Consider the following 72,089-nt stretch of genomic DNA (forward strand, 5'->3'; position numbering starts at 1 on the left):
TCTTGGACCCGACAGAACCTCACCGGAGACCCGAGATCATCTTCGCCGGACTTCGGTCGCCCGCGGCCGCGCGTGGACTGAGCAATCCGGTGAGCCATTCCCAAATTCCTCGCGCACACATCTTCCTTGATCTCTGGTGAAGCTTCCTGGCCCATTTAATTGAACTGTATCGCCCTGGTTAGGCCGGACTCCTCGCCGCCGACGAGCTCCCTCGCCTGCGCACGTGGACCGGCCGACTCCGACCATCCCCGACGGCGACCCACACATCGCCGTGACCCTCAGGACCTCCCCTACATCCTCGACCACCTCACCGGAGCAGTCTCGCCGCCGGTAAGCCCCTCCGCCCTTTCTTCCTCCGCGGCCACTGTTCCATTAGGGAAGGATCGCGGGTTCGATTTCGAGAAACCCTAGGGGGTTTTCTACAGAGCCGTAGACTCATGTGAATAGTGCACCGAGGACCTGTCTGTAATTCACCTAAAATCTTTCGCCAGGGACCCCAGCGCAAAACCATTTTTCCTTTATCCATTTCTATTTAACCTTTTTAAATTCAGCAGAAAACTTAGAGAATTTATATCTTGAGTTATATTCAACCAAATTTGACCAAACCAATTTTGCTGGATTCAAAATATTATGGACTATCAATTAAAAATACTGAACCCTATGCTTTCTGTTTTAAATTTTAGAGTTTGAAAATGATTAAGGAAAATGACCAAACCTTATTAAATTAAAGAAAATTAGTTATGCTTCTGTGCTGAACTTAAGGAAATTTGTAGAAGTATAAAGCCCCCTTAGGCACTGTTTAAAAAAAGTGAGCACCCCAGTATTGAAAATTTAAGTAGGGTTATCTATTAAAATCTATTTTTGCCCAAAACTTAGGAAAACCAGAAAGGCATTAGAGAATAATGAACAGTAAATGCAATTATTTTTCCTAGTCCACTTAAGTAATAGAGAAGCTAGGAAAAATAAAGGGACCCCTAGTCCAAAACAAATTTTAGGTGAAATGTTTTATTAAGCATTAATCAAACTAGAAAAACAATTATTAGAATTATGAAAACAATTTCAAAATTGTTAAGAAAAATCCAGTGAACTTGTAACCACTAGAACCCCACTACAAAAATGGTAAACACCCCAGTCCATCATTTTAAGTAGGGTAAACAAATAGAACTTGATTTTAAGCCAAATTTCAATTAAATCATAAGCAAGCCAAAAAGAGTGCAATAATGGGCAAATAAATTTTTACCAAATTAATAATAAAGTAGGCCACCAGAGAAAAATGCAAAACTCAATTAAAAGCTACAAAAATACCCATTGCCAATACTTCATAAAAAGACCACTATATTTTATTTGTTGAGATCAACTTGCAAACAAACATTTTGAAATGAAATTTAAAATTCATTTTGAATTTAGAGCGAGTTTGAGAAATTTTCATGATTTAAATTTTCGGGGTGCTACAAGAAGTCTGGATAAGTTTGGCCAAACTTGTGCCAGTCTGGGGAGCATCAGAATGTCCGGTGTGCACGGGACTGTGTCCGGTGCCCAGGCTGGTCAGCCGACGAACAGACCGCTCTCGGGATTCAAACCGAGGCACCACAGCTAACTCACCGGACTGTCCGGCGTGCACCGCACTGTGCGGTATGCCAGCCACGCGCCTAGCCAACGGTTGGTCATGTTATCTACGCAGACCATATCAGCTCAACCAACAACCACCAGGTCACACCAGACTGTCCAGTGTGCCATCGGACTGTCCAGTGTGCCAAAGGGCCAACTGTTGGCAACGGTCGGCTCGGCTGATTAAGGAAGGGAATCAGTGACTGTGCAGTGTCCGGTGTGCACCGGACAGTCTAGTGCACCCGCATACAGAAGGCAACCAGGGCCTTCCAAACGGAGTTCCAACGGCCCCTATGTCCCTTAGGGTTATAAAAGGATCCCTTAGGCGCCTTGGAGCTATACACAAGCATACCTTGAGCATACTACAACTTCGAGACTCCGCGACCACGCTGCTGATTCATTAGATAGAGATTTGAGTGTGTTCTTGAGCTGTGACTCTGACGTTTTGACTCTTGCGCTCTTTTCTTGACTTGTGTACGTGTTGTTGCTGCGATTGAGTTCTTGTGTGCATTTCTACTCCCTCCTCACTCCGGTTTTGATTAAGATCTTTTGTGTATACTCCAACTTATGGAGATTCCTCACAAACGGGATTTGATATAAGGAAGAAAATCGTGGTACTCATGTTTGATCTTTGGATCACTTGAGAGGGGTTCAGTGCAATCCTTGACCGAAGGAGGTCACCACAACGTAGAGTAGGCATTGACAGAACCACGAGATAAAATCGTTGTGTCTTTTTCCAATTTACTTTATTGCGATTATTGTCTTCTAAGAGTTCTCATATTTCACTTGCATTATTGCTCCTAAGTTTGATACATATCTCAAAGGAGTAATCAAGTGAAGAGTTCTCCTCTCTCTCCATCTCTACTCATAACAACTTGGTTTTAGCTTTTACTAACACTCATTATAAACCAAGTTTGTGTTTTTTAGAGTTGATTTTTACAGGATCACCTATTCGCCCCTCTAGGTGTTGTAACACCCTGATTTTGGGGGTATAAAATTTCTTTCTAATTATCACCCAAAATCATGTGTTACTCTTCTTTTTCTCACTCTAGGTTTTCTCTCTCTCTAGATTCATTCTCCCTTTTTCTTTTTTGATTAGAGATAGCCTAAACTAGTGGAGGTTAATTATATATTTTTGCCAAAACCTTATGAGTCATGACATGTTGCATCATGCTGAGTTTAAAATATTCTTTGAAGTGTTGCACAAGTTTTAATTTATTTGAATTTGAAACCTAGTTTGAATTTGGATTTGAAAAACCTTATAGAAAAACAAATGGAAAAGGAATTAAAAAATTCAGAGAAAAAGAAAAGGAGAAAGCAGCCCAAACCAGCCCAGTCGGCCTAGCCAAGCCGTGCACCCGCGCCGTCTTACACGCGGACCCCGCCTGTCAGCGGCAGTTCTCCCTCGCGCGCGCCCTCCCTCCCTCGCTCGCTGCCCAGTGGGGCCAGCCTGTCGGCGCTAGTTTTCTTCCCTGCATGCTCCCTCTCTCTCTGTCTCGCGGGCCCGGTCCGCTAGTCGCCGAGCTGTTGCCCCACACGCCCCTTTCTCCTCTCTCTGCGCCGTGGACCCTACCCGTCAGTTCCGCCCCCTCCGCGCTCGCCGTGGACCGGCGCGTGTGCACTCGCGCACGTCGCCTGATTTCTCGGCCATGACGCCCGCCCACGCGCCTAGCTCCCTTCTTAGAGCCCCGCCAATGCCTCGCGCACACCCCTCACCTCATTTTGCGCAGCTTCACCCTCTCGCGCTCTGTCCACGCCGCCAGCCGCCGCCGGAGACCCGCGCCCGCATTCCCGGCTATCCAGCTCGCCGGAGATCGCTCCAAGCCTCCCCGAGCTCCGCCCCGAGGTGAGACACCTGTCCCCGTGCCCAATTTCCTCTATTGCGCCCTATGTTCGGCCAATTTCACCTTCGCCGGTGCTCGGCCGCGGTGGTCCGCCGTGCTCGCGCGGTGGCCGACCGATTTAGCCCAGTCTAGTTCACCGGAGTAGGTCCTTGTGTCGCCCTTGCCTCTGCTGAAGTTAGCCAAGGCCTTAGCGCGCCTTAGGACCCCTCCCCGTGGCCGGAATGGCTCACCGGAGTTACTCCGGCCCGCCTGAGACCTTATCACCGCCGTTCTCCCCTCTCTGCCCGTGGATTCATGGCCCCTTCCCCGCCATTGAGTTCGTCGTGGTGCCCTCTTCCTCTCTTCCCAACTACGGCGACCCCAGAGCCACCCTAGCTCGCGCCAGCCTCAACTCTGGCGACCTCACCGCCGCGGAGAAGAGCGGCGCCGCTTCGCACACGTCTGTTTCCCCCGATCTGATCCCCTCCGTCCAATCCTAATCGAACGGCCTGGACCGTGGGTACTGCTTCGCGCACGCGCGCCCTGTGCCCTTGGCCTGCCTCTGATCCCCTCCGTCAGATTCAGATCGAACGGCCCGGACCGCGGATAACGCTTCGCGCATGCGTGCCCTGACGCCTTGACCCGCCTGTCAACGCCCAAGCCCTCTGGCGCTGGGCCCGCTCGGTCGGTGTGCCCTCCCCCTCTGCCGCTGACGCCCCTGGCCCCGCTTGTCAGTCGCGCCTGCGCGCCCGCACGATCTAATCTCAACCGTCTGTTTTTGATCCAACGGTTGAGGGAGCCCGATACCCCTTCGCGTGGCTGTTTTGCTTAAGAAACCCCCTTAGGAAATCAACCCGCTGTCCTCTGTTTTAGCGCATAGGTCCCTGATTTGTTTTAATTAGACCCCTAGACTTTTATTTAATCACAGATTTAGCCCTAATTTCATATTTCAAACTTCAAAACTTGTTTATTTCATATCTTTTTTCATATGAACTCCAAATTTAGTGGTTCAAATTGCAAAATGTTCACCAAATTATTCTCTGTTCAAATAAAATATGACCAACTGTAATCTGTACACTTTAATTTTTACACTTAGAATATAGAATTAAAGTATATGTTGATTTATTTATTTAATGAAATAAATAAAAGGAGAACCCTAAGAATAAAGTATATTCAATCTTGTAAGATTAGTGTTATGCATTACTTGGATTTATTTTTGGCTTAACCTCTAGGCCTTAATGACATAAATAGAATTAGGAATGTAATTATGGATAATACTTAAAAGATAATCAAATTTCTAAATGAGAGTAGTTTATCTTATAATTCTAGCTTTCATTTGTTTTAATCACTACTTAACCTTTTTGAGCTATGTTCCAAACATTTAGAGAGTAATCAATTCCCCAATTAGGATTAGTCCATTTTTATAACTTGACCTCATTCCTCTGTACTTAATATTGTACCTTCTTGAGTTGTGTGCCAATATTTGTACATGTCTGATGTGATGTTCATTTTTACCTTCCAAATGTATTGAATGTATGCTCTCCTTACTTAGACAACGAGCAGCTCGTGGTTCCTGAGTGTGTTGCTGAAGATCCCTCTGAGCAACAACCTGGTGAAGGCAAGTGTCCTCAGACCTATCATGTCCTACTTTACTTTATAATTCACTGTCCCGCATTACTTTATTGAAACCTAAGGATTGACTAGTTTGTATTTCCCTTACCCTTGTTTACCTTTTTGGGTTAATCATGGTTAGATTATGCTATTGCTTAAACTTAATCAATGAACATGATGTGATCTTTTATGATACGATGATGTTATCCCGATGGGGTCCTTGTGATTAGAGGGCTCAGGCTCTTTCCTGAGTACCTCTCCGTAAGGACCTGTTTGGGGAGTGACAACCCGGGATAACAGTGCAACCATGAGGGTGGAATGGGACGCCCTTAGCTGATTAATTAGAGGAACCATAGGAGTAGTTGGCTTTGCCGTAGGGCCGTCAATGGGGTTCGGGCATGGTACTTGCTCTGCCGAGGTTGGTTGCAGAGGTTCTTTGATTTGGTTTTGTTAGTCACCCTTCCTTTGGGGAGATGTACTGTGTTTATCAAACTGGAGAAACCTAACGGGCGGCTATGGCCTCTGGGAAATCTTTGTAAAGGCTACGTAGTGAGACCCTGCTAGGTCACCTTGGTAGTGATCAATGGGGAGGCTAGAACCTCGGGCAGAATGGGAATCACGACTTGTGGGTAAAGTGTGCAACCTCTGCAGAGTGTTAGAAACTGGTATATCAGTCGTGTTCACGGTTATGAGCAGCCTTGGGATCCTCTTCGATTAGAAGAACAATTGTTACTTTTATTATGATGATTAACAATGGTGATTATAATCCTGATCTCTGGTATTTCCTCTTGGAGGGAGTGCCTCTGGGTAATAACTGGGTTATTACTAAAATTTGGCTCTACTTATAATAATAAAACTTAACCAACTAAAAGCAACTACTTAACCTTAACTCCACATACCGCTAGTCCACCTTAGCCAAATGGGACATTGCTGAGTACGTTGATGTGTACTCACCCTTGCTTTACAAACCACCCACCCCAGGTTGTCCCCACTGTTCTTAGTGCTCGGGAGGTGAAGTTGGCAACATGGATGACTTCGAGGAGTTCCAGGAATACGATGAGTTCTAGTTTATTTTAGTGGCAAACCCCCAGTCAGCTGCCTGTGTAGGCTTATCTTCTACGTTTCGTTACTCCGCACTTTGATATTATTGTTGAACACTATGGATATGTATTAGACTCTATGGATGTCTCAGACATCTTGATGTAACTAAGTACCTTTCCGCTATTTAATTCAAGCATTATGTGATGATGTCCAATTATGTAATCGCTGTGTACGTGAGTTCTGATCCTGGCACGTACATGGTTCACATTCGGTTTACCTTCCAAAACCGGGGTGTGATAGGTGTTCTCACTCCTCTTTTTCTTCCGCTGTCTTCAATGTAATGGGTTGCGCCTCGGGTGTGGAGACATCACATTTCTCCAAGTTGACAATGTGTTTGGAGTCTTTGACCTTTTAAAGCTCACAAACTTGCCAATCACCTCCTCGGGAGACATTTTCTCATACCTAGGGCTCTCACGAATTAATTGCACTTGAGTGGGGTTATGAAAAACAAGAGATCTTAGAATAACCTGGACCACTTCAATGCCCATCCCACTTGGTGCTCCCGAGGTTGCGAACTTGGTTCACCATGGTCTTGAGCCGGTTGTACATGGCTTGTGGCTCTTCTCCTTTGTTGAGGTTGAACCGACCAAGTTCACCCTCAATTGTTTCCCGCTTGGTGATCTTGGTGACTTTGTCCCCTTCGTGTGTCATCTTGAGGACGTCCCAAATTTCTTTGGCACTCTTCAACCCTTGCTCCTTGTTGTACTCCTCTCTACACAAGGAAGCGAGGAGTATGGTGGTGGCTTGGGAGTTGAAGTGCCTCACTTGGGCGGTGCCTGTGCTCCAAACTCAACAATTTCCCAAATGGTTTCGTGGAGTGAGGTTAGATGGTGCCTCATTTTATGGTGGTTTTCCTAAGGGAACAGAAAGTAAAGGAGCATGTTTAGGGATGCGAGGTTGAGGGCGCGGATGAGTCGGTCTCGTAGTAGACCACCTTTTTCATCTTCTTTTTTCTTATTATTGCCCTTCTTTTTGTGCAACTTGATGGAGCCGATGGATTCTTCCTTGTCCTCCGTGTGCTTGTTGCTGGATATCTTGACCTTCTTTGACAAAGTCTTGACTTCATGCTTCTTTCCTAAAGTATCGGGCTTTTCACCAGTGGGCACCTCCTTTTTGGCGTGTTCATCTGACATCACTTCGAGTTGTTAGACTCTAATGAAGTGTCAGGCTCCGATACCAATTGAAAGTCGCCTAGAGGGGGGGTGATAGGTGAAACCTGAAATTATAAACTTTGAACACGAACTTCAACCAAGTAATAATGAAATCGGAGTGCGGGAGATAGCGTTAGAATCATATCGTAAAGTAATGATCAACACAAATGAACATGGTGATCTGTTTCTAGAGGTTCGGTTCTGAAGAACCTGCTCCCCATTGAGGACGCCACGAAGGTCGGGACTTTTTCAACCCTTTCGCTCTTGCTGCTACCTCAAGATTGGGGTACCCACTACTGCTAGGTCAAGGTGGACCCTCTGGGACTATCCTTAGTCACCATGCAAATGGTGTTCTGCCCTAGCCTAGTGGTTGTGTCTGCCCAGTAAGGCCACTGGCCTTTGGTGAAGGCAAGCACCTATAATTAGTTCTCTGGAAACCCAGCGGAGGGGTCCAGGTTTGCTATGTGTCTTAAAGATGAGGGCTCTCGGCACCTGCGCATGGGGGCCGGACCACCGTGAACGGCCCCCGCCCTCATGGCAGGCCACCCGGACCTCTGACCTAAGGGGGTTCGATGTGGCCACGTGTTGGCCAACACCGGAGGAGACGAGACCTCCCCCGAGCACCATCCTTACCCCCAGCCAAGGGCGATCCGAAATTGTTACGAGGAAGGGCGGTCCTAGTCACTACTCCCTGCACAAGGCAAGGCCAGTGCTGCCACGTGTTCTACAGCGTGTGATGTAAGTCATCGGGGGAAGCCTGACGTCAGCCTCTAAGTGTAAAGCGCCTCTGCATTAACTACAAACGAAACCTACACCTACTGTCCCAGTGGCAGGCGGTGTGTCCGTAATACACAGGCCGCTTGGTAACTCACAAAATATTTCACATGATACTGAGCATCAAGAGCATCACCAGAATCAGAAGGACCTTTGGCACGAAGGCCAAAAACATGAAGACATGTGGTACGAAGCCTTTAATCATGACAATTTTCCTTATGATGATGCTTCTCCTTTAGCTACAGAGTTGCAGGCAATACCATGGCCACCTTTGTACAAACCACCTCAATTGCCTATGTATGACGAACACTTTGATTCGAAGCAAATCCTGATGAGTTATGAAGCAACAATATCATCATACGGAGGCAACACAGCCGCCATGGCCAGGTCCTTTGTCATGGCAGTAAGGAGTGTTGCTCAAACATGGTATTCTTCTCTTCGGCCAAGAACAATAACCTCTTGGAAGAAGTTAAAGGACATGTTGATCACAAGCTTTCAAGAATTCCAGACGAAGCCATTCACTACCCAGGCCCTTTTCCAATGTACACACGATCATGATGAATATTGCAAGCTTATGTTCGAAGATTCCTATGGCTTTGGGCTCAAGCACCAACAATACCAAATGAAATAGTTACCAAGACCATGATCAAGGGGCTTTGTCCAGGACTGACGACTCAATACTTTGCTAGAAACCCCCTCAATCCTTAGAAAAGCTTCTTTAGAAGATGGATGAGTATATCAGAGGAGACAATGACTTTCGTCAGAGGAAGGAGGAGACCTTGAGATATTCTAAGATGACCAGGGGCTTCGGCAGACGGTTCAACCCAGGACATATCAGAACCATACATAATCCAAATCAGAACGAAGACAAAAATAATCACACTTAGGGACAACAAAATTAACCTCAACCTATAGGAACCCAACAACAACAACAATCAAAAAATACCTTCACACCACCGGCCCAAGAGGTGGAAGAGGAGGAAGGAGTTTTGAAGGAAGATTCAACTTTCAACCAAGGAAAATGTCCTGCCTTTTCTGTGGAGAGGACAAGGGGCATACAACAAGAACCTATCAAGTCACAATCTAGAAGCTGGAGCACGCCAGAATCAACCAAAACAAATCTTTCACACTGCTTCATACTATTCTTCATACATTCCAGAATATGTTCGTAACCAATAGCCAAGTCCACAACCCTCAGGCTCAGTTGCTTCGGCTCATTGGATTATGCCTCAGCCATTTACACTAGCACCTTCGTCATATGAGCAGTAGTTTTCTGCGTAAAACACACCATAGCGAGATGCAAGAAAACAATCTGAGGCCAGAACAGTCGATAGTACTGTATAAGAATCACATCTACTGAAACACCTGAGGGCTGGATCAAACAACCGAAGCTATTCAAAAAATCTCCAAAGATGTAAAAGCTCCAAAGTCGTTTCTAAGGGAATGCAGAGCTCAATGAAAACACCTCGTAAAAGTGTAAAAGTTCCAAAGTCGTTCATAAGAGAATGCAGAGATCAATGAAAACATCTAGTAAAGGTGTAAAAGTTCCAAAATCATTCCCTTATCCAGTGATTTGAACAGTTGGTTTTGATGTTGTTTTAAGTATGGGTGAAATTTGTCTGGTGGACTTAGTGAAGATTATAAGTGTAGTTTTGCAAAATTTAAAGTGTTGCTGCGATCTGACCGTTGATTTTGATAGCGTGTTAAGTCTAAGTGAAATTTGTCTGTGGATTTAGTGAAGGTTATGATTATAGTTTTATAAAATTTAAAGTGTTGGATTATATAGTGGTATAGATAGATAAGTTTAGGTAAAATTTATTTGGTGAATTTAGTGAATGTTATGAGTGTGAGGTGATTTGGTTAGATGAGTTTTATAAAATTCAAAGTGGTGGGTTACCCCGCACGGTTTTCGGTTTTTTTCTTTGAAGTTGTGGACTTGTGGGTCACGAGAAGCAAGAACAATCCTGTGGATTTATTTAAAAAAAACTATATATCTAAAAAATATACTTGCAATTTGGAAATGGTGGAGTAGTTTTTTTTTAAAAAACGAGCCCGACCTTGCTCCAACTCCCTCGATTCCCTCTCCCTATTCGCGTTCCCCACTTCCGTTCGCCGCCGACACCGCGTGCGCTCTCTCCCCCCCTCCGTCTCTGTCTGCGACGACTGGGTGGGCTACCGCTGCCGCCCTACCCATGTGCTGAGGCTTCTGCCTACCTCTTCGCCGGCGAAGAGCGCCCAGCAGGTATTCCCACGTCCTCTCTTTCCTGTCTGCTATGCGAAACCGAGTTCTCAAACTTTAATTTTTGAAATTGACTTCTCAAACTCTAGGTTTAAGCTATTTGGCTGTTTGATTCCTACTAATTTCTAACTTTTTGCCAAAAATTATTGGGTGCACATGTATACACTCATGTCCCTTTACTAGATCCGTCCTCGCTTCCACGCTGCAGTTGAAGATTTGATCAGCTATCGCCTTCGATGCAGTTGAATATTTGATCAGCTATTGACTTCGCTGCTGGCCTGTTTTCTCCTTTGGAGACCAAAGAAGCCATGGCGGGCCGGGAGGAGAGATATGTGAGGTCAGTCTGGTCAGCCTTTTTTTTGAATCTGTTGTGAGAATTTCACTTCAGTGACACACGTTCAGCATGCGTCAAGAATATATTAGTGACTTGGTGTCTTATTTTTGAAAGAAAAACATCAATTGAGTGGAAATGCATGGTGCCAGATAGGGCATGTTTGGATATCAGGGCTAAAAATTACTCCACCTGTTTAAAATGGATTAACCATGGGCTAATTATAGGCTAATGAGGGCGGACGCTAACCACCAATTAGCCATCAGTAAATCTTATTAGCCTAAAATTAGCCCATGTTAAGCCTTTCTAATTGGTATTCGAAACTAGGGGCTAATTGTTAGCCCCTGGATCCAAACAGGCCCTCATTCTATGGTGTACAAAAAGTCTACAAATCCTAAGAGCCCCTTTGGCAGGGCTCTCCGAAGAGCATCTGTTGTGGCTCTGGTTCTGCCAAGAGCTTTACCGAATACCAGTGAACAAAACAGCTCCAGCCAGGGAGCTAGCAGAAGCCCTGGAAAAAAAGAACTACACGCATGGAGCTGGAAATTATGGCTTCCAACAGCTCTGTTTGTTTATCTGCTTCACAATGCATAAATTTTGAAAGAAAGCAATTTTCTTCCAAAATATGTACTGATTTTAAATCCATTTTTTTTGAATTTTTGAAAAAACCCCAACATTCTCTCCTTTAAAATTGGAACATTGGATTTTTTCTCTTGCTTGGAACATTTTTCTTTGTTTTCACACAAAGTGTGGTGCAATGTAGCAGGACGTTCTAGACATTATACACCTATTCATTCTAGAAAATACAAGAAAAGTCATTCTGGCAAGCATTTTCCAAAGAGCTTCAGCTCCACCAGAGAAGGTTCTTTTCTGAAGGAGCTAGAGCTGGAGCTGTTTTGGGAGGAATTGGAGCCCTGCCAAACGAGTCCTAAGTACTAATTTTGCTGTTATTTTTGTCATACACAGGTTTCATGACTGGAAATCAGAGCAATCTGTTTCTGTTATTTCAGATAGGGTAGTATCAGAAAAAGGGCATAACATCTTTGGCTTGTTAAAGGACAGAACAGCAGGAGCCTTTTCATTCCTGGGGAACTCTTCACATTCTGAAGCCCTAAACAAATTAGGCCTAGGGGAGAAGTCAAAAACAAAAGTTCTTGATCCTCAAGGGCCATTTTTGCAGAGATGGAACAAGATATTTGTGATATCATGTCTTTTTGCAGTTTTTGTGGACCCATTGTTCTTGTATGTCCCAGTAATTGATGGTGGCAACAACTGCCTGTACTTGGACAAGAAGTTAGAGACCACAGCAAGTATCCTGCGCTTTTTCACAGATATCTTCTATTTACTCCATATACTGTTTCAGTTCAGAACAGGCTTTATTGCTCCCTCTTCTAGAGTGTTCGGTCGGGGTGCCTTGGTTAAGGACACATTTGCAATAGCAAAGCGATATCTATCAACATTGTTCCTGGTGGATTTCTTAGCGGTTCTGCCCCTCCCTCAGGTACTTGATATGCCATCTACTCAGTGAACATTTCATAATGGAACTACTTCAATCTGATCACAACTGCTTGTATTTTTGGAAAATATCCAATCAAACTTTGAAACTTTGACCGCCAATAACTTTTATAATATTTAGTTTGAAATAACAAAAATAGTATTTGTATATATGCTTTAAAAATACTTAACAATGTCATGAATTTTGTTGTATTTTATGTATACACCCTCAGAAAATATTGTCAACAGTAAATATTGTAAACTGTCATCCAAAACACCAAGTACTTTTCTTGACTGAAGGAGTATCAAATGGCTTACAGTTGTTATGCAGTGTTTTGTATAAACATAATATATTAATACGCACACACTTCGGTTCTAGGTAATGCTTATACAAGAATGAAGGGCTATGGTAAATGTTAGCAATTTTAGGTTACTTTAGGGTGCGTTTGGTTGTAATGATAGAACAGGATGGGATATGACGTTCCTTAAATAATGTTGTTTGGTTCAGGGTGAGGGGTTGGGACAAAACTATCCCAGTGTTGTCCCTCAAAATTGGAGGGACGAGAGAGGACGCCAGAGGACGTCCCTGTCTTGCCTGTCCCCGGATGTCCCGCAACCAAACACATCCTCAATGAACTTCAATGCACCAAAGGCACATAACACATGCATGCATAAGCCATCGGTGCAACTGTGCTACAAAATGGAAATATAGAATAGGTAATTGACATTATTGTCTTTGAATTAATGCATTTCATAATTGCAAGGTTACACACATTAAAGAGTGCTGAGCATTGGAATTAACATGAGGATCATGTTTTTTGTGTGAGATTGAGAGGGAAGAGAAGAAATAATAGGTTGTGATGCAGCTAATGGGAGCTGTGCTGTCTGTCCACGAGGTCTTTATTGTTTGACCTGGACTTTCCTGAATTAATTAGCTTGGCATGGTTTCCAGTTGCTGCAGCCATGGCATGCACCACCTTATGGTGGAAATCTGCTGCCTAGAAAATGGCATCAGTGAGGGACTTTCATCTTTTGAATTATATAAGCTATGATATGTATAGCACACTCCAAAATTATCATGCTGTGTAGTGATCTAATGCTTATAATACCCAGTTACATGGTATGAACAATGATTTGAGCTCCTTGCAAACGTGCCTGAAAGGTAGATAAAATCATGGACATTCTGGTTGTGCTTTATCATGAACATTGTATGATCAATCCTTCGTTCTGCTAATGCCTGCTATCATGCTTTGCAGCCCACTTATTATTAGATTGAATTGATCTTTTATTTTCAGTTTAGATCTGTCCACTAAACTTGTAATTTCCTGTGATTTTTCATCATCAGGTGTTTGTGTTGGTGGTGCTGCCTAAGCTCCAAGGTCCTGAAATTATGAAGGCAAAAATTGTACTGTTGGTTATTATTATTTGTCAATATGTGCCTCGACTGCTCCGAATAATACCACTTTACCTTCAAATCACAAGATCTGCTGGCATACTTACAGAGACAGCATGGGCTGGTGCTGCTTTCAACCTTATAATTTATATGCTTGCCAGTCATGTAAGCCCTCTAAACGAATTATTAAACAGCGTCATCCTTGGTCTTCATTATATTGTAAACTCAAGAAAGGATGAACGATGTTATCCACGAGCACTAAATTGCTCTCCTGCTATAATCAGACAGGAGGATGAAAGTACCAATATACCCCTGCTCTTAATCTTTAAATTGGTTCCTGGTCCATATATTTGTAGTACCAGCCCACAATTCAAGTACCTTTTACTAGGTATGTTATGACCGACAGCCTAGCAGCCCTAATAAAATCAGTTAGTTTGTTTAGATGGATAGGGATAATGAGTTTGTTTAGATAGATAAGGATTTGGTTTGTTAAGATATTAGATAAGGACGACTGCTATCTCAGCCCTATAAATGTACCCCTTCAATCAATGAAAGGTTAAGCAACCAAATCATCTTGCTCGGCTTCCCCCTTTTCCTGTCTCTACTGTTCACCGAACAGTACCGCACCCCTTCCAGCCAGCAGCCCTAACCCTAGGACAACGGCGCCCAAACGTCGTGGTCCAGAGTCTCGCCCTTCTCCTCACCACTCATACCTTCGTAGAAGCTGCAACTCCAACAATCTGGTATCAGAGATGCCAGGCAACGACGACAACACCAGCGATGTCGCATCTGCTGCCGCGACCAATTCCGCCAACGCAGCGCTAGAGCAAAAGATCGACACCATGACGATGGCCCTTGTCGATCTCACCACCGCCATCACTCAAATGATCAGTAGGCCGCCAACACCACCACCGCCCTCAGCGTCCACCAGCCCTACTTCCATCCCATATGGCATGCTAGGTTATGGAGGGATACCTCCCTTGTCAAACCCCGCCGCGCCACCCATACCATCACCGCCGATCACCACCACCATAGCCGCTCCACTCCCATCCACCTCAACCAACCTTCCACCGCCAACCTTAGCCTTGCTGCCACCCACATCTACCATGCCCATACCCATCCATCAGATACCCTTCCCACACTCCCCATCACCAATCCCAGGCTTTTCCGAACCCCACCATACCGCTTACCCATCGCAGCAAAACTCTCCCAACCAGCACCACCACAACCTTCCCTTTCCCACATTCGACGACAAAGAGGATCCTGTTGGCCGGCTGTCCCGCCGTGAGAGCTTCTTCTACAATCAAGGGACGCCGGAGGTGGATAAAGTCTGGATGGCCACGTACTATCTCATGGGCACTGCACGGCTGTGGTCCGTCATGCTACGGCGCGACGAGCCCACACTACACTAGCCGCGCTTCAAGACGTTGTGCCAGTAGCGTTTTGGGCCTCCTTTGCGCACGGACACGTTGGGCGAGGTGGCAGCACCGATGTTCAAGCGCCTCACCCCAGCAGAGATGACGGAGCGACGCCGCCAAGGGCTGTGCTAAAACTGCGATGAGCCGTTTGTACGAGGCCATCACTGCCAACGTTTCTTCTACCTTGAGGTGACCGCCGACGACAACGGGGTGGCTGCGGCGGAAGATCCCCCACCCCCGTAATCATGCCTTCCAGCTCGAGGACGAGCTGTTTTTGGAGGCCGGGAGAGATGTTATGACCGACAGCCTAGCAGCCCTAATAAAATCAGTTAGTTTGTTTAGATGGATAGGGATAATGAGTTTGTTTAGATGGATAAGGATTTGGTTTATTAAGATATTAGATAAGGACGACTGCTATCTCAGCCCTATAAATGTACCCCTTCAATCAATGAAAGATTAAGCAAGCAAATCATCTTGCTCGGCTTCCCCCTTTTCCTGGCTCTACTGTTCACCGCGGGTACTGTGGTGAAGATATTAGATATTAGATAAGGACGACTGCTATCTGTGAACAGTACCGCACCCCTTCCAGCCAGCAGCCCTAACCCTAGGACAACGGCGCTCAAACGTCGTGGTCCAGAGCCTCGCCCTTCTCACCACCACTCATACCTTCTTAGAAGCCGCAGCTCCAACAAGGTACCTTTCATTTTAACTATTGGATCTGGGTAGTGGGTAATGAATGGCTATTATAATTCCCAAGCACCATAAAGATCTCTTAAATGAGATGAACAATCTCTAGATAAACTGCATTTTAATACCCATGACTCAATGTCTGTGGTGAAGATATCACAAACTGATGTTGTAACTACTTACAGGGCTTTGGAGCTCTTTGGTACATTCTTTCCATCCAGCGAGAAGACACCTGTTGGAGACAAGCATGTATCAATCAGACTGGCTGTGATCCTACATCTTTGTACTGCGGGTATCATTCACTTGCAAATAATTCTTTCTTACAAAATGCGTGCCCAACAAATAGCACTGCCAATCCAGACCCTATATTTGGAATCTTTCTACCAGCTCTCCAAAATGTTTCACAATCGACGAGTTTCTTTGAAAAACTATTCTATTGCTTTTGGTGGGGGCTACAAAATCTAAGGTTTGCTAAGAAAAAAACCCTTCCAGTTTTCTTCCTTCCAACGCACATTTATATATTGTTTGTTGGTTTATTTATTGCAGTTCCCTTGGCCAGAACATGAAAACAAGCACTAATACATTGGAGAATCTGTTTGCTGTTTTTGTCTCGACATCGGGTTTGGTTCTATTTGCACTACTTATTGGTAATGTGCAGGTACAGACACTATTTTGGCACTGTTGATATTTTCTTGTAATGTATGTTGTTCAATTAAGTGGTAACTAATTAGTATTAATAAGGCCAACATATGGAAATGAATCTTTGGATGTGCAACTGCAGTTCTAATCTGTTATGCAAAAATCTTACTGCATAATTTTGATGCATAGTCATGTGATTGTAGTCAAAATAATTGGATAAACGTGAAAATATAAGACGCAATCCTCTTGCGAGTTCGAGAAAAAACATGAAAATAGAACTGCCTATAGATTGAGCTCATTCATTTTAATATCACGCCATACTAGTAACAAATTTACAGGAACATTTTCTTTACATAATTCTCTGAAGTACAGTGCTCAAGTGTTCTGCACTAAATGCTTTTCCTTGATACACTGAAACTGAATTTGGAAAGGATCAGAAATCTTATTTTATTTATTTTTAAAGATAAGCTGTCGTTTATTACCTTCAATATTAATATTTTCCTCAAACAGTTAGTTTCATATATTATAGACCTGTATTCATAAATGTGGGGGTGGGGCTTATGCCCTGTACCAGGTCTGCAATAGTTACTAGTGCAGTTGACACAACAATCATCCCTCTAACTAGAACTGGTTCTGGCAAAACTTGGTTGTTTTGTAAAATAAAATAGGCTAACATACATGTTTAAATATTTATTTCTAAATGTATTGGTTAATCTTCTCATTGTAAGCCACAATTAATTAGCTATACTACTACATTTCCTTTATTTATCATCTCTGGTTTACCAAAATTTATCCTGCAGCGTACCATGCCATACCTGAAGTTCAGCATGTTTGAGAAAAATAAAAGACAACAGCCTCATTATTTCAGTTCGAGGCAGGAACTATTAGTGTAACCATTAATTACTTGGTTACTAACTAGTCAGCTAAGCTTTGTGCGTGCCATATTATATAAGTTTTTTTTGGTTGGTGATTGCAGACCTATTTACAGTCAGCTTCTGTGCGTATCGAAGAAATGAGAGTGAAAAGGCGTGATACAGAGCAGTGGATGGCACATAGGCTACTCCCTGAGAATCTAAAGGATCGGATTATGCGCCACGAACAATATAGGTGGCAAGAAACAAGAGGGGTTGACGAAGAGGGCCTTCTTAAAAATCTTCCAAAGGATCTTAGAAGAGAGATAAAGAGACATCTTTGTTTGTCACTTCTCATGAAGGTGCTTCCCTGAACCTCTATCTGATTTGTCTTCTCCTTGCTCATCTTGTGGTGGATGTCTGATTGGTTATGGATGCAGTAACAACACTCTCAAGATAATATTTATCTGCAGCATCCATGCAGACTGGATATTTTGACTTATTGCCATGCGTCCATAAGCTGATGATGTATAGATGCCTAGCCTTACTTGCCAAGGACCACAAGTTCTTGAAGTAGTAGGTGTTTTAAATCATTGGGCTTGTTCGCTTTGCTCTCAATCTATGTGGATTGAGTAGGTTTAAATCCTAAACAAGTCAAAATCTTTCATAATTTTTTCCAATCCCATCCAATCCACATGGGATAGGAATAACCGAACAAGACCTTAAATGGAAGCTCCTGGTTTCTTATGTTGTATGGTTTTGCTAACTGCTAAGCGTAGGATTAGCAGGTGCCAGGTGTGGTTCTGTTCTGGACTAGGCAGGCTCTTATCTGGGCTTTAGTACAACTCCTGGTTTCTTATGTTTGATGGCTCTTATTTGTGTCAGCAGGCCGGAATGTTTAATTGCCCCCATGTATTGTTTTGGACAGGCCTAATGGTAGTTTGAACTGTGTATGTGAGGTGCTTGTTCATGCCTTATGCAGAAATAATACTGTTATCATTTGACCGTCTTCATCCACTCCAACAGCACTCTGTCATGCTATATGGAGCTTGATTCAATTCTGATCGTGGAAGAGGAGGGAAAGCCCGATTAGATAATGTTCTTGGGTAATAGATATTGACAGAAGGAAATTCTGAGACTAGTTTCTTTGCTAGCCTATGCGGCATGGACGTTCACTTTCTCTTGAATCTCTGCAAAGCTAATTATACTTTACCATCTTCCTTTTTAAAAGGAAATTAAGATATTCTAGAAGGCTGCATAGGCTAGCAATTTTTAAGGTCTTGCTACAGAGCCTTCTTCATGGGGTCCATCTTCTTTGAGCCATGAAAAAGATTGTGGAAGACTTGGGCTCCCCCTAAATGCAAGTTTTTCCTTTGGTTAGCTATAAGGAATAAATGTTGGACTGCTGACAGGCTCCAAATGAGAGGATTGCAGTACTCGGTGTGTTGTTCCCTATGTGATCAGGTGCAGGAAACAATCCAACATATCCTCTGCAGTCTGTACCTGCAGTTTTACTAGACAATTTTGGCATCTCATTTTGTCGTCTATCGGGCTTGGTGACCTCACTCCGTTTGTTGCTGAACAATCCTTTGCTGAGTGGTGGGGGAAGGCTTCTAAAAAAGTGCAAAGGTGCAAGAGAAAGGGTTTCAATAGTGTCATAATTCTTGGGGCTTGGTGCTTATGTCTCACTCGTAATAAGGCTGTTTTTGATGGAGTGAGCCCTTCCATTAGCTCGATTAAAAGGTTGTTTTTAGATGAATTGATCAGTTGGAATAAGGCGGGAGCAAAGCATTTAGGCAGTCTGGGGCTTATTGTCACCTTAAATAGGGTCTAATAGGGCCTGTCAGCCCTCCCCTTTGTTTCACCTTTCTTGGGTGCTGGAGAGGAGGCTTGGGTGTTTGGTCTTGGTTTTTATTTTTGTTTTTCTTTTCTGCCCTCAGGGCGTTGTATTTCGGTCCACTTTGGACCTTTCCTCTCTTAATATAATGATGCACAGTTCTCCTGCACGTTCGAGAAAAAAAATCATCTAAATGCCAATTCACTTCAAAATGTGTCTGAATTGCCATATGATGTGTTCCAGGAAATTCCTGACATGAGCTTTTGATTTCATGACCATAGAAAGTTGAATGGCAGTTAATAACATTTGAAAGACTTCATTGAGCCGATAAATATCTGGATGGGATCTATACCTTTTATACTTGATTCAATATTATATCTTTCTCTTAATGTCATGTTTTAATGAACAGTTGCCGTAGCTTACTATGTTATTAGCATGGTTAACCTTTTGCTGCTGTTTGCAGGTTCCAATGTTTGAAAACATGGATGAACAGCTGTTGGATGCCATGTGTGATCGTCTAAAGCCTATGCTGTACACAGAAGGAAGCTGCATCATTCGCGAAGGTGATCCAGTGAATGAAATGCTCTTCATCATGAGAGGAACACTAGAGAGTACCACAACAAATGGTGGGCAAACTGGTTTCTTCAACTCTAATGTTCTAAAAGGTGGAGACTTCTGTGGTGAAGAGCTCCTCACGTGGGCCCTTGACCCCACTTCAGCTTCAAATCTTCCTGGCTCAACTAGGACAGTGAAGACGTTGTCTGAAGTCGAAGCTTTTGCTCTGAGGGCTGACGACTTGAAGTTTGTTGCCACACAATTTAGGAGGCTCCACAGCAAACAACTTCAGCATACCTTCCGGTTTTACTCACAGCAATGGAGGACCTGGGCTGCTTGCTTCATACAGGCAGCTTGGCACAGATACTGTAGGAAGAAGCTGGAAGAGGCTTTATATGAGAAGGAGAAGAGGTTACAAGCAGCAATTGTAAGTGATGGCACTACTTCGCTCAGTCTCGGTGCAGCGCTCTATGCTTCACGTTTTGCTGGCAACATGATGCGGATCTTACGGAGAAATGCCACCAGAAAGGCCCGTTTGCAGGAAAGAGTACCTGCAAGACTGTTGCAAAAGCCAGCAGAACCCAACTTCTTCGCTGAAGATAGCTGAACTTGTACCCTGTAGCAAGCAGGGATTCATGGTCCAACCGGTGAAGTTTGTGCAGAAGTTAAGATTGGATGCTGTAGATAGACAGATCAGGTGCTCTAAAGCCGTCTGGTTTAAATCACCTAATTCGCGAAAAGGCCTGGTCCGAGTTAGATTCTCCGTTGAAATAAATTTGAAGCTGACGTTAAAAAAAAAATCCGCTTTTGCTCCACGTTAAATTCTGGCTTCCATAGTGGTCGGACTAGGGTGCTGAGATAAGGGTATTGAGATTTTTTAGATCTGTGTGAAAAGATTTTCTGTAACGTAATATCTGAAGGCTGTCTTATCCTCTGTAGGTTATTTTAAAAAAAACACGTATATTTCGATTGTATACAGGTTTCATGTATTATAAACACTCTAATTTACCTTGTGCATTTGAAAAAAGAGAGAAGATGCTGTGAATATAATCGATTAATTGTTTGTTCATTTTGTATACGTGTAAATGCAGTAAATTTATTTCTTCGTAGCATATATTTTAGAGACCAGAGGTTCAATCTAAAAATCATAATTTTAAAAATCTAACCCTACCAAAAATGAGACCCATTCAAAGCATACTAAGTTCTTCAATTGTTCATTCAGCTACCAAAATTCACGTAAGGAACTAGATGCATTTTTCAATGTTATATATCTTATTCAACTAGTGAAACTAGATGTACTTTTAATGTTATATATCTTATCCTGTACTGTTTGGTTCCTTTAGTGATGCGCCGTGATGTTCTGATCTTCACGAAGTAAGATCAAGGAAAAATTCCTGGTATGCCATCAGATTTTACTCATTCTTTGTGTGCCACTGAGTGACATATATGTATATTTTGTGTGTGTATGACATGTGGGGCCAGTGGCACACAAGGAATAAGTATATTTTCTAATGACATACAGGGAATTGGACTACGATCAATCGTCAGATAACTAGCTTCGAAGAAGTCAAGATAACTTGTTGTAAGCAGCGATAATTAGTGCAATCTAACAAATAAAACTCGAAGCCAACCACCGTCTTTAACCGACAACATGAATCGAAGATTCGCCTAACCACACTCTCAAAAAACCAACCAACACAACATACAATCGATCGAGAAGACCTCGAAGGGAGTAGGAGCACCAAGTGGGAGCGAATGAAGTCGCCGCTTCTGCAATCCCGCGAAGGAAATCACAAGAGCAAAGGGGTAAAGATCACTCTCAAGATTTGTTAGCACACAGCTGAACAAAAGGGGTTTTGTATTTAGATTAGCAAAAAGGTGTCCGATTAGAGAGAGCCTAGGGGTATTTATACTAGCAACAACCCTGCTAGATAGGTGGAAACCCGAAATGAAGAAGCTAAGACAGACTATCAGCCTGTTTGAATGGCTGCGCGTCCATGCGCAGGTTGGCGCCGTCCTAGCCAGCCATGTACGATAATTTTGAGCATATGGGTGGATACAGGTTAATAGCATTAAAATGATTTATTTTGCATCCACCTATACAGGATGTTACTCTCATATACAAGCAACCAAACATAATCTCAAATAAAGTCAACACATGTGATGATCCAAGATGAGATGGTGCGGGTAACCAATTAGGCGGTATTTGAACGAGTCTCCTCGAGATGACTTCGGTTCCCGCGTGGCTGTTGGTCTTCTGTGCACTCTTCGATGTTTTGACAATAACTCCACCTAGGAAAGTTTAAATGACGTGCCGTTTGTTGGATTTGAAAGTTAACTTGATAAGCTTTCACACCATGTGTAGCATGCACCACGAAACCTTCTAGATTGGTACAGTTTTTCATGGGAAGTTGGACCAACATTCTGTCACGATCAACTATGGACCTTCAGAGCAACCTTCACAAATCAGACTATATCTTGATATTAGAGTATCCTACATATATGGTACTTCTTGCATTTGAAACTAGACTTAATAGGCTTTCCAAAATGTCCTCAAGTACCTTCATATCTATTGAGAATCAAAAGTTATAATCATTTCTTGAACTGGTTCGTTATGGCATCAAACTCGTCCGTTTGTATTCCTCCATGGCATCCTCGTTATATATATATATATATATATATATATATATATATATATATATATATATATATATATATATATATATATATATATATATATATATATAAGAACAATCAAAGTAGAACACTTAGGTAGTATATAATTCTCATTAACATTAAAATGAATTTCACAAAGTAGCGTGTGCATCTCTTGCTATAGCTTATTAGCTCGGCTACGTGTAATTGATCCATCAAAGACTTGAGCTGGTGATGATGTTGGTTGTACTTGAGTTGATGTAGCTTGACTTGGGGGTTTGTAACATGTTGCTTAATGGCGTGGTCATACCATCCTCCTCCCATTTTAAAGGAGTCGTCCTCGACTCTGAAGTGTCTTCACTTGTAAATGGTAAGAGGTCAACAACATTGAAGTGTCTTCAGAGCAGCATTATCATTGATCTTGGCAAGAACATGGAATGGACCATCCCCTCGTGGCATCAATTTGGATTTGCGCTGATCAGGAAAACTCTCCTTGCGCAAGTGAATCCAAACCAAGTCTCCCGGTTCAAATAACACTATCTTCCTGTGCTTGTTCATGCTTGCAACCTTACGCACTGCTTTGAATTCAATTGCTTTCTTGGTCTTCTCATGTATCTTTTTTATATATGCAACACGCTTGAAAGCTTCCATATTGGTTCTGTCCTGTAATAGAAGGGGCAACAAATCTATCGGAGCAATAGGTTTGAACCCATATATAATTTCAAAGGGGCATAAATTAGTTGTAGAATGTATTGCCCTGTTACAAGCAAACTGCACGTGTGGCAAACATTCCTCACAATCCTTCAAGTTCTTTTTCACCATTGTTTGTAGCAACATTGACAATATACGATTCACTACTTTAGTTTGTCCATCAGTTTGAGGGTGGCATGTTGTGGAGAACAAAAGCTTAGTCCCAAGCTTTGCCCACAATGTTTTCTAAAAATAGCTCACAAATTTGATGTCACGGTCATATACGATGGTCTTAGACATTCCATGTAGCCTCAAGATTTCTCTAAAAAACAAATTAGCAACATGTGAAGCATCGTCGCTCTTGTTGCATGGAATAAAATGAGCTATTTTTGAAAATCTATCAACAACAACAAAAATAGAACCTTTTTTTAGTTCTAGGCAGCACTAAAATAAAATCTTTACTTATGTCTTACCAAGGAATTTTAGGAGCGGGTAAAGGAGTGTATAAACCATGAGGGTTCAGTTTTGACTTAGCTTTGTGATAGGTGATGCAACGCTCCACAAATCTGATGACATCTCTCCTCATCTTGGGCCAATATAAATGATCATATAGCAGTTCGTAAGTCTTCTTTTGTCCAAACTCCAAAATGACCTGTTAGACCTCCTCCATGTGACTCCTGCAATAAAAGCAATCTAACCGAAGAATTTGGAACACAAAGTTTGTTAGCTCTAAACAAAAATCCATCATGTATGTGATATTTTTCCAACCTTTTCCATCTTTACAATGATTATATGGTTCTAAAAATTAAGGATCATTATTATACATTTCTTTCAAATTTTCAAGACCCAAAACTTTTACCTCTAGTTGATTCAACAACGCATTCTTTCGAGACAGCATCAACGACTACATTGTCCTTACCTTTCTTATATTTCACAATGTATGGAAATGTTTTGATGAACTCAACCCATTTGGCATGGCGACGGTTCAGTTTAGCTTGCCCTTTCAAATACTTCAAAGCTTCATGATTGGAATGAATAACAAACTCTTTTGTCCATAAGTAGTGCTGCCATGATTCAAGCACTCGGGCCAAAGCATAAAATTATTTGTCATACACAGAATAATTCAATTGAGCACCTCCCAAATTTTCACTAAAATATGATATAGTTTTTCCTTGTTGCATTAAAACTCCTCATATCCCAATCCCACTAGCACCACATTCTACTTCAAAATTTTTAGTGAAATCAGGAAGAATAAGTACAGGTGCTTCAGTCAAACGTTTCTTCAATTCTTGAAAAGTATTTTCTTGTGAGTTTCCCCATTTAAATTCAACACCTTTCTTTATCAATTCATTTAAAGGAGAAGCAATGGTACTGAAATCTCTCACAAATATTCTATAAAAACCAGCAAGGCCATGAAAACTTCTTACTTGACTTACATTCGTTGGAGTTGGCCAATCCTTGATTGCTTTCACCTTGGATTCATCCACTTCAATTCCTTTTCCTGAAACAACAAAGCCAAGAAACACAACATGGTCTATGCAAAAACTACACTTCTCAAGATTAGCAATTAATTTCTCCTTTCTAAGCTCATCTAAGACTTGCCGAATGTGTTTCACATGCTCATCGAAAGATTTCTTGTAAATTATGATATCATCAAAGTAGACAACAACAAATTTTCCAATGAAAGCTCTGAAGACATGGTTCATTAATCTCATGAAATTACTAGGAGCATTAGTCAAACCAAATGGCATCACTAACCATTCATACAACCCAAATTTTGTTTTAAATGCAGTTTTCCATTCATCTCTAGTTTTCATTCTTATTTGCTGGTATCCACTTCTCAAATCAATTTTAGTAAAAATTGTGGAACCACTTAATTCATCAAGCATATCATCTAACCGCGGAATAGGAGAGCAGTAGCGAAATGTGATATTATGTCACACCCGATTTTTAGAAGGCAAACCGAATGCGAACCATGTACGTGCCTGGATCAGAAACCCACGTACACAACGATTACATAATTGGACATCATCACACATTGCTCAAAGTAAATAGCGGAAAAGGTACTTTATTACATCAAGAGTACGGAAAAGCGAACGTAGTAGATATGACCTTATCAAAGTACGGAAAAGCGAACGTAGCAGATATGACCTTCACATGCAGCTGACTGGGGGTTTGCCACTAACATAACTAAAACTCGTCGTAGTCCTAGAACTCCTTAAAGTCCTCCATTTTGCTTGCATCTCCTCCTGAGCACTGATTACAGTGGGGACAACCTGGGGTGGGGGTGGTTTTTAAAGCAAGGGTGAGTACACATCAACATACTCAACAAATGTCCCGTTTGGCTAAAGTGGACTAGCTGTATGTGGAGTTAAGGTTAAAGCAGTTGGTTTTAGTTGATTAGGTAATTATTTCTAGTAATAAGCCAAGTTTTAGTAATAAACCCAGTTATTACCCAAATGTACTCCCTCTAAGAGGAAATACCAGAGATCAGAGTTATATTCATCATCATTAACCATCATCATATAATTATCCAAAGTTCTTCTAATCAAAGAGGATCCCAAGGCTTCTCTTAACCACGAGCACAACTAATATACTAGTTTCTAACACTTACAGAGGTCGCACACTTTACCCACGAGTTGTGATCCCTTTCCAGCCTAGGTTGTGAAAGGGAAATGTGCCCTTGGGCCATTTCTAAGTATTTTGGTGATTGAGTGCCAACTCAAGTGCTTAAAATGTGAATTTATGCAATGGATGAACAAAGTGCAAATCAAGAGCAAAGGTATGTTTCTAAGTCTTAGTACATTGGTTTTGTGTACTAATATATTTGTCTAAGTGTTAGAAACAGAAAGAAGAAGAGAAGAGAAGACTTGGTTGTGTACAACCAAGGGGCTGTTTCGGTCTGGGGCACCGGACTGTCCGGTGGTGCACCGGACAGTGTCCGGTGCGCCAGGCTGCCTCGGCCGAAGAGGCCGCTCTCGGGAATTTGCTGACGGCGTACGGCTAAAATTCACCGGACTGTCCGGTGTGCACCGGACTGTCCGGTGAGCCAACGGTCGACTAGGGCCAACGGTCGGCCACGGATTCTGCGCGCGACACGTGGCCAAGCCAACGGTCGGAAGGGGGCACCGGACTGTCCGGTGTGCACCGGACATGTCCGGTGCGCCAACGGCTCCCAGATCACCAACGGTCGACTGCGCTGTTTAAGGAAGGAAATCGGGCACCAGACTGTCCGGTGCGCCCGACGACAGAAGGCAAGATCAGCCTTCCAGATTTGCTCTCAACGGCTCCTAGCTGCCTTGGGGCTATAAAAGGGACCCCTAGGCGCATGGAGGAGGGTACCAAGCAACCCTTGAGCATTCTTGATCATCCACACTCAGTCTTTGCGCATCCGTTTGTGATTCTAAGTGATTCGAGCTCCATTCTTGTGAGAAACTGTGAGATAGTCTTTGAGCTCGAATCTTGGCCGTGTGTGTGCGCGTTTCGCTGTGGATTTGTGTGTGTTGCTTCCCTCCCTTACTCCGTGCTTCTTTGTGAATCTTAAGTGTAAGGGCGAGAGACTCCAATTTGTGGAGATTCCTCGCAAGTGGGATAAAGATAAGCAAGGCAAAATACTGTGGTATTCAAGTGGGTCTTTGGACCGCTTGAGAGGGGTTGATTGCAACCCTCGTCCGTTGGGACGCCACAACGTGGAGTAGGCAAGTTTTGTACTTGGCCAAACCACGAGATAAATCACCGTGTCTCCTCTGTGTTGAATTCTCTGTGATTGTCGTATTGTGCAAGATCTCCTCTTTAGCCACTTGGCAATTATTGTGCTAACCCCTAACAAGTTTTTGTGGCTATAAGTTAAGTTTTTACAGGATCACCTATTCACCCCCCCTCTAGGTGCTCTCAATTGGTATCAAAGCCGTTCTCTTCACAAAGGGACTTACCGCCCGAAGAGATGGATCCTAAGGGGAAGGGAATCATGATCAACGACAAAGAAAAGGAATCCTTCGTCAACGAGCCGAAGGACGACAAACCTACCGACTCCGGCTCGGGGCATAGACGGAAGGAAGGGAAGAAGAAGAAGACAAGGCGCATCAAGGAGATCATCTACTACGACGATAGTGATGAGTCTACTTCTTCCCAAAAGGATGATGACAACGACTACAAAAAGACGGTCAATTCGAACTTTTCATTTGATTATTCTCGTATTCAACATAGTTCGAATTCACATTTGCTTTCCATTCCTCTTGGCAAACCTCCACACTTCGATGGGGAGGACTACGGATTTTGGAGTCACAAAATGCGTAGTCACTTATTCTCTCTCCATCCAAGCATATGGGAGATTGTGGAGAATGGAATGAAATTTGATAGCTCGGATAACCCTATGCTTATAAATGAACAAATTCATAGAAATGCACAAGCTACTACTGTTCTCTTAGCGTCTTTGTGCAGGGAAGAGTACAATAAGGTGAGCGGCTTGGACAATGCCAAGCAGATATGGGACACCCTCAAGATCTCTCACGAGGGGAACGACATCACCATGCTCACCAAGATGGAGTTGGTGGAGGGTGAGCTTGGACGATTCGCCATGATAAGGGGAGAGGAGCCAACTCAAACTTACAACCGGCTCAAGACCCTTATCAACAAAATAAGGAGCTACGGAAGCACGCGTTGGACGGATCACGACGTCGTCCGCCTAATGCTCAGGTCCTTTACCGTTCTTGATCCTCATCTCGTGAACAATATTCGTGAGAATCCCAGGTACACGATGATGGCGCCCGAGGAAGTACTTGGAAAATTCGTGAGCGGGCGGATGATGATCAAGGAGGCAAGATACGTCGACGACGCGTTGAACGGTCCACTCCATGAGCCTCAACCCATTGCTCTAAAGGCAACGAGGAGCAAGGAGTCGCTACCTAGCAAGGTGGCGCAAGTTGAGGCGGCCGGGCTCAATGATGAAGAGATGGCTCTCATCATCAAGAGATTCAAGACGGCGCTAAAAGGTCGAAAGGGACAGCCAAGCAAGACCAAGGGAAAGCGATCATGCTTCAAATGCGGTAAGCTTGGTCATTTTATTGCTAACTGTCCCGAAAATGATAGTGACCAGGAGCAAGGGAAAAATGGGAAGAGAGAGAACAAGAAGGTTTACAAGAAGGCCAAAGGCGAAGCACACCTTGGAAAGGAGTGGGATTCGGATTGCTCTTCGTCCGACTCCGACGACGAAGGACTCGCCGCCACTGCCTTCAACAAATCGGCTCTCTTCCCCAACGAGCATCACACTTGCCTCATGGCAAGGGAAAAGAAGGTAATCACTCGTAATGCTAATACTTATGATTCTTCTAGTGATGATGAATCTAGTGAGGATGAAATTGATTACTCTAGTTTATTCAAGGGATTGGATAGAACTAAGATAGCTAAGATTAATGAATTGATCGATGCCTTAAATGAAAAGGATAGAATCTTAGAGAAACAAGAAGACCTTTTATATGAAGAACATGATAAATTTGTTAGTGCACAAAATTCACTTGCTCTAGAAGTTAAAAGAAATGGAATACTTTCTTGTGAACTTTCTACTTGTAATGAAACCATTTCTTCTTTAAAAGGTGAAATTAATGTTTTAACTGATAAACTGGAAGTAGCAAGTAACTCGTGTGTTGAAAATATTACAATTTGCACTAGGTGTAAGGATTTTGATGTTAATGCTTGTAGTGAACACTTAGTTTCAATTTCAAAACTAAATGATGAAGTGGCTAGTCTTAATGCTCAACTTAAGACTAGCAAGAGTGAAGTTGATAAAATAAAATTTGCAAGGGATGCCTACACAGTGGGTAGACACCCCTCAATTAAGGATGGTCTTGGCTTCAAGAGAGAGGCCAAGAACTTAACAAGCCATAAGGCTCCCATCTTCGTCAAGGAGAAAGGGAAGGCCCCTATGGCTAGTAGTGTTAAAAGGAACCATGCTTTCTTGTACTATGATAGGAGACATGCTAGAAATGCTTATAATGATTCACATGCTTATGATTCTTATGCTATGATTGCTTCTAGTTCTTCCTATAAGCATGATAGAGATATGTGTAGGAGAAATGTTGTGCATATGCCTAGGAGAAATTTTGCTCATGTTCCTAGGAAAGTTGTGAACAAACCTTCTACCATTTATTATGCTTGCAATGCTCCCTTTGCTATTTGTAGAAAGGGTAAGAAGGTAATTGCTAGGAAGTTAGGGGCAAAATGCAAGGGAGACAAAACTTGCATTTGGGTCCCTAAGGAAATTTGCACTAACCTTATAGGACCCAACAAGAGTTGGGTACCTAAGTCCCAAGCCTAAATTTGCCTTGCAGGTTTATGCATCCGGGGGTTCAAGCTGGATTATCGACAGCGGATGCACAAACCATATGACGGGGGAGAAGAAGATGTTCACTTCCTACGTCAAGAATAAGGATTCCCAAGATTCAATTATATTCGGTGATGGGAATCAAGGCAAGGTAAAAGGGTTAGGTAAAATTGCAATTTCTAATGAGCATTCTATCTCTAATGTATTTTTAGTAGAGAGTCTTGGATATAATTTACTATCTGTTAGTCAATTATGTCATATGGGATATAACTGTCTATTTACAAATGTAGATGTGTCTGTCTTTAGAAGAAGTGATGGTTCACTAGCTTTTAAGGGTGTATTAGACGGCAAACTTTATTTAGTTGATTTTGCAAAAGAGGAGGCCGGTCTAGATGCATGCTTAATAGCTAAGACTAGCATGGGATGGCTGTGGCATCGCCGCTTAGCACATGTGGGGATGAAGAACCTTCACAAGCTTCTAAAGGGAGAACACGTGATAGGTTTAACTAACGTGCATTTCGAAAAAGATAGACCTTGTGCAGCTTGTCAAGCAGGTAAACAAGTGGGAGGAGCACATCACAGCAAGAATGTGATGACCACTTCAAGACCCCTGGAGCTGCTGCATATGGACCTCTTCGGACCCGTCGCCTATCTGAGCATAGGAGGGAGTAAGTATGGTTTAGTTATTGTTGATGACTTTTCCCGCTTCACTTGGGTGTTCTTTTTGCAGGATAAGTCTGAAACCCAAGGGACCCTCAAGCGCTTCCTCAGGAGAGCTCAAAATGAGTTTGAGCTCAAGGTGAAGAAGATAAGGAGCGACAACGGGTCCGAGTTCAAGAACCTTCAAGTGGAGGAGTTCCTTGAGGAGGAAGGGATCAAGCACGAGTTCTCCGCTCCCTACACACCACAGCAAAATGGTGTGGTAGAGAGGAAGAACAGGACGCTAATCGACATGGCGAGGACTATGCTTGGAGAGTTCAAGACCCCCGAGCGTTTTTGGTCGGAAGCCGTGAACACGGCTTGCCACGCCATCAACAGGGTCTACCTTCATCGCCTCCTCAAGAAGACGTCATATGAGCTTCTAACCGGTAACAAACCCAATGTATCGTACTTTCGTGTATTTGGGAGCAAGTGCTACATTCTTGTGAAGAAGGGTAGAAATTCAAAATTTGCTCCCAAAGCTGTAGAAGGGTTTTTGTTAGGTTATGACTCAAATACAAAGGCGTATAGAGTTTTCAACAAATCATCGGGTTTGGTTGAAATCTCTAGCGACGTTGTATTTGATGAGACTAATGGCTCTCCAAGAGAGCAAGTTGTTGATTGTGATGATGTAGATGAAGAAGATGTTCCGACGGCCGCTATACGAACCATGGCGATTGGAGAAGTGCGGCCACAGGAACAAGATGAACTAGATCAACCTTCTTCCTCAACTATGGTGCATCCCCCAACCGAAGGTGACGAACAGGTACCTCAAGTGGAGGCGCTTGATCAAGGGGGAGCACAAGATGATCATGTGATGGAGGAAGATGCGCAACCGGCACCTCCAACCCAAGTTCGAGCGATGATTCAAAGGGATCATCCCGTCGACCAAATTCTGGGTGACATTAGCAAGGGAGTAACTACTCGTTCTCGATTAGTTAATTTTTGTGAGCATTACTCCTTTGTCTCTTCTATTGAGCCTTTCAGGGTAGAGGAGGCCTTGCTAGATCCGGACTGGGTGTTGGCCATGCAGGAAGAGCTCAACAACTTCAAGAGAAATGAAGTTTGGACGCTGGTGCCTCGTCCCAAGCAAAATGTTGTGGGAACCAAGTGGGTGTTCCGCAACAAACAGGACGAGCACGGGGTGGTGACGAGAAACAAGGCTCGACTTGTGGCAAAAGGTTATGCCCAAGTCGCAGGTTTGGATTTCGAGGAGACTTTTGCTCCTGTGGCTAGGCTAGAGTCAATTCGAATCTTGCTAGCATATGCCGCTCACCATTCTTTCAGGTTGTACCAAATGGATGTGAAGAGCGCTTTCCTCAACGGGCCAATCAAGGAGGAGGTGTATGTGGAGCAACCCCCTGGCTTCGAGGATGAACGGTACCCCGACCACGTGTGTAAGCTCTCTAAGGCGCTCTATGGACTTAAGCAAGCCCCAAGAGCATGGTATGAATGCCTTAGAGACTTTTTAATTGCTAACGCTTTCAAGGTTGGGAAAGCCGATCCAACTCTTTTTACAAAGACATGTGATGGTGATTTGTTTGTGTGCCAAATTTATGTCGATGACATAATATTTGGTTCTACTAACCAAAAGTCTTGTGAAGAGTTTAGCAGGGTGATGACGCAGAAATTCGAGATGTCGATGATGGGCGAGTTGAACTACTTCCTTGGGTTCCAAGTGAAGCAACTCAAGGACGGCACTTTCATCTCCCAAACGAAGTACACGCAAGACCTGCTAAAGAGGTTTGGGATGAAGGACGCCAAGCCCGCAAAGACGCCGATGGGAACCGACGGACACACAGACCTCAACAAAGGAGGTAAGTCCGTTGATCAAAAAGCATACCGGTCAATGATAGGGTCTTTACTTTATTTATGTGCTAGTAGACCGGATATTATGCTTAGCGTATGCATGTGTGCTAGATTTCAATCCGATCCTAAGGAATGTCACTTAGTGGCGGTGAAGCGAATTCTTAGATATTTAGTTGCTACGCCTTGCTTCGGGCTCTGGTATCCAAAGGGGTCTACTTTTGACTTGGTTGGATACTCAGACTCCGACTATGCTGGATGTAAGGTCGATAGGAAGAGTACATCGGGGACGTGCCAATTCTTAGGAAGGTCCCTGGTGTCATGGAATTCTAAGAAACAAACCTCCGTTGCCCTATCCACCGCTGAGGCCGAGTATGTTGCCGCAGGACAGTGTTGCGCGCAACTACTTTGGATGAGGCAAACCCTCCGGGACTTTGGCTACAATCTGAGCAAAATCCCACTCCTATGTGATAATGAGAGTGCTATCCGCATGGCGGAAAATCCTGTTGAACACAGCCGCACAAAGCACATAGACATCCGGCATCACTTTTTGAGAGACCACCAGCAAAAGGGAGATATCGAAGTGTTTCATGTTAGCACCGAGAACCAGCTAGCCGATATCTTTACCAAGCCTCTAGATGAGAAGACCTTTTGCAGGCTGCGTAGTGAGCTAAATGTCTTAGATTCGCGGAACTTGGATTGAATTATAGTATACATGTGTTTATGCTTTTGATCATGTTCCTTGTTGCATTTTGTTGCTTATTGTGGTGCTCAAGTTGTACAAACACTCCCTAGACCTCACAAGTCCGTTGCAAAGTGATGCACATGTTTAGGGGGAGATGTGTTACAACTTGACCCTTTGAGACTAACCATTTGCTTGAGTTTGCTTGATTTAGTCTCGAAGGTGGATTGAAAGGGAAAGGTGAACTTGGACCATGCAAGACTTCCACTGCACTCCGATGAGAGGGTAACTTATTCCAAGTTCATCTCTATGATCTTATTGCCTTTGTACTCTTAATTGAAGATTTTGGTGAGGCAATGGGGTTACAGGGCCAAGATTGATCCCGTTTTGGTGCTTGATGCCAAAGGGGGAGAAAATAAAGGCCAAAGCGATAAATGGATCAGCTACCACTTGAGAGATTTTGAAAATAGTAGAATAGAGCTTTTTGTTTTGGCAAAACTCTTTTATTGTGTCTCTTGTCAAAAGTTGGCTTCTTGTGGGGAGAAGTTGTAATCTTTTATTGTGTCTCTTGTCAAAAGTTGGCTTCTTGTGGGGAGAAGTTGTAATTATGGGAAATAGGGGAAGTTTTTGAAATCTTTGATCAATCTCCTTTGGAATGACTCTCTTTATGCCTCAACATGTGTGTTTGACATAGAGATAGAGATTTGAGTTTGATTTGCAAAAACAAATCAAGTGGTGGCAAAGGATGATCCATATATGCCAAAATTGAATCAAAATCAAGTTGAGTTTTATTTGAAGTGTTTGTGCACTTGTTCTAGTTGCTTTATGTTGTGTTGGCATAAATCACCAAAAAGGGGGAGATTGAAAGGGAAATGTGCCCTTGGGCCATTTCTAAGTATTTTGGTGATTGAGTGCCAACTCAAGTGCTTAAAATGTGAATTTATGCAATGGATGAACAAAGTGCAAATCAAGAGCAAAGGTATGTTTCTAAGTCTTAGTACATTGGTTTTGTGTACTAATATATTTGTCTAAGTGTTAGAAACAGAAAGAAGAAGAGAAGAGAAGACTTGGCTGTGTACAGCCAAGGGGCTGTTTCGGTCTGGGGCACCGGACTGTCCGGTGGTGCACCGGACAGTGTCCGGTGGTGCACCGGACAGTGTCCGGTGCGCCAGGCTGCCTCGGCCGAAGAGGCCGCTCTCGGGAATTTGCTGACGGCGTACGGCTAAAATTCACCGGATTGTCCGGTGTGCACCGGACTGTCCGGTGAGCCAACGGTCGACTAGGGCCAACGGTCGGCCGCGGATTCTGCGCGCGACACGTGGCCAAGCCAACGGTCGGAAGGGGGCACCGGACTGTCCGGTGTGCACCGGACATGTCCGGTGCGCCAACGGCTCCCAGATCACCAACGGTCGACTGCGCTGTTTAAGGAAGGAAATCGGGCACCGGACAGTGTCCGGTGTGCACCGGACTGTCCGGTGCGCCCGACGACAGAAGGCAAGATCAGCCTTCCAGATTTGCTCTCAACGGCTCCTAGCTGCCTTGGGGCTATAAAAGGGACCCCTAGGCGCATGGAGGAGGGTACCAAGCAACCCTTGAGCATTCTTGATCATCCACACTCAGTCTTTGCGCATCCGTTTGTGATTCTAAGTGATTCGAGCTCCATTCTTGTGAGAAACTGTGAGATAGTCTTTGAGCTCGAATCTTGGCCGTGTGTGTGCGCGTTTCGCTGTGGATTTGTGTGTGTTGCTTCCCTCCCTTACTCCGTGCTTCTTTGTGAATCTTAAGTGTAAGGGCGAGAGACTCCAATTTGTGGAGATTCCTCGCAAGTGGGATAAAGATAAGCAAGGCAAAATACTGTGGTATTCAAGTGGGTCTTTGGACCGCTTGAGAGGGGTTGATTGCAACCCTCGTCCGTTGGGACGCCACAACGTGGAGTAGGCAAGTTTTGTACTTGGCCGAACCACGGGATAAATCACCGTGTCTCCTCTGTGTTGAATTCTCTGTGATTGTCGTATTGTGCAAGATCTCCTCTTTAGCCACTTGGCAATTATTGTGCTAACCCCTAACAAGTTTTTGTGGCTATAAGTTAAGTTTTTACAGGATCACCTATTCACCCCCCCCTCTAGGTGCTCTCAGGTTGTACAGACCCGATCTTCACTACCGAGGTAAATGGCCAGGGATACACTACGTAGCCTTTACAAAGACTCCCCTGGTGCATAGCTGCTTGTTAGGTTTCACCAGTCGTACAAACACAGTACACCTCTCTAAGGTGGGTGACTAACAAAAACCAAATTGAATGAACCTCGGCACCCACCCTTAGTAGAGCGAGAACTATGCCTCAACCCCCATTGACGACCCTCCGGCAAAGCCAAATACACCCCTAGGTTCATCTAATTATTTAGCTAAGGGCGTCCCATTCCACCCTCATGGCTGCATTGTTATCCCGGGTGGTCACTCAACGAACAGGTCCTTACAGAGAGGTACTCAGGAAACAGCCTGAGTCCCCTAAAGTATCACAAGATCATCATCAAGATAACATCATCATATCATAGAGATTCACATCATGTTCGTCGATTAAGGTAAAGCAATAGCATAAGCTAATCATAATAACCCAAAGGTAAACAAGGATAAGGTAAATACATGCTAGTCAATCCTTAGGTTTCAAATAAAGTAATGCGGGATGGTGAATTATAAAGTAAGTAGGACATAATAGGTCAGAGGACACTTCCCTTCACCAGGTTGTTGCTCAGAAAGATCTTTGGCAACACACTCAGGAACAATGGGCTGCTCGTTGTCTAAATAAAGCGGTCATGCATTCAATACATTTGGATAAAGACAAATGAACAACTCACCAAACATGTACAAACAAGTGAACACATCTCACAAGAACAATATAAACTCAAGAGGTAACTTGGGTTCTAGGGTGAACTTGCACATTTAGAAGTTTGTGATTCTCTAATTGTTGTCTATCTCCATAGACTACATAATTAGATTCCACTTATTTTTAATGAGGCACAAAAATTATACCAGGGATAGATTCATACTTTACATATTATTAATCTCACAAAGGTAAACATCTAATTACCATTGGAGTTTTCCTTTTTATTCTTCCTAATTAATAAATAAACCATTACCTAAACTAATCCATAGTCTAGGCATAAAATTAGAATGTGTAGACAGTGAATGATCATAATTTTAACAGATAGAGAATAATTCCATGAACATTTTGCAATTTTAATCACTCAATTTGGAGTTCATATGCAAAAGATATGAAATAAACAAGTTCTGGAATTTAAAACCCTAAATTAGGTCTAATTCTGTGATTAAATAAAATCCTAGGGTTCTATCTGCAAGATTACAGGGGCCTGCGCGCGAAAATCAGGGACTGCGGGTTGATTCTTACAAAGTCGAGGGTTTCTTTAGCAATTTTACCACGCGAAGGGGTATCAGGTCTCTCAGCCATCAGATCTCAGATCAACGACCGAGAACAGATCCCGCGGGCGAGCGTGCGGGCGCACAACTGACTAGTGGGCCAGGGCGGTTAGCGACTGAGGACGGGAGGTGGGCTGACCGGTCAGGCCCAGTGCTAGGGGGCACAGGCGATCGACAGATGGGGCCCAGGGACAGGGTGCGCTTGCGTGAAACGGTACCCGGTGATCCGAGCCACGCGATTGAGATCGGACGGTTGAGATCAAACGCCGAGGAGTTAACGGCTGCGGGCGGCGCCGCTCCTGCCCACGGCGGTGAAGTCGCTGGAGCTAGGGCGAGTGTAGGCTATCGGGGCTCTGAGGTCACCAGAGTTGGCCAGGATCGCTGAGAAGGACCCGATGAACTCACTGGTGGGATTCTGACCACGAGACCGAGACCAGGGGTGAGAGAACGGCGGAGGGGAGGCTCCAGGCGGGTCGAGGTAACTCCGACGAGGAATCCCGGCCGCGGGGAGGGGGAATCAGGTGTGCTAGGGCTCGGACTAGCTCCGGCGTGGGGAGGGGAATGCTATGGACCAACGCAGGAGCTCGGAACGGGGCCCATTTGGTCGGACACTGCGCGGCGGCAGTGGGCTGGCGTGGCCAAGCTCCGGCAGGGACGAATTAGCCACGGCAAGGCGAAATTAATGGAAACTGAAATGGAAATAAGGTTTAACCTTTTCCTATAAATAATTTTGGTGGTTGAATGCCCAACGCAAATAATTGGACTGACTAGTTTGCTCTAGATTATATATTCCACAAGTGCATAAAGGTTCAACACAAAAACCAATAAAAAGATCAAGTTAGGGTTCAAAAAGAAAGGAGCAAAGAAACCCAAGTGTGCCCTGGTCTGGCACACCGGACTGTCCGGTGCACCAGGGCCGTACGACTCCGAACTCTTCACCTTCGGGTTTCTAAGGCCGCGCTCCGCTATAATTCACCGGATTGTCCGGTATACCACCAGACTGTCCGGTGCACCAAGCGGAGCAACGACTACCAGCACAACAGTCGACTGCAACGGACTCCTGTGAACGCTACAGTGCGCGCACAGTGCGCACAGAAGTCAGAGCAGCCGTTAGAGGCGCACCGGACAATGAACAGTGCCTGTCCGGTGCGGCACCAGACTGTCCGGTGCCACTAGAAGACAAAGCTCCAACGGTCGAAACCGCCACAACCCTAACAGTTGGGTGACGTGGCTGGCGCACCGGACTATCCGGTGCGCCCATCGACATCAGTCACCCCAACGGTTGTTTTGGTGGTTGGGGACTATAAATACACCACATCCACCTCCACTCTAACCATCCAAGCATTCACTACTCCTCATTCAATACAAGAGCAAAGTACACCACTCCAAGACACAAATCAAAGCCACCGATCCGATCAAAGTCCCCAATTCAGTTCTAGTGCATTAGGACTTGTGAGAGGATCACTTGTGTTTCTTGTTGCTCTTGTTTGCTTGGCTTGGATTTCTTTTCTTTCTCACTTCTTACTCTCAAGTGCTTTGTAAGCGAAGTAAGAGACACCAATTGTGTGGTGGTCCTTGCGGGGTCTAAGTGACCCGCGAGATTAAGGAAGAAGCCTCACTCGGTCTAAGTGACCGTTTGAGAGAGGAAAGGGTTGAAAGAGACCTGGTCATTGTGACCACCTCAACGGGGACTAGGTTCTTTAGAACCGAACCTCGGTAAAACAAATCACCGTGTTCATCCACATTATTTCTTGGTTGATTTGTTTTCCCTCTCTCCCGGACTTGATATTCACTCTAACGCTAACCCCGACTTGTAGTGTGTGTTTAAAGTTGTAAATTTCAGATTCCGCCTATCCACCCCCTCTAGGCGACTTTCAATTGGTATCAGAGGCCGGTACTTCATTAGAGTCTAACCACTCGAAGTGACATCGGGAGGATCCACCAAGAGGGAGATGGAAACGACCACAAGCCACGGGAAGGCTCTGTTAAGGGAGTCCGGCGCCAAAGAAAGGGAGGAATCACCTCCCCACATCAAATTGCACCGGAGTGGCGCCAAGAAGAAGAAAATGAAGAAAGTGGTCTACTACGAGACCAATTCTTCATCGCCCTCCACCTCTGGATCCGACGCCGCGTCCGTCACTTCTAAGCGCCATGAGTGCAAGAAGTTTAGTAAGATCCCCTTACGCTATCCCCGTATTTCAAAACACGCTCCTTTACTTTCCGTCCCATTAGGAAAACCACTGATTTTTTTATGGTGAGGACTATTGCATGTGGAGTGATAAAATGAGGCATCACCTAACCTCACTCCACGCAAGTATATGGGATATTGTTGAGTTTGGAGCGCATGTACCATCCATGGGGGACGAAGGATACGGCTCGGACAAGATCGCCCAAATCCGGTACTTCAACTCCCAAGCCACTACTATACTCCTCGCCTCTCTATGTCGAGAGGAGTATAATAAAGTGCAAGGGTTGAAGAGCGCCAAGGAGATTTGGGACGTGCTCAAGACCGCGCACGAGGGAGAAGAGGTGACCAAGATCACCAAACAGGAGACGATCGAGGGGGAGCCACAAGCTATGTACAACCGGCTCAAGACCTTGGTGAATCAAGTGCGCAACCTCGGGAGCACCAAATGGGATGACCATGAAATGGCCAAGGTTATTCTAAGATCACTCGTTTTTCGCAATCCTACGCAAGTTCAATTAATACGTGGTGATCCTAGATATAAGCTAATGTCTCCCGAGGAGGTTATAGGAAAGTTTGAAAGGGAAATGTGCCCTTGGGCAATTTCTATAATGTTTTGGTGATTAAGTGCCCAACACGTTTAATTAAGTTCTTATGTGCCAAATAAAGTGAGAAGTGCAAATCAAGGCAAAAGGTATGTTTCTAGACTTGGTGAATTGTTTTATGTACTAACATGGTTATCCAAGTGCTAGAAACAGTGACTAAAGAAGAAGAGAGGAAAAGGGAAAGACTTGGCTCTATGCAGCCAAACTTCAGCTCGGTCTGGCACACCAGACTGTCTAGTGGTGCACCGGACAGTGTCCGGTGCGCCAGGCTGGTCTGCGGTGAACTCACCGCTCTCGGGATTCAACGGCGGCGTACGGCTATAATTCACCGGACTGTCCGGTGGTGCACCGGACTGCCCAATGAGTCATCCGCGGCGAACTCGTCGCTCTCGGGAAACGGAAAAGGCGACGTGGCTATAATTCACCGGACTGTCCGGTGGTGCACCAGACTGTCCGGTGAGCCAACTGTCGCCAGCTCTAACAGTCAGCCGCGAAATCTGCGGGCGACGCGTGGCAGCTCCAACGGTCGATGGGGGGCACCGGACTGTCCGGTGTGCATCGGACAGTGTCCGGTGCGCCAACGGGCCCGAAGCTGCAACGGTCGACTGTGCCCAATTTGGAAGGCAATCGCGCACCGGACATGCTACAGTAGCTGTCCAGTGGCGCACCAGACTGTCTAGTGCGCCACTCGACAGAAGGCAAGAATGGCCTTCTAAGTTTGCCTCCAACGGCTCCTAGCTGCCTTGGGGCTATAAAAGGGACCCCTAGGCACATGGAGGAGTCACCTAAGCATTCACTAAGCATTCTAAGACTCTCACACTTCGCCTCCGCGCATTTGATCGATTGTGTTAGTGATTTGAGCTCCGTTCAAGTTGTGAACTCTCTGTGCTACATTTTGAGCTCAAGTCTTGGCTTGTGTGCATGTGTGTGCTGCGGATTTGTGTGTTGTGTGTGTTGCTCTCCTAGCCTTACTCTTGTGCCTTCTTTGTGATCTTTATTGTAAGGGCGAGAGGCTCTAACTTGTGGAGATTCCTCGCAAACGGGAGAAAGACTATAAGGAAGAAAGCCGTGGTATTCAAGTTGGTCATTGGATCACTTGAAAGGGGTTGAGTGCAACCCTCGTCCATTGGGATGCCACAACGTGGAAGTAGGCAAGTGTTACTTGGCCAAACCACGAGATAAAAATCGTGTGTCTCTTGTGTTGCTTTCCCTGTGTTTGTTGTGTTCACAAGAACTCGCTTCAAAGCTACTTAGCCGTACTAACACTTTAAACTAAGTTTGTGTGGCTATTAGTGTTTGATTTTACAGGATCACCTAATCACCCCACTCTAGGTGCTCTCAATTGGTATCGGAGCCGTACTCTTCATCTAAGGGACTAACCGTCCGAAGAGATGGATCCTAAGGGAAAGGGGATGGTGGTCAACGACAAGGAAAAGGAGTCCGTCTTCAACGAGCCAAGAGATGACAAGCCGACTGACTCAGGCTCGAGTCAAAAGAAGAGAGACGGGAAGAAGAAAAGGCGCATCAAGAAGATCATCTACTACGACAGCGATGCCTCGTCTTCTTCACCACACGAAGACAACAACGACTCTTCAAAGAAGAAAACGGTTAATCAAAACTATTCATTTGATTATTCCCGTATTCCATTCAATTCAAATGCTCATTTTCTATTAATTCCACTTGGGAAACCTCCAGACTTTGATGGAGAAGACTACTCTTTCTGGAGCCATAAAATGCATAGTCATTTATTTTCTCTTCATCCTAGTATCTGGGAGATTGTTGAAAACGGAATGCATTTTGATAGTACTGACAATCCCGTTTTCATAAATGAGCAAATTCATAAAAATGCACATGCTACTACTGTCTTGCTAGCTTTACTTTGCAGGGATGAATATAATAAGGTGAGCGGCTTGGACAACACCAAGCAAATCTAGGACACCCTCAAGATATCTCATGAGGGAAACGACGCCACCATGATCACCAAAATGGAGCTGGTGGAAGGCAAGCTGGGGAGATTCACGATGATCAGGGGAGAGGAGCCAACTCAGACTTACAATAGGCTCAAGACCCTGGTCAACAAGATCCGAAGCTATGGAAGCACAAGATAGACGGATCATGATGTCGTCCGACTCATGCTAAGGTCATTTACGGTAATTGACCCCCATCTTGTCAATCTAATTCATGAGAATCCCAGGTACACCAAGATGACGCTCGAGGAGATTCTTTGAAAATTTGTGAGCGGACACATGATGGTGAAGGAGGCTCGATACGTGGACGGGTCTCTAAACGGTCCACTACCCGTCTACGAGCCTCAACCTGTTGCTCTTAAAGCAACCAGTAGTAGGGAGGCGCTTCTGAAAGGGAAATAGGGTCAAACCTTTTCCTAAATGATTTTGGTGGTTGAATTGCGCAACACAAATAATTGGACGAACTAGTTTGCTCTAGATTATAAGTTTTACAGGTGCATAAGTTCATCTACAACTATTCTAAATCGAAGTCGACTGTCCGGAATACCGTAGATTATTCTGGACAGGAGAAGCTTTTTGGAAAAACAGACTAAGCGCGGACCGTCCACGACACCAGGATGACCCTCGGACAGAACCAATGCAAAAACTCATGTCTACATTATGGACCGTCCGGAGGGAAAGCAAGGACCGTTCGAGACCACGCGCGGACCGTCCGGTAGGTGAGGAACCGAAAAACCTGAAGGTGACGGGTTTGGTAAAATGAATTATAGCGTCCTCGCGGACCGTCTGGATCGTCCGCGACTGCCTTTATCTGACATCTGACGATGCATTAAATGCAAAATAGCCGTTACTGCTGACCGTTGCGTTTTCAGTCGTTGATGTGCAGGGGCAGACCGTCCGGACCAGGGACGCGGACCGTCCACGGTTGGCAGAATTGGAACAACGGCTAGGAAGTGGTTGGTGGCTATAAATACAACCCCAACCACCTCCATTCACTTCATCCAAGCATTCCAACCTTCAACATTCAATACAAGAGCTAGCAATCCATTCCAAGACACAATCAAAGCATCCAATCTCTCCAAGTTCCACAATTGAGACAAGTGATCATTAGTGATTAGTGACTTGAGAGAGAGAGTGATCCGTGTGTTATTTGTCGCTCTTGACGCTTGGCTTTTGCAATCGTGCTTTCTTCTTCCCCATTCTTATTCTCAAGACACTTGTAATCAAAGCAAGAGACACTAAGTTTGTAGTGGTCCTTGTGGGGTCTAAGTGACCCGTTTGATTAAGGAGAAAGCTCACTCGGTCTAAGTGACTGTTTGAGAGAGGGAAAGGGTTGAAAGAGACCCGGTCTTTGTGACCACCTCAACGGGGAGTAGGTTTGCAAGAACCGAACCTCGGTAAAACAAATCACCGTGTCATCCACTTTCATTTGCTTGTGATTTGCTTTCACCCTCTCTTTTGGACTCGCTTTTATTTCTAACGCTAACCTCGGCTTGTAGTGGTGCTTAAAGTTTATAAATTTCAGATTTGCCTATTCACCCCCCTCTAGGCGACTTTCAATTGGTATCAAAGCTCGGTACTTCATTAGAGCCTAACCGCTCGAAGTGATGTCGGGAGATCACGCCAAGAAGGAGATGGTGATCGACGAGAAGCCCGCCACAAGCCACGGGAAGGCTCCATCGGGAGAGTCTGGCAACAATATGAAGGGATCCCCTTCACACAACAAGACGCATCGGAGCGGCGAGAAGAAAAAGAAGATGAAGAAGGTGGTCTACTACGAGACCGACTCTTCGTCGCCATCCACCTCCGGCTCCGACGCACCATCCATCACTTCTAAGCGCCATGAGCGCAAGAAGTTTAGTAAGATCCCCCTACGCTACCCTCGCATTTCTAAGCACACTCCTTTACTTTCCGTTCCATTAGGCAAACCACCGGTTTTTGATGGTGAAGATTATAGTAGGTGGAGTGATATAATGAAATATCGCCTAACCTCACTCCACACAAGCATATGGGACGTTGTTGAATTTGGAGCACAGGTACCATCCGTAGGGGATGAAGACTATGATGAGGACGAAGTCGCCCAAATCCGGCACTTCAATTCCCAAGCAACTACTATACTCCTCACCTCTCTAAGTCGAGAGGAGTATAATAAGGTGCAAGGGTTGAAGAGTGCCAAAGAGATTTGGGACGTACTAAAGACCGCACACGAAGGAGACGAGGTGACCAAGATCACCAAGAGGGAAACGATCGAGGGGGAGCTCGGTCGGTTCATGCTCAACCAAGGAGAGGAGCCACAAGCTATGTACAACCGGCTCAAGATCTTGGTCAACCAAGTGCGCAACCTCGGGAGCACAAAATGGGATGACCATGAAATGGTCAAGGTTATTCTTAGATCACTCGTTTTTCTTGATCCTACTCAAGTTCAATTAATTCGTGGTGATCCTAGATATAAGCTAATGTCTCCCGAGGAAGTTATAGGAAAGTTTGTGAGCTTTGAATTGATGATCAAAGGCTCCAAACAAATCATTGAGCAAGGTGCCACCTCCACACCCAAGGTGCAACCCGTTGCCTTTAAAGAAACGGAGGAAAAGAAAGAAGAGTCTACATCAAGTAGGCTCCCCATCGACGCCTCCAAGCTCGACAATGAGGAGATGGCGCTCATCATCAAAAGTTTCCGCCAAATCCTCAAGCAAAGGAGGGGGAAGGACTACAAGCCCCGCTCCAAGAAAGTTTGCTACAAGTGTGGTAAGCCCGGTCACTTTATTGCTAAATGTCCATTATCTAGTGATAATGACAGGGGCGACGACAAGAAGGGAAAGAGAAGAGAAAAGAAGAGATACTACAAGAAGAAGGGCGGTGATGCCCATGTATGCCGGGAGTGGGACTCCGATGAGAGCTCCATCGACTCCTCCTCCGACGAGGACGCCGCAAACATCGCCGTCAACAAGGGTATCCTCTTCCCCAACGTCGGCCACAAGTGCCTCATGGCAAAGGACGGCAAAAAGAAGGTAAAATCTAGAGCCTCCACTAAATATGCAACATCTAGTGATGAGAACTCTAGTGATAATGAGGATAACTTGCTTGTCCTTTTTGCCAACCTAAACATGCAACAAAAAGAAAAGTTAAATGAATTGATAGGTGCTATTCATGAGAAGGATGAACTCTTGGATAGCCAAGTGGACTTCCTTATTAAGGAAAACAAGAAGCATGTTAATGTTAAAAATGCTTATGCTCAAGAAGTAGAGAAATGTGAAAAATTGACTAGTGAGCTAAGCACTTGCCATGATATGATCTCAAACCTTAGAAATAAAAATGCCAAATTAATTGCTAAGGTTGAGAAGATAGATGTTTGTGATGATTCAATTGTTAGTCTTAGAAATGATAATGCTAGTTTGATTACTAAGATTGACAAGTTGAATGCATCACTCTCTAGCCTTAAAATTGAGAATGAAAAGTTAATTACTAAGGCTAAAGACTTAAATGCTTGCAATATTTCTATTTCCAACCTTAGAGATGAGAATGCTATTTTACATGCTAAGATTGATGAATTAAATGCTTGCAAACCCTCTACATCTACTGTCAGTCATGTCTCTATTTGCACTAGATGTAGAGATGTTAATGTTGATGCTATTCATGATCACCTTGCTATGATTAAACAACAAAATGATCATATAGCAAAATTAGATGCTAAAATTGCCGAGCATGAATTAGAAAATGAAAATTTTAAATTTGCTCGTAGTATGCTTTATAGTGGGAGACGCCCTGGCATTAAGGATGACATTGGCTTCCAACAGGGAGACAATGTAAAGCTTAATGCCCCTAAGAAATTGTCTAACTTTGTCAAGGGCAAGGCTCCCATGGCTCAGGATAACGAGGGTTACATTTTATATCCTGCTGGTTATCCCGAGCACAAAATTAGAAGAATTCATTCTAGGAAGTATCACTCTGGCTCTCATCATGCTTTTATGTATAAGAGTGAGACATCTAGTTCTAGGCAATCCACTCATGCTAAATTGCCTAAAAAGAAATCTCCAACAGCATCAAATGAACCTAATTGTTGGAACTTGCTCTCCCGAGCAAGGTGATCCAACGGGGGAGTAAAAGCAAGGCAGATAAAGTTTTAGCTCAGGAAGGCAATTGCTCTGTTAATCTAGCCTCTCAAGGGCACTGTGCGGGGGTATTTATAGGTGCCTGAGTGCCCAGCGTCAAGGATTAAGGACGCATGTGCCCTCAGGTGCCTAGGTCATCCCCGGAATATTCCCATAAAGCAGGGTTACAAACTGTCATTAAAGAAAAACCCTCACAAACCGGGCCCGTAATGCGCGCAGCCGCGCGGGGCCTGTTACAATGGGCCAAATTCTACATGGGCCTTCGCGTTGGACGAGGCCGCGAGACGGAGCGACCTCGTCGTAGGCCTTCGTCTTGCAGCATGTTGGACGAAGGGTAGAAACCGCCAGTCGCTTTGCCTCCGTTGGTGCGGCGAGATCGCCGAAGGCATCGAGCGAAGGGTAGCGTCTTCGCCTTCGCCCCGACATTTGCCCTCTGAGGGACCAGTTCGACCAAGTCATCTGGTGCCGAAGGCGTCGCTAGATGGTGGAGACGCTGCCCTCGCTCGAAGTGGTTCCGCGGGGGTTTTTGATGTGTCCGTTGACGGACGCGACACTGTTGGACTGCGGGTTTCCCAAAGCGTCGCGTCCTACGTATAAAAGGGGGCGAGGCGGCGCGGGTTAGGTGCTCTTTCTGCGCGCCGCAAAACCCTAGCCTCCTTTTGAAACCGTTTGACCGCTCGCCTGCCCTCCTTGCTCCTGCTCGTCGGAGATCTGGCTCGTGTGAAGCAGACCGCCCGCCGCCGCCGACGGTACGTAGCCATGCCGTCCTCTTCCTCTTCCGCTGCCGATACACCGCCGACCAACGCATCATCCGAGGGCACGCTGAGCAACATGGCGGCGGAGGAGTTGCATCCTGGTGACACAGTAGAATTCGGCGCGTCGCAGATGTCCTCGGTCCGCGTGCACGACATGCAACAGCTTGGATATTTTGGCGGCGGAGTGGCGCATGTCCCGGGGGCGGAGGAGGTCCCGAGCCAGAAGGCGAGTTGGTCATCTTCGAGGCCTTTTTCGCAGTCGGCCTTTGTCTTCCTGCGCATCGATTTGTGGCGGAGGTTCTGCGTAGGTTCGAGCTCTAGGTCCACCAGTTGACATCGAATGCCGTGGTGGCCCTGGCAAAGTATGTCTGGGCGACGACTTCGTACGGCGGGCAACCCTCTATGGAAGTCTTCGCGAAGCATTATTGTCTGCATTGGCAGAAAAGGAAAATTGGACATAAGATTGCACAATTTGGGTCTTGCACATTTACGCCGAAGACCGGCAAGACTTCGATGGAAGTCGTGGAGTTGGTGCCCTGCGCCCGCAATAAATGGGGCAACTGGTGGGAATTTTGGTTTTACATTTCCGAAGGCACAGTCGAAGACCATTCAGGGCTCCCCGTGGCCGTCATGTGCTCACATCATTACGTGGCATACCCGCAGTTCGAGTAGTGGAGGATGATGAAAATGAAGGGGCCCTTCGGTGCGCTGTCCGCATGAGCAGCGGGCGCGACCTTGTTGAGGAGTTTGTCGGGTATGGGGTATGGCCCATGGCGCATGGCTGGGCGCTGGGCGAAGTATGCCCTCGCCAGATGCCCTCCCGTGGCGGGATGCTGGTGCGAAGTCCTGCCTTCGCGCTGGATTTGCTTGGCCGAGATCCTGCCGCATTCGTGCGTGAAGCAGAAGACGGTGCGGCAAGGATCGTGGGTCGTTACGTGCCGAAGACTGAGGGTCCGCGGATCTGGGATATCCGTGGGTCCAATGACAAGCTGAATCGGGTTTTTGATTTGAACCGTTTACCGTACGGTTGTTATCCCGGGGAAGACGCCGTCGACCGCCGCAGAAAGAAACCGATGGGCGGTACCGAGGAAGGGCCTTCGCAGGAGGCTGCCCCGGCCACTAAGAAGAGAAAATTAGGTACTATAGTGGGGAGAAAGGGGGTGTCTGATAATTTTGCTGTGGAGTTGATGGGGACATGTGCGGCCCCCGGGGGAAGGATGTCTTCGCCCGAGCTCCGGGAGTCTTCGGCGCGAATGCTGGAGGTTACCGGGGGTCGGTGGCCAAAGAATCTTCCGATCCCCTGGGCAGAGGGCGAAGACATGTCTACGTCTCGTATAGCCCGTTGCTTGAGGATTTTCCCTTACGGACGGAATATTGCTGCTGTTGTGTCGGCAGTGATGAACAAGGATCGCCAGGATGCCGCGTAGAAGCGCAAGGCGGTCATCAGGCTCCCCGATGCTAGGCGTGAAGCGAAGAGAGCGCAGGGGAGTGCGAAGGCTGCCGTCCCGGCGTTAGCCAGCCGACGCTGGCTGCGAAACCGGCCGCGCCTGGATCCAGCAAGGTGCCGGAGAGCACGAAGGCGGTCGTCGCCGGCGGAACCAAGTCTGCCCCGGACAGAGCTGTGAAGGTCCGGGAGCTGCCTTCGCCGGGATAACGCGTTGCCGACTTCGACACGAATATTAGCGTGGACGACTATCTCATTGGTAAGTTTTTTTTGATCGGTGGTGCGTTGCAGGTTCGGGCGAGGGGCAAATGGTTGTTGTCCCGCCTGCGGTGGCAACCACGGCGTCAACCGCGGTGGTTGGGGGTGAAGAGTGACGCTTTCTGCGCGAGCGGCGAGATTTTGTCGGCCGCCGCCGTTAAGGACGAGGCGGGCACCATGTCCTGCCGGCTGAGGGAGGCGTCACAGCAGTTGTCGCAGTAGCTAAGTCAAGTAAGTTGAGCTGGACTTCGGTATTTGCTGCTTCCATGGGGATTGTGGTCTTATGTGTTTCTGTTAGGTGGCCGACTTCGCTGACCGGGTGGCGTCAGGTGCCCTTACTGCAGATGTGTCTGCCGAAGTCGAGAGACTTCGGGCGCAGCACGCGGATGCCGTTCGGGAGAAGTCAGCTGTGGAGAGTAAAAACCGCAGGCTGGCGGAGAAGGTGGCCGCCTTGGAGGCCGAGAAGACGGACCTCCACCGCCAGCTGGTGGAGGAAAGGAGGGAGGCCAACCAGGCCATCGCCGAGGCGCAGGCGGAGGCCAAACTGGCGCGGGCGGAGGGAAGTCTTGCCAGCCAACGCGCCGAGGAATGGGAAGTGAGGTTCAACGCTCTGCGCAGCCGCGTGGACAAGGCCGAAGCCTCCACGCGCTCGGAGGTTGAGCGGACGCGCGCACAGCTCGTGGACTCGTACCACGAGCTGGGTGCGCGGACCGCTGACTTCGAGGTGCCCGACCGAGAGGCGGGCCTTCGCTTCCTCGAGTGGTTGCAGGAGGAACTGCTGGTACTCCCGACCCTCGTTGAGGGCTTCATGTCCTTTGCCTCCCTCGTCACCTGCGAAGGGGCTATGAATGCGCTGTCCCGCGAGGGGTGCAAGCACTATGAGGTCTTCGACCGGTCCGATGAAAACTTTGGGCGTGAAATTTTTAAGGTCGAAGACCCTGTGGTGAAGGATTCTGCGGGGGCACTCTTCGATCGGATGTGGGGTCCTCATGGCCGGGAGGCGGTTAGGGAGCGGTCTGATCGGGCGAGAGAGCAGGTAAGGCTTGTCTGTTGTTTCGTGTGATTGAATGTGGGTACATGTGGGTTTGCTGAATGAGTGTGCTGTTGCTGCAGATGGCGCGTGCTGAGGATGTCGAAGACCTTAGGGATCTGAATGGCGCGCGGCCCGAGGCCGAGGTCAACCCAGTGCTGCCCGAGGCTGAGGTCAACCCTGAAGCTGTTGAGGGCTCCTCCGCCGGACCTGTGCCACTGTGTCTGGTGAAGGCTCCTTGCCAGCCCCTGCGCCGACGGCGGAGGGCCCCCCGAAGGCGGTGGCGGAGCTAGCAGCGGAGGATCCCAAGGCGGCGGCCGGGCCTTCGCAGGTGGCTTAGTAGGTGTGGGGGAGTTAGTAAATTTTGTCTGTGTTACTGAACCTTGGTTGCTGCGCAGGTTCAAGATTTTGGGCCTGCTCACGCAACCGCTACTGACACTGCTAATTTTGTGGCGGCTTCGACCGTGGTTGCGGAAAATGATTCGGGTGATTCTGTGTCTAAGTTTTTTGAGTCTGATGATTCTGGGAGTTCGGTGGTGTGGACGGAAGAGTATTCGGATGATGATTTGGATTATTTTGCGGCATTGGATGTGGCTGCGGCGGAGGCTTCTCCGCATGTGGTGGGTGCTGAAGTTCTCGGTCCAAGTGTTGGTCGTAGGCGTCGAAGGGCGGTGGCGAAGCGTAGAGTGAGTGAGGTGGAGGGTGGTCGTCTTCGTGTGGACAGGACTGGCAAGCGGGAATTGTTGTCCTCGCCAGCTGGGGCGAGTGTAGGTGAGGGGGAATTGCGAAGTCTTTTTGAGGGTAAGGAGCTGAGGATAATGCTTTTTAACTATAGGGAGATGGGTATTCTCCCGAAGGTTGAACCAATGTAAGGTGTGATGCCCTCGCTGTACGTATGTAACTATAATTTGTATGAAGAGACTGTGTGCCTTCGCTGATCCGGGCGTGTCCGTAGGGGACTTGTGCACTAGGTCTTAGCGCGTTTATTATGTCGGTCCGGCTGCACCTGTAGTCGGTCGTTGCGCGGGTAGTCTTTGAGAGAGACTTCGATTTTGCGTGCTTGTTGTGCTAGTCCGGCTGCACCCTTAGGCGATTTTCGCACGAATAGTCTTTTGAGGGAGACTTCGATTTTGCGCACTTGTTGTGCTAGTCTGGCTGCACCCTTAGGCGACTTTTGCACGGATAGTCTTTGGAGGAAGACTTCGGTTTTGCGCACTTGTTGTGCTAGTCCGGCTGCACCCTTAGGCGACTTTTGCACGGATAGTCTTTTGGGGAAGACTGGTTTTGCGCACTTGTTGTGCTAGTCCGGCTGCACCCTTAGGCGACTTTTGCGTGGAGTGTCGCACGCGAGGGTAGCTAGCGCTGCCCCTCCTGGTGACTTCGTGTTTGTCGAATGCCGAAGACCGTCGATGCGGTCTTTTTTCGACGTTGTAATTTTTTGCGGGGGATTTTTTGCGTGTATATTACATGGCTCCGCCTCATTAAAAACCTCACCCCCCGGGAGGAAAAGAGTGCGGGCCAGAATAAAGCTATTTTGCGAATTACAAGGGCGAGGTAGCCCTGAGGAGTTAAACAAAAAATTTGCGAAGATTGTCAATGTTCCAAGAATGCTCTAAGTCTTCGCCGGATGGCGTTGCGAGCCTGTACGCGCTGGGGGACGCCTTCGTCTTGACGATGAAAGGGCCCTCCCACTTTAGCTCTAGCTTGCCCCGGGCCTCTGTCCGAGCTGTCCGGACGAGTACAAGGTCTCCTTCGCTGAATTCCCTCGGGATGACTGTGTGGTCGCGCCATGCTTTTGTTTGAGCTTGGTATTTGTTTAGAGCCTGTAGGGTGAAGACACGGTCTCCGTCGATGAGGTCCTTCGAAGTAGGCTCGTCTACGTCGGGGACGGCTGACGTGACTTTCCGTGGTGACCCATGTTTTATTTCTTGCGGGGTCATGGCCTCCGATCCATATAGAAGGCAAAATGGGGTGAACCCAGTCGCCCTGCACTCAGTCGTGTTCAGCGCCCAGACCGCTTAAGGTAATAGGTCGGCTCATTTGCCTTTCTTGTCATCGAGGAGCATTTTCTTGACGGCTGTGAAATATTTACCGTTGGCGCGCTCCACGACTCCGTTGGATTGTGGGTGGTACACTGAGGCGAAGGCAAGCTTGGTGCCAATGGAGAAGCAGAAATCCTTGAAGTCTTGGCTGTGAAATTGCTTGCCATTGTCAACTGTGAGCTCGGACGGGACTCCGAAGCGGCAAACAATGTTTTGCCAGAAGAATTTCTGGGCAGTCTTCGATGTTATCGTGGATACAACTCTCGCCTCGATCCACTTGGTAAAATACTCGACGACGACGAAGGTGAACTTGAGGTTCCCCTGGGCCGTGGGTAGGGGTCCGACAATGTCCAGGCCCCAGCGCTGAAGGGGCCACGTGTGGGCCATTAACTTTGTGAATTGCGAAGGGCTTCCCGAGTGTGGAGAAAACTTCTGGCAGGCTTTGCAGGACCTTGTGACCCGATTAGCAGCGCAGATCATGGCGGGCCAGTAGAAACCTTGACGGATCACCTTTGCGGCTAGGGCCCTAGGCCCTGCGTGAGAGCCGCAAGTTCCGCTGTGGACTTCGCGCAGGATTTGGACACCTTCAGTCTCGGTGACACATTTAAGCATGGGTTGACTGACCCCCTTCTTGTAGAGCTGTCCTTCGATTAGTGCGAAGTCCCGGCTTCGATGTTTGAGGCGCTTGGCCTCATTGATATCGGTTGGATGATAGTACCCCTGCAGGAACAGGGTTATTGGTGCCCGCCAGTCTTCGGTCTTGATGAGGTTGACTATGCGGTGGCCCTCGCTGTCATTGGTTATTTGGAGCCCCTCTGGGCTGCGGACGGCTGGCGTGCCGATGACATGGTAGAATACGTCGGAGGGCAGGGCCTCGCCTCTGGCGGCTGCCTTGGCCAATGCGTCGGCCTCCTCATTCTTGGCGCGGTCCACATGCTGCAAGGTAAACCCTTTGAATTGTCTTTCGAGACTACGGATAGCCACGAGGTACTGCATAAGTGCGGGGTCCTTCGCTGCGTAGTCTTTCTCGACTTGGCCGGCGACTACCTTGGAGTCTGTTCTGATGATGCAGGTGGTGACACCAAGTGCCCTTAGCTTGCGAAGGCCGAGGATGATAGCTTCGTATTCTGCTATATTGTTGGTGCATCTGTCGGACTCCAAAGCAAAGCTAAGGCGTGCTGCGTATCTGTGCTTGACCCCTGTGGGTGAAGTAATGACTGCAGCGACGCCTGCCCCCGCGTGGCACCATGCGCCGTCGCAATGGATTATCCACACCTTCTCTGCGGACGGGTCCGACTGTGTTATTGGCCCAGTCCAGTCGACGACGAAGTCTGCCAGGACTTGTGACTTGATGGCTGTCCTGGGTTCGAATGTGATGTGGTAGCTGGAGAGTTCGGCTGCCCACTTGGCAATCCAGACTGATGCCTCCGGATTTTGAAACAATTCGCCGAGTCCCCTATCTGAGGTGACCCGGACCTTGAACGCTTCAAAATAATGGCGCAATTTGCGCGAAGCCATAACGACTGCATAGGTGATTTTTTCCAGTTCCATCATATTGCATTTTGATGTCGTGAGTACTTCGGAGACGTAATAAACTGGACATTGCCTGATCGTGCCCCCTCTGTTCTGCTCTTGAACCAGTGCTGCGCTGACCGCATGCGGCGAAGCCGCGACGTAGAGCAACAGGGGTAGCGAGGGGTCGAGGCTTGTAAGAATCGCCAACTCTGACAGGTACTGCTTCAATGAAGCGAAGGCCGCCGCCTGCTCTGGTCACCATGCGAAGTCTTTTGCGCCGCGGAGTGTTTTGAGGAAAGGGAGGCTTTGCTCTGCGGATTTAGAGATGAATCTGTTGAGGGCGGCCAATCTGCCTGTCAGTCGTTGGACGTCTCTGGCTGACTGCGGGGGCGTCATGTTGATGATGGCCTGGATTTTCGTTGGATTGGCTTCAATCCCGCGGTGCGACAACAGGTAGCCCAATATTTTCCCCTGGCGAACGCCGAAGACGCACTTTTCGGGGTTTAGGCGAAGTCGTGCGTCCCGCATGTTCGCAAACGTTTCAGCGAGGTCAACCAGATGGTCTTCCTTGCTTTTGCTGGCAACGACGATGTCGTCCACATACGTAAATATGTTTCTACCGACTTGGCCCTCGAGCACCGTTTTGGTGAGCCGAGAGAAAGTGGACCCGACGTTCTTAAGTCCCTCCGGCATTCTGATGAAGCAATACGTGCTGAAGGGTGTTATGAAACTGGTGCTTGCCTTGTCTTCCTCCTTCATATATATTTGATGGTAGCCAGAGAAGCAATCAAGGAGTGACATGACTTCGCACCCGGCCGCACTATCGACGATTTTGTCGATCTGAGGCAGCGAGAAGTTGTCCTTGGGGCAGGCCTTGTTAAGACTGGTGAAATCGATGCACATCCGCCATTTGCCGCTCTTCTTCTGCACCATCACTACGTCGGCGAGCCATGTAGGGTTGGCAATTGGCTCGATAAATTTGGCCTCAAGCAGGCGATGTACCTCGGCCTTGGTGGCTTCTGTCTTCTCATCAGACATCTTACGCAGCCGCTGTTTCTTCGGCCTCACCGAAGGGTCGATTCCCAAGCTGTGCTCGATGATGGAGCGACTGACTCCGACCAGGTCGAGGGTGGACTAGGCGAAGACGTCTTTATTCTTGGACAGACAGTAGAGGAGCCTCTCCTCGTCATGCGAAGTGAGGTCTTCGCTGATGGTGACCGTCTGCTTGGGTGTTGCCTGGTCGAGGGGAACAGTCTTGGTCCCGTCGTTGCTCTGCAGCTGTGCTTTGTCATGTTCTTTGGCGGTTGGGCTGGCAGACTCGGGGACCTCGCGTTGGGCCGTGAGGCAGTGTACGTTTCTTTGTCCGGGAACAAAGTCTCTTTCTATGTTATGCGCAGCCTGCTGGTTGTCGTAGACTGTGATGGCGCCTTGCGGACCTGGGATCTTCATGCACAGGTAAAGTCCGTGAATGGCTGCCTCAAACTTGTTGATGGAGCCCCGACCCATTATGGCGTTGTACGGGTACACCATGTCAATGATGTCGAACGTGACTTGCTCACTTCGTGCATTGGGTGCTACACCGAAGGAGAGAGGTAACTCTATTTTGCCGACAGGAAAGGTGCCCTTGCCCCGAAGCCATACAGTGGGTTGTCCGAAGGCTTGAGCAGGCTGTGGCTTATGCCCATGCGATCGAAGGCATGGAGGAAAATGATATCCGCCTGGCTGCCATTGTCGACTAAGACTTTGTGTAGGTCCCAGCCTGCCACGCTGCAGTTGATAACCATGGCGTCGATGTGGGGTGCACTGCGTAGATCGACGTCTCGGGCGTCGAAGGTCAATGGCACATGGGACCACTTTGTCTGCACGATTAGACCAGTGACGACGACGTGGTTGATGCTGCGGTAATGGTCCCTCTTCTGTCGCTTTGTGTCGAAGTCGGCGTTGGACCCCCCAGTGATCATGTGAATGACTCCGCGATATGGCTGATCGGTAAAGTCTTCTTGCTTTGGGGCTTGGGGGTGGTGGATGTTTTGCTGTTGCTGGTGTGGAGGTGGGGGTGGGGGAGGTATGATTTGTACCTCCTGGTGGTGTTGGTATGCATGGTGCGGTGGATGCGGAGCGGGGCCGTGGTTGTATGGCTGAGGGGCTTGCTGATATGTGTGCGCGACAACTCTAGGGTTGTCGGTTGGTTGCGCCCATGCCATCCTGTCTCTGGCGGCCTTCGTCTCTGGGCAGTCTCTTGTAGGGTGCACGCAGTCTTCGCCGTGGAACAAGCAGTAAAATCTGCGCGGCTGCTGCGCACGTCCCCGGCCCCGACCGCGAGTTCTGTTTCCGCGGCCCTGGGGGCGATACTCCTGGTGGCGAGGGGCCTCGCCAGTGGGGTGCTGGTTAGCGATGTTGTGCACCTGCTATTGATTGCGGCCGTCCCGACCGGAGTCTGCCTGCGAGGGCCTCGTCCACGTGCGGCTAGACTGCGGAGGGTCTTTGGGTTTCCTATGAGACTCGACTTTGCGCTGGTGGAGCTCTTTAGATCTGGCGTATTTTTCAAATAGCTGATACAGCTCCTGGAGGTTCCTGGGCGGATCCCTGATGGAGTGGCTGTAAAGGACGCCAGCCCGAAGGCCACTGATGGCGTAGTGGATGGCGATTTGGTCATCAACCGAAGGCAGTTGTGACTTGAGGGTCAGAAACTTGCAGTAGTACTCCCGCAGAGTCTCTCTTTCCAGCTGCTTGCAGAGTGAAAGTTCAGCCAAGGCGTCGGTGTCTGGGTGGTACCCTTGGAAGTTGAGCAAGAATTTGTCCCGGAGACTTCTCTAGGAGTCGATGGATAATGGGGGCAACCTGGTGTACCAGGTGAGGGCTGGGCCTTCAAGGGCGATGATGAATGACTTGGCCATTGTGGCGTCGTCCCCTCCGGATGATGCAACGGCGACCTGATAGCTCATGATATACTGTGCTGGGTCAGTGCTGCCGTTGTACTTGGGATAGGTCCCTGCCCTGAAGTTGGCGGGCCATGGTGACACTTGCAGGTGGGGCGCCAGAGGACTTCGCTCGTCAAGGTAGTTGACACCTTGGAATGCTGCGGCGTGCGGAATGGCGTGTCCGCGCTGAGGGATGAACAGGTCTTCGATTTGCGCGCGTTGTTGGAGGGGTGGGCCGTGTTGCAGACCGAGTTGGCCTTCGCGCTGCATGAGCACGATCTCTTGCTCAAGCTTCTGAGCCTTTTGCTCTTCGTCGCGTATCATCTGGCGCACCTTGGCTTGTGCAGACACACGTTGGCGCTTGGCCTCGAGGATCTCTTTTTGCTTCTAGAGGTTGCGGTTCTTGATGCGCAGGGCGCGCAGCTGTAGTTGTTCCTCTGCTGAAACGCCGATGACCTCACCGTCCTCGGTGGCGTCCGCGCCCTCCGGTGGAGCGAAGCCTGGGGGAGGTTGTGGTTGCCCTCTGGAGCTGCAGGTGCGGAGACTGCCTTCGGGTGTGAGTTGTTCATTGCGCTGCCTCTTGCTGAGTGTGTCGTCTTCGCAGGCTTCTAGGTGGGTGGTGTCGACAAGGGCCTTGCCTTTTTTCTCAGCCAGCAACGCTGCCTTCGCAGCTTCGTCAACGGATGGGGCTGCCTTCGAGCTAGCTCTCTTGGGTGCCATCGCGGGTGGTTTTTCGTAGCACGAACGGTGGGCGCCAAATGTTGGAACTTGCTCTCCCGAGCAAGGTGATCCAACGGGGGCGTAAAAGCAAGGCAGACAAAGTTTTAGCTCAGGAAGGCAATTGCTTTGTTAATCTAGCCTCTCAAGGGCACTATGCGGGGGTATTTATAGGTGCCTGAGTGCCCAGCGTCAAGGATTAAGGACGCATGTGCCCTCAGGCGCCTAGGTCATCCCCGGAATATTCCCATAAAGCAGGGTTACAAACTGTCATTACAGAAAAACCCTCACAAACCGGGCCCGTAATGCGCGCAGCCGCGCGGGGCCTGTTACAATGGGCCGAATTCTACGTGGGCCTTCGCGTTGGACGAGGCCACGAGACGGAGCGACCTCGTCGTAGGCCTTCGTCTTGCAGCGTGTTGGACGAAGGGTAGAAACCGCCAGTCGCTTTGCCTCCGTTGGTGCGGCGAGATCGCCGAAGGCATCGAGCGAAGGGTAGCGTCTTCGCCTTCGCCCCAACACTAATATTTCATTTAAGACTTTTGATGCTTCTTATGTGCTCACTAACAAATCAGGCAAAGTAGTTGCCAAATATGTTGGGGGCAAACACAAGGGTTCAAAGACTTGTGTTTGGGTACCCAAGGTGCTTGTTTCTAATGTCAAAGGACCCAAGACCGTTTGGGTACCTAAGAACAAGGCCTAAATTTGTTTTGTAGGTTTATTCATCCGGGGGCTCAAGTTGGATAATTGATAGCGGGTGCACAAACCACATGACTGGGGAGAAAAGGATGTTCTCCTCCTACGAGAAAAACCATGATTCTCAAAGAGCTATCACATTCGGGGATGGAAATCAAGGTTTGGTCAAAGGACTTGGTAAAATTGCTATATCTCCTGACCATTCTATTTCCAATGTTTTTTCTTGTAGATTCTTTAGACTATAACTTGCTTTCAGTTTCTCAATTATGTAAAATGGGCTACAATTGTCTTTTTACGGATATAGGTGTTACTGTCTTTAGAAGAAGTGATGATTCAGTAGCATTTAAGGGAGTGTTAGAGGGTCAGCTATACTTAGTTGATTTTAATAGAGCTGAACTCGACACTTGCTTAATTGCTAAGACTAACATGGGTTGGCTCTGGCATCACCGACTAGCCCACGTTGGGATGAAGAATCTTCATAAGCTTCTAAAGGGAGAGCACATTTTGGGACTAACAAATGTTCATTATGAGAAAGACAGGATTTGTAGCGCATGTCAAGCAGGGAAGCAAGTTGGTGTTCATCATCCACACAAGAACATCATGACGACTGACAGGCCGCTTGAGCTACTCCACATGGATCTATTCGGCCCGATAGCTTACATAAGCATCGGTGGGAGTAAGTATTGTCTAGTTATTGTGGATGATTATTCTCGCTTCACTTGGGTGTTCTTTTTGCAGGATAAATCTCAAACCCAAGAGACCTTAAAGGGATTCTTGAGACGGGCTCAAAATGAGTTCGGCTTAAGGATAAAAAAGATTAGAAGCGATAATGGGACGAAGTTCAAGAATTCACAAATAGAAGGCTTCCTTGAGGACGAGGGCATCAAGCATGAGTTCTCTTCTCCCTACACACCTCAACAAAATGGTGTAGTGGAGAGGAAGAATAGAACTCTACTTGACATGGCAAGGACCATGCTCGATGAGTACAAGACTTCGGACCGGTTTTGGGCGGAAGCAGTCAACACCGCTTGCTACGCCATCAACCGTCTCTACCTTCACCAAATCCTCAAGAAGACATCCTATGAGCTCCTCACTGGTAAAAAGCCCAATGTTTCATATTTTAGAGTCTTTGGTAGCAAATGTTTTATTCTTGTCAAAAGAGGTAGAAAATCTAAATTTGCTCCTAAGGTTGTAGAAGGTTTTTTACTTGGTTATGATTCAAACACAAGGGCATATAGAGTCTTTAACAAGTCCACTGGACTAGTTGAAGTTTCTTGTGACATTGTGTTTGATGAGACTAACGGCTCTCAAGTGGAGCAAGTTGATCTTGATGAGCTAGATGATGAAGAGGCTCCGTGCGTTGCGCTAAAGAACATGTCCATTGGGGATGTGTGTCTTAAGGAATCCGAAGAGCCTCCACATGCACAAGATCATCCGTCATCTTCAAATCAAGCATCTCCACCAACCTAATATGAGGATCAAGCTCAAGATGATGAAAATGAAGATCAAGAAGAGCCACCTCAAGAGGAGGACAATGATCAAGGGGGAGATGCCAATAATCAAGACAAGGAAGATGATGAGGATCCAAGACTGCCACACCCAAGAGTCCACCAAGCAATACAACGAGATCACCCCGTGAACTCCATCCTCGGCGATATTCATAAGGGGGTAACCACTCGATCTCGTGTTACTCATTTCTGTGAACATTACTCCTTTGTGTCTTCTATTGAGCCATACATGATAGAAGATGCATTAAGGGATTCGGATTGGGTGTTGGCAATGCAAGAGGAACTCAACAACTTCACGAGGAATGAGGTTTGACATCTTGTTCCACGTCCTAATCAAAATGTTGTAGGAACCAAGTGGGTCTTCCGCAACAAGCAAGATGAGCATGGTGTGGTGACAAGGAACAAAGCCCGACTTGTGGCCAAGGGATATTCACAAGTCGAAGGTTTGGATTTCAGTGAAACCTATGCACCCGTAGCTAGGCTTGAGTCAATTCGCATTTTACTTGCCTATGCTACTTACCATGGCTTTAAGCTCTATCAAATGGACGTGAAAAGTGCCTTCCTCAATGGACCAATCAAGGAGGAGGTCTATGTTGAGCAACCTCCCAGCTTTGAAGATAGTGAGTATCCTAACCATGTGTATAAACTCTCTAAGGCGCTTTATGGGCTTAAGCAAGCCCCAAGTGCATGGTATGAATGCCTAAGAGATTTTCTTATCGCCAATGGCTTTAAAGTTGGAAAAGCCGATCCTACTCTCTTCACTAAAACTATTGCAAATGATTTGTTTGTATGCCAAATTTATGTTGATGATATCATATTTGGGTCTACTAACAAATCTACTTGTGAAGAATTTAGTAGGATTATGGTTCAAAAATTCGAGATGTCTATGATGGGGGAGTTGAAGTATTTCCTAGGATTTCAAGTAAAGCAACTCCAAGAGGGCACCTTCATCAGCCAAACGAAGTACATTCAAGACATACTCACCAAGTTTGGGATGAAGGATGCCAAGCCCATCAAGACACCCATGGGAACCAATGGACATCTCGACCTCGACACGGGAGGTAAATCCGTAGATCAAAAGGTATACCGGTCGATGATAGGATCTTTACTCTATTTATGTGCATCTCGACCGGATATTATGCTTTCCGTATGCATGTGTGCAAGATTCCAAGCCAATCCTAAGGAAGTTCACCTTAGGGCCGTGAAATGAATCTTGAGATATTTAGTTCATACACCTAAGTTTGGTCTTTGGTACCCCAAGGGATCCACTTTTGATTTAATAGGTTATTCAGATGCTGATTGGGCAGGGTGTAAAATTGATAGGAAGAGCACATCAGGGACTTGTCAGTTCTTGGGAAGATCCCTGGTGTCTTGGGCTTCAAAGAAACAAAATTCAGTAGCTCTTTCTACCGCCGAAGCCGAGTACATTGCCGCAGGCCATTATTGCGCGCAATTGCTTTGGATGAGGCAAACCCTTAGGGACTATGGCTACAAATTAACCAAAGTCCCTCTCCTATGTGATAATGAGAGTGCAATCCGCATGGCGGATAATCCCGTTGAGCACAGCCGCACTAAGCACATAGCCATTCGATATCACTTTTTGCGGGATCAACAACAAAGGGGGATATCAAGATTGCTTATGTTAGCACCAAAGAACAATTAGCCGATATCTTTACCAAACCATTAGATGAGAAAACCCTTACCAAACTTAGGCATGAGCTAAACATTATTGATTCTAGGAATTTTGATTGATACTTTGCACACTTAGCTCAATTATATACCTTTGATCATATCTCTTCATTTGCTATGACTAATGGGTTATTCAAGTGCATCTTATGCTAAGTCATAGATTGAAAGGGAAATGGAGTCTTCAGCGAAGACAAGGCTTCCACTCCACTCCATCGTATTAATTATCCTTCGTCGTCACTCCGCATCGCTCTCCACCTTGGTATAATCTTCACTCATATTTATTTGTACCATTGGGGAGAAAGTATAAGGGCTTATATTTCACTCACAAGTATCCGTTTTTGGTGATTCATGCCAAAGGGGGAGAAAGTATTAGCCCAAAGCAAAAGGACCGACCGCACCACCACCAATTTCAAAAATTGTGTTCTTTCAATTTGTATTAAAGAAGTTTTTCAATTGGTATCTTATTTTTGATATAATTTCAAATTGGTATAACCTCTTCAAAATTAATATCTAAAACCGTCTTGAACACTAAGAGGAGAATCTCATTGAGGGGGAGTTTTGTTTTAGTCAAAGGAAAAGCATTTGAAACAGGGGGAGTTCAAATTACTCATATACCTTTGACTATTTGCAAAAAGACTTTGAAAAGAATTTCCAAAAATATTTGCAAAAACAAAACAAGTCGTGCAAGTGTGGTCCAAAATGTTAAATTAGAAGAAAGTATCCATGCATATCTTATGAAATGTAAATTGGTTTAGTTCCAAGTAACCTTTGCACTTACCTTATGCAAACTAGTTCAATTCTGCACTTATATATTTGCTTTGGTTTGTGTTGGCATCAATCACCAAAAAGGGGGAGATTGAAAGGGAAATAGGGTCAAACCTTTTCCTAAATGATTTTGGTGGTTGAATTGCCCAACACAAATAATTGGACTAACTAGTTTGCTCTAGATTATAAGTTTTATTGGTGTATAAGTTCATCTACAACTATTCTAAGTCGACTGTCTAGAATACCGTAGATTATTCCGGACAGGAGAAGCTTTTTGGAAAAACAGACTAAGCGCGGACCTCCGGGCCTTTGCGGCGGACCGTCCGCGACACCAGGATGACCCTCGGACAGAACCAATGCAAAAACTCATGTCTACACTACGAACCGTCTGGAGGGAAAGCAAGGACCGTCCGAGACCACGCGCGGACCGTCCGGCCTCAGGCGCGGACCGTCCGGTAGGTGAGGAACCAAAAAACCCGAAGGTGACGGGATCAGTAAAATGAATTATAGCGTCCTCGCGGACCGTCCGGGGTGCACGACTGGACCATCCGTGACTGCCTTTATCTGACATCTGATGATGCATTAAATGCAAAATAGCCGTTGATATAGCCGTTACTGCCGACCGTTGCGTTTTCAGCCGTTGATGTGCAGGGGCGGACCGTCTGGACCAGGGGCGCGGACTGTCCGCGGTTGGCAGAATTGGAGCAACGACTAGGAAGTGGTTGGTGGCTATAAATACAACCCCAACCACCTCCATTCACTTCATCCAAGCATTCCAACCTTCAACATTCAATACAAGAGCTAGCAATCCATTCCAAGACACAATCAAAGCATCCAATCTCTCCAAGTTCCACAATTGAGACAAGTGATCATTAGTGATTAGTGACTTGAGAGAGAGAGAGTGATCCGTGTGTTATTTGTCGCTCTTGACGCTTGGCTTTTGCAATCGTGCTTTCTTCTTCCCCATTCTTATTCTCAAGACACTTGTAATCAAAGCAAGAGACACTAAGTTTGTAGTGGTTCTTGTGGGGTCTAAGTGACCCGTTTGATTAAGGAGAAAGCTCACTCGGTCTAAGTGACTGTTTGAGAGAGGGAAAGGGTTGAAAGAGACCCGGTCTTTGTGACCACCTCAACGGGGAGTAGGTTTGCAAGAACCGAACCTGGGTAAAACAAATCACCGTGTCATCCACTTTCATTTGCTTGTGATTTGCTTTCACCCTCTCTTTTGGACTCGCTTTTATTTCTAACGCTAACCTCGGCTTGTAGTGGTGCTTAAATTTTATAAATTTCAGATTTGCCTATTCACCCCCCTCTAGGCGACTTTTAGCTTCCAAGCAAGGTGGCACAAGTGGAGGCTGCTGCCTCAACGAGGATGAGATGGCGCTTATCATCAAGCGCTTCAAGACCATGCTTAAAGGACACAAGGATTACTCCAACAAGAACAAAACAAGGGGAAAGCGCTCTTGTTTTAAATGCGGTAAGACTGGTCACTTTATTGCAAATTGTCCCGATAATGATAGTGACCAGGGACAAGAAAAGAGCGGAAAGAAGGAGAAAAAGAAGAACTACAGGAAGGCAAAGGGCGAGGCGCACCTTGGAAAGGAATGGGACTCGGACTGCTCCTCTTCCGACTCTGACGACGAAGGACTTGCTGCCTCAGCCTTCAACAAATCCTCACTCTTCCCCAACGAACGCCATACATGTCTTATGGCCAAGGAGAAAAAGGTACGTGTTCGGGACACACCCAAGTATACTTCATCTAGTGATGAAGAATCCTCCGATGATGAAGTAGATTACTCTAGTTTATTTAAAGGATTAGATAGAGCCAAAGTAGAGAAAATTAATGAATTAATTGATGCTCTAAATGAAAAGGATAGATTGCTAGAGAAGCAAGAAGATATTTTGTATGAAGAGCATGACAAATTTATTAATGTTCAAAAATCTCTTGCTCTAGAAATTAAAAGAAATGAAATGCTATCCTATGAGTTCTCTGCTTGCCATGAATCTATTTCTAGTTTAAGGAGTTTAAATGATGAATTAAATGCTAAGCTAGAGGAAGTTAATAAATCTAGTTCATGTGTAGAGCATGTTGTTATTTGTAATAGATGTAAGGATATTGATGTTGATGCCTGTAATGAACATATTGCTTATATTACTAAATTAAATGATGAGGTGGCAAGTCTTAATGCTCAACTTAAGACTTGCAAAATAGATTTTGATAAGTTAAAATTTGCTAGGGATGCCTACACCGTTGGTAGGCACCCCTCAATTAAGGATGGGCTTGGTTTTCGAAAGGAAGCCAAGAACTTAACAAGTCAAAGGACTCCCATTCTCAACAAGGAGAAAGGGAAGGCCCCTATGGCTAGTAATCCTCAAAGGAACCATGCCTTTATTTATGATAGGAAAATTGCTAGTCGCACTCATTACAATAGGAGTTATGATCATGCTGCTTATAACTCACATGCTATGTTTGCTTCTAGCTCTACTTTTGTTCATGGTAGAAGTAGGCCTAGGAGAAATCATGTTGTGTCTCATACTCCTAGAAGAATGTACAATGGACCTTCTACTATTTACCATGCTTGTAATGCTTCTTTTGTTCTTTCATGTAGAAATGCAAAAGTAGTTGCTAAGAAGTTGGGATCCAAATGCAAGGGAGATAAAACTTGCATATGGGTTCCAAAAGTTATTGTGACTAACCTTGTAGGAGCCAACAAGAGTTGGGTACCTAAAACCCAAGCGTAAATTGCTTTGCAGGTTTATGCATCTGGGGACTCAAGCTAGATTATCGACAGCGGATGCACAAACCACATGACAGGGGAGAAGAAGATGTTCACCTCCTACGTCAAGAACAAGGATTCCCAGGATACGATCATCTTTGGAGATGGGAACCAAGGCAAGGTCAAAGGCTTCGGCAAGATAGCCATCACTAACGAGCACTCCATATCGAATGTATTTCTAGTAGAGTCGCTTGGTTACAACCTTCTATCTGTAAGTCAATTGTGTAACATGGGTTACAATTGTCTTTTTACAAACGTTGATGTATCTGTCTTTAGGAGTGATGGTTCATTAGCTTTTAAGGGTGTATTAGACGACAAATTCTACTTAGTTGATTTTTCGAAAGAGGAGGCTGATCTAGATGCATGCTTAATAACTAAGACTAGTATGGGCTGGCTGTGGCATCGCCGTCTAGCACATGTTGGGATGAAGAACCTTCATAAACTTCTAAAGGGAGAACATGTGTTAGGACTAACCAATGTTTGTTTCGAGAAAGATAGGCCTTGTGCAGCATGTCAGGCAGGGAAACAGGTGGGAAGCACTCATCATAGCAAGAATGTGATGACAACATCAAGACCACTGGAGCTTCTTCATATGGACCTCTTCGAACCCGTTGCATACCTTAGCATCGGGGGAAGTAAGTATGGTCTTGTAATTGTTGATGATTTTTCCCGCTTCACTTGGGTGTTCTTTTTGCAGGATAAATCAGAAACCCAAGGGACCCTAAAGCGCTTTTTAAGGAGGGCTCAAAACGAATTTGAGCTAAAGGTGAAAAAGATAAGGAGCGACAACGGGTCCGAGTTCAAGAATCTACAAGTTGAGGAGTATCTTGAGGAGGAAGGCGTCAAGCACGAGTTCTCTGCTCCCTACACACCACAGCAAAACGGTGTGGTAGAGAGGAAGAACAGGACGCTTATTGACATGGCGAGAACGATGCTTGGAGAGTTCAAGACGCCCGAGCGGTTTTGGTCGGAAGCTGTGAACACAACTTGCCACGCCATAAACCGGCTCTATCTGCATCGCCTGCTCAAGAAGACCTCCTACGAACTCCTTACCGGTAACAAACCCAACATCTCCTACTTTCGTGTATTTGGGAGCAAATGTTACATTCTGGTGAAGAAAGGTAGACTTTCTAAATTTGCTCCCAAGGCAGTAGAAGGGTTTTTACTAGGGTATGACTCAAATACAAAGGCGTATAGAGTCTTCAACAAATCATCAGGTTTGGTTGAAGTCTCTAGTGACGTTGTATTTGATGAGACTAATGGCTCTCCGAGAGAGCAAGTTGATCTTGATGACATAGATGAAGATGATGTTCCAACGACCGCAATGCACACGATGGCGTTTGGTGATGTGCGACCACATGAACAACAGGAGCAAGATCAGCCATATTCCTCCACAATGGTGCATCCTCCAACTCAAGACGGTGAAATGGTACCTCAAGAAGAGGGACATGATCAAGGGGGAGCACAGGAAGAACAAGTGATGGAGGAAGAAGCACCACGTGCCCCTCCAACTCAAGTCCAAGCAACGATCGAACAACATCACCCCGTTGACCAAATTCTGGTTGACATAAGCAAGGGAGTAACTACTCACTCAAGATTAGCTAACTTTTGTGAGCATTACTTGTTTGTCTCTTCTATTGAGCCTTTCAGGGTAGAAGAGGCCTTGCAGGATCTGGATTGGGTGTTGGCCATGCAGGAAGAGCTCAACAACTTCAAGAGAAATGAAGTTTGGAGCCTAGTGCCACGTCCAAAGCAAAATGTTGTGGGAACCAAGTGGGTGTTCCGCAACAAGCAAGACGAGCACAGGGTGGTGACAAGAAACAAGGCTCGACTTGTGGCAAAAGGTTATGCCGAAGTCACAGGTTTGGATTTTGAGGAGACTTTTGCTCCTGTGGCTAGGCTAGAGTCTATTCGAATTTTATTAGCCTATGCCGCTCACCACTCTTTCAGGCTATTTCAAATGGATGTGAAGAGCGCTTTCCTCAATGGACCAATAAAGGAGGAGGTATACATGGAACAACCCCCTGGCTTTGAGGATGACAGGTACCCCGGCCATGTGTTCAAGCTCTCTAAGGCGCTCTATGGACTTAAGCAAGCCCCAAGAGCATGGTATGAATGCCTTAGAGATTTCTTAATTGCTAATGCCTTCAAGGTTGGGAAAGCCGATCCCACTCTTTTTACAAAGACTTGTGATGGTGATCTTTTTGTGTGCCAAATTTATGTCGATGACATAATATTTGGTTCTACTAATCAAAAGTCTTGTGAGGAGTTTAGCAGGGTGATGACACAAAAGTTCAAGATGTCGATGATGGGCGAGTTGACCTACTTCCTTGGGTTTCAAGTGAAGCAACTAAAGGACGGCACCTTCATCTCCCAAACGAAGTACACACAAGATCTTCTCAAGCGATTTGGGATGAAGGACGCCAAGCCCACAAAGACACCGATGGGAACCGATGGGCATGTCGACCTCAATAAAGGAGGTAAGTCCATTGATCAAAAGGCATACCGATCTATGATAGGTTCATTGCTTTATTTATGTGCTAGTAGACCGGACATTATGCTAAGTGTATGCATGTGTGCTAGATATCAATCCGACCCCAAGGAATGTCACCTTGTGGCTGTTAAGCAAATTCTTAGATATTTAGTTTCGACTCCTTGCTTCGGGATCTGGTATCCAAAGGGGTCTCTACCTTTGACTTGATTGGATACTCAGACTCCGACTATGCTGGGTGCAAGGTTGATAGGAAGAGCACATCTGGGACGTGCCAATTTCTAGGAAGGCCCCTGGTGTCCTGGAGTTCAAAGAAACAAACATCCGTTGCCCTATCCACCGCTAAGGCCGAGTATGTTGCGGTATGACAGTGTTGCGTGCAACTACTTTGGATGAGGCAAACCCTCTGGGACTTTGGCTACAATCTGAGCAAAGTCCCACTCCTTTGTGACAATGAGAGTGCTATCCGCATGGCAGATAATCCTGTTGAACACAGCCGCACTAAGCACATAGACATCCGGCATCACTTCCTGAGAGACCACCAGCAAAAGGGAGATATCGAGGTGTATCATATTAGCACCGAGAACCAGCTAGCCGATATCTTTACCAAGCCGTTGGATGAGAAAACTTTTTGCAGGTTGTGTAGTGAGCTAAATGTCTTAGATTCACGTAACTTGGATTGATCTATAGCAGACATGTGCTCTATGCCTTTGATCATGTTACTTTGAAGCATATACATTACTCGTTGTATTTTTGTGGTGCTCAGGTTGTACAAGACCTCCTCGGACCTCACAAGTCCATATGCAAATGGTGCACATATTTAGGGGGAGATGTGCTACAACTTGACCCTTTGAGACTAACCTGTTTTGTTGAGTATACTTGATGTAGTCTCAAAGGTGCATTGAAAGGGAAAATGGACTTGGACATTGCAAAGACTTCCACTGCACTCCGGTATTGGTGTATTTAATTCCAAGTTCATTCTTATGCTATATTAGCCTTTTTGCTCTTAATTGACATTTTTGGTGAGGCAATGGGGTTAAAAGGGCCAATAATGATCCCGTTTTGGTGCTTAATGCCAAAGGGGCAGAAATTGAGGCCAAAGCAAATGGATCAGCTATCACTTGTGAATTTCAAAAATAATTGAGTTAGAATTTTTGATTTGTCCAAAATGCTCTTATTGCAAAATTTGGTCTCTTATGGGGGAGAATTTTGATTATGGGAAAAAGGGGGAGTTTTTCACACTTTTGGCGGAACTGCCCGAATTATTCCAACTTAAGTGCATAAGTCCCGCCTTAGAGGCTAGACCACACTTAAATGGGAATAACCCGTCAATCCCTCGGATCTAGTTCGACGAGGCCACTGACAGGATCAAGTACCACAATCTCACTCGAAGGTGAGTCACAGAGCAAATACAATAAAGCATAAAACCATACATCAAGGAATATTAAACTTATTACATCATCATCGGAGTTTTAGCAAAACTAGTCATCATTGTTCGAAGTGCAGCGGAATAAAACTAACGATAAATAAACAGAGAGATGGGGAAGCATGTCCCATCACTCCTCATGCTCCTCCTCAGCTGAGGCAGGATCCCACTCGACTGTCCAACCCGGTGGCAAGATGGACGGCCAAGTCACTCCAGCAACCATGTTCTCCAAAGAACCCGTAAAATTATGCCACAAGCAAGGCTGAGTATACTAATACTCAGCTAGACTTACCCCGTGTGAGGAGGCTACTCCTCTACCTCTAGACATGCAGCTGTTTGGTTGTTGGTTTGGTTGCCAAAAGCACTAGCTGAGTCTAAAAATCAAGTTTTAGCTTTGTCAAGTTTAAGTGTGACTCTCTTAAGACTAAATGTGTACTATCTACTCATTCATGGTATCAAACACATTTAGCAATCAACATCTTTTGCCACATCATCACATTTCAACTTGTTACTCAATGCAGTACAATGGATCAAGCATTCTCATTAGCTGCGAGAAGCAGACGATTCGAATCGAGTTTTTATCCTTGCAAGGTAAACCTAAACACACGACGTGGCGAGGCACTCCGTCCCCACACACGTCAACCGTCCCCATCGATTCCCCGTCAGCAGATCAGGGCTCACCGCCTTGGCGTACAATGCCTCACTGACCCCGACTGCCGTCGTGCAGTGACCGCACTTGTACCCACCATAACCGGAATGGGAGACCACGTCTCAGGTCGCGTGAGGGGATATGTCCACTGCCAGGTTCACTCAGGTACTAGGCTTACCGATTTACCATATTTCTCGGCATATGTTTAGTATGTTCAAACGCTTGACACAGGTATCCGCACGTTAATCTTTATTCCAATTTCATCTCGTAGACATCGCAACCCCCATGGGTCCGAGTCCACAGACCCTTATCATTCTGTTATCAAGGTGGATACAATCAATTTCCTGACCTCGCGCGAGTGCTAGAAAAATCACTCGACTTCTACCGAGATCCCTATTTAACAAAGCAGCTACTCGACCTAGCATACTAGTATCCATCTCAACAAGGATTCCTGAGTTAATGCAACTAGGGTTTTAATCAACTCCTACACTTAAGTGCACAATACAAACCTACAAACATTAAGTGTAGTAAAATATCATATAGAACAGGTTATGCATAAAACCGGAGCTTGCCTTCCAAAGCTGGGGCAAGCAGATCCTCTGGTGCAGGCTCTGGTGCTGGATCCGGGGCTACCTCCTGAGCAGCTCCTTGCTCCGGCATGAGGACGTACTCTCCGTCAGCGAGGTTGCAATCTATCGAATGCAATGAATAAGAATATGCATGCCATGATTATGCAGGATTTGGTAAACATTATGCTAAGTGAAAGAAAACTAAGTTAGTTTAGTAACTTAGGGTTTCCTGGTCATACGTGGCTCTTTAGTGGTTTATGCTTATCTATTTTAGGTTTGGGTTTTGCCCAGGGATAAGCATAGTGAATTGAACTTGGATTTCCCTTAGATGTTTTAGTAGACAATTGAGGGATTTTGCTGGTTGGGTTAAAATGACATTACTCTCCATTATTAATTTCCTTTTTCATTTTCTATTTATGAATTCTAGGGTGGGGTTGAACTACAACAGTGGTTCAACTTTCTCCAAAAATTTTGTAAAAATTACAGTGGGTTATTAGTTGTCACTGTAATTTGTCCTATAAATTTGAGGTGAATACTGATTCAGATACTACTTGTGCAAAATTAACAAGAATAAGTTCTTAAAAGGCATTTTACACTATAGTTGTGATTTAATTGGGATTTCTGTACCAAATTGTATTTTTGTCCAAATACCTAGGTGATATTAGGCCTCTGTGTTAAAGATCACAGAAAAAGGCCTACTGGATATTTAGTTGTGAATTTCTAAAGTTTTATGTCAAAAAGGCACTTACTACTATCTTGTTATTTGAAAAATGTCAAACAACAAATTTCATATTTTTCCTATGTTCTTAATAACAAAACATTAGTTATCCCAAGGTTTGGGGTGTTTTCTTCTTGGGGTTATTTTTCTAGGTTTTTTCTAAGTTTTCTTTGTTTCCTTAAAATAAAAGGTATCTCCTTTATTCTATACTAAACAGGGGTATAATAAATTTTTCTAGTGAACTATACTGAATAAGTAAACTAACAACAATGTGGGTGTTCCCTGGTTCTTTATTTAAACCTCCATTAATATTTTCTCTAACTTTAGGCTAAAAAGGATTTAAATGGTAAACTCTACCTTAACTGGGTTTACAGAGGGGTTTATTATTTTTAAACAGGTTAGGAAGTGATTAGGTACTTCACCAAATTTTCTTAACCTCAGTCTAACAGTGCAACTATTTTTCCTCCTATTATTTAGCTTTTGGCCAAATCAATATTTAAATCCAAACCTTAAATTCCTTTGCAATACTAAGGGGGTTTTGTATTTTTCCTAAGTAGTTCACATTATTTAGTATCAGGCAAAATTTGTTTGACCAAATTTGGTTGAATAAAACTGAAGTTATGAATTTTACAAGCTCTGTTTGCATTTAAATTAGAAATATTAAAAAGGTTTCCTGGAAAACCAGTTTACACCGAGGACCCTGGGTTCTTCTAAATCAATCCACTCATTTCTACCCATGCGCCACTATTCCCCTGGGTCACTGACAGTACAAAACCCCCCCGACCTTTCCTTCTTCCTCCCCGAGGTCCTTCCCCTAATGCAAACAGTACCCGCGGGAAAGAAAAGGGCGGCGCGGCTTACCGGCGGTGAGAGAGGGCCGGCGAGGGGCGGGGTTGGCTTCTGGAGGTCCTGGCGGTCACAGCGAGGTACGGCTCGACGGCAGTGGTGGCCGGAATCGGCCGGTCCACGTGCGCAGGCGGGTGATCTCGTCGGCAGCGGGTGTTCCGGCTGAACCACGGCGACCTAGTTCAATTAAATGGCACGATGAGCTCCATGGGATGACGTAGAGGCTATGTGCACAAGAAATCGAAGAATGGGGCAGAGATTTACCCGGTCTACATTCACCGGCGATCGGGTGAAGTCCGGCGACCGTGGACTGGCTTCTCCGGTGAAGCAAAGTCTGATTCCTTGCTCGGGGAGCTTCACTGAGGCATGCACGGTCTCTTCCGAGGGTCGGGCGTGGCTAGGAAGGGCTCTGTTGGTTGGTCTATGGTGGCAGGGGCTCGGGTGGCCGCGGGCACGCCGTGCGCGGGGCAAACACCAGTGGTTTCGGGCTCCGGTGAGGTCGAGCGAGCGCGGAGGAGTACAGTCGACGCCTAAGGGAGCTTTATAGGCGCGGGCGCGAGCAGGGGACATGGGCACGACTCAGCGCGGCGTGGGGTGCGCGGGGTCAGGCGCGAGCGTGCTCTGGCGTGCTCAGAGTGCGTCTAACACGTGGAAGTGCCCATCTGCCTGTGTTCAACAGCTCGCCGAGATCGCTAGCGTGCGAATCTTGGCAAAAATCCAGCGTAGGCCTCTTCCTGGTACCTAGGGCTATCTCTTATGTGTGAGTCCCCATGGCAGATATGCCCTAGGTAGGGAGATATGCGGACGCCAAATCTGGCTTGTCCCTCTGCCCACCTCGCGACAAAAGCCATGCCAAATCATGTCAAATGTCTAGGGCTCGGTCTCAACTTTTTCCAGTGGGTGCCTTAGGTGGTATGCCACATTTTTGGTATACAACTTAGGTGGTTTTGGTGCCATCTACTAAGTGAACACGGTGGATCTTTAGATTAGGTGTAGAATTTGACGGAGAGAATTAGAGAGCTCTAGCTCTCTCTCCACTTAAGGAATGGATTTGGGGTTCTTTAAGGGATCTTTTTGCAATGTTTCCTCTCTGTATTTTGTAGATTAATATGTTACTTAAACTTTGCCCAAAGGTTAAATCATGACTTGCAGATTTGCTTAACCTTTCCCCCCTTTCAATCCAAGGTTTTAGGAGTTAAGGGCTCAAGAGGGGTCTAGGGTTTAATCCTCTTTTGCCCAAGGTCATAATTGCACAAAGGCTTGGGTAATGCTTTTGGTCATTAACATTCTTAGCTAATACATGGTCCCTAAGGTTTTATGCTCTTCTTCTCAAGTTTCTTCCACATGTGATCACAATCATTAGTGCATAGAGGTGCCATGGCCATGGTAACACCTGGGGTGTTACACACTTGATCAATTTCACTCTTGGATTATCTCTCTTTGTGCCCAAACAAGCGTGTTTGACTTAGAGATATGAAATGAATTTGATTTGCAAAAACAAACCAAAGGGTGGCAAAGAATGATCCAAATATGTCAAATCTTGTGCAAAAATGATTTGGTCCTTAGTTGTGTTGATGTTGCACTTATTTTGGTTGCTTTTTGATGTGTTGGCATAAATCACCAAAAAGGGGAGATTGAAAGGGAAATGTGCCCTTGGACAATTTCTATAATGTTTTGGTGATTAAGTGCCCAACACGTTTAATTAAGTTCTTATGTGCCAAATAAAGTGAGAAGTGCAAATCAAGGCAAAAGGTATGTTTCTAGACTTGGTGAATTGTTTTCTGTATTAACATGGTTATCCAAGTGCTAGAAACAGTGACTAAAGAAGAAGAGAGGAAAAGGGAAAGACTTGGCTCTATGCAGCCAAACTTCAGCTCGGTCTGTCACACCGGACTGTCCGGTGGTGCACCTGACAGTGTCCGGTGCGCCAGGCTGGTCCGCGGTGAACTCGCCGCTCTCAGGATTCAACGGCGGCGTACGACTATAATTCACCGGACTCTCCGGTGAGTCATCCGCGGTGAACTCGTCGCTCTCGGGAAACAAAAAGGCGACGTGGTTATAATTCACCGGACTGTCCGATGGTGCACCGGACTGTCCGGTGAGCCAACGGTCGGCCGCAAAATCTGCGGGCGACACGTGGCAACTCCAACGGTCGGTGGGGGGCACCGGACTGTCCGGTGTGCACCGGACAGTGTCCGGTGCACCAACGGGCCCGAAGCTGTAACGGTCGACTGTGCCCAATTTGGAAGGCAATCGCGCACCGGACAGGCTACAGTAGCTGTCCGGTGGCGCACTGGACTGTCCGGTGTGCCACTCGATAGAAGGCAAGAATGGCCTTCTATGTTTGCCTCCAACGGCTTCTAGCTGCCTTGGGGCTATAAAAGGGACCCCTAGGCGCATGGAGGAGTCACCTAAGCATTCACTAAGCATTCTAAGACTCTCACACTCCGCCTCCGTGCATTTGATCGATTGTGTTAGTGATTTGAGCTCCGTTCAAGTTGTGAACTCTTTGTGCTACGTTTTGAGCTCAAGTCTTGGCTTGTGTGCGTGTGTGTACTATGGATTTGTGTGTTGTGTGTGTTGCTCTCCTAGCCTTACTCTTGTGCCTTCTT

At 46.1% G+C, this 72,089-nt stretch overlaps 1 protein-coding gene across 2 annotated transcripts; it reads left to right on the top strand.

Annotated features, from left to right (window-relative positions):
• Window positions 1–10,088: 10,088 nt before the first annotated feature.
• On the top strand, window positions 10,089–20,570 carry LOC100285094 (uncharacterized). 2 transcript variants are annotated; one of them, XM_008679140.4, is made up of 8 exons: window positions 10,089–10,310; window positions 10,550–10,644; window positions 11,605–12,139; window positions 13,478–13,690; window positions 15,816–16,096; window positions 16,177–16,288; window positions 17,246–17,482; window positions 19,421–20,570. In XM_008679140.4, the coding sequence occupies exons 2-8, from the start codon at window positions 10,616–10,618 to the stop codon at window positions 20,117–20,119; spliced, it is 2,106 nt and encodes a 701-aa protein (XP_008677362.1). In that variant the 5' UTR covers window positions 10,089–10,310; window positions 10,550–10,615; the 3' UTR covers window positions 20,120–20,570.
• Window positions 20,571–72,089: the final 51,519 nt, after the last annotated feature.

The sequence above is a fragment of the Zea mays genome, chromosome 4, assembly GCF_902167145.1.
Source record: "Zea mays cultivar B73 chromosome 4, Zm-B73-REFERENCE-NAM-5.0, whole genome shotgun sequence".
Lineage (NCBI taxonomy): Eukaryota > Viridiplantae > Streptophyta > Magnoliopsida > Poales > Poaceae > Zea > Zea mays.

Coding starts and splice junctions, on each gene's coding strand:
- LOC100285094 (XM_008679140.4), top strand. CDS start 10,616: ATGGCGGGCCGGGAGGAGAGATATGTGAG. Junction 13,691..15,815: donor TTTATATGCTTGCCAGTCAT/GTAAGCCCTCTA, acceptor AACTACTTACAG/GGCTTTGGAGCTCTTTGGTA. Junction 16,289..17,245: donor TACTTATTGGTAATGTGCAG/GTACAGACACTA, acceptor TGGTGATTGCAG/ACCTATTTACAGTCAGCTTC.